This window comes from Apium graveolens, unplaced genomic scaffold (genome assembly GCF_009905375.1).
Source record: "Apium graveolens cultivar Ventura unplaced genomic scaffold, ASM990537v1 ctg6657, whole genome shotgun sequence".
Lineage (NCBI taxonomy): Eukaryota > Viridiplantae > Streptophyta > Magnoliopsida > Apiales > Apiaceae > Apium > Apium graveolens.
In genome coordinates this window covers 6,991-79,079 of record NW_027419672.1, presented here as the reverse complement: position 1 = coordinate 79,079, position 72,089 = coordinate 6,991, and the positions used below count along the sequence as shown (strand labels likewise).

Here is a 72,089-nt window from a genome sequence, read left to right as displayed (position 1 = left end):
AAGAAGGGCACGGACGAGTATGCCACTTTCCATGCCTCGTGCATGAACAGGTTTGCATGTGCATGGAATTCTTTTATTTATGCAAATATCATGCCTTCTTCTCACATGCATGATGTCACTATGGAGCGTGCACGTTTATTGTAGGGGATTCTTCAGGGAGACTATGTGAATCTCGATATGGTGATTCATCAGGATATTCTGAGGTTCTTGCGAAGGAGTACTACGGTATCTATACCTTATGCGTCTATTGTGACGAAGTTGTGCATGAAAGTTGGAATTCATTGGCCCGCGGACGAGCATCTACAGCTTCCCAGTGCCCTGATTGACAGTTCTACATTGTTGAGTATGCAGGAATGGTACGGTGGTAAGCTAGATCCTAAGGGGCTTGGTTATCTTATGATCACTTACCCGTGGCCGTCCAGCTGATCAGACATATTCTTGGGGTTCGACTCAGGAGAGCAGGGCAGCATGGAGAGCTCAGTTGAGTGAGGAGGCTGGTCCTTCACGATCACAGCAGCAGCAATGGCAGCAAAAACTGGAAGCACAAGGCAGTGCTGGTATGAGTTCAGTGCAGTATAGGCGCTTGATGAGGAGGATGGATGCGATGCATGACATCCATAGTCGGTTTGCACAGGACCTTACCTAGGCGTTGGGGACTGCATTCAGAGCCATAGGCGTTGATATTCAGTGGCCAGTTTTCGGTGAGGACGCTGTGTACCCGCCTCCAGACACTCCTGACACACCACCCCATAAGGGTGATGACCTGATTCGGAGTAGGTATGCCTGATTCCTTGCTATTACCTTCACTGAGGATAGTGAATATTTTAAGTTTGAGGGTAGTAGTTTAAGGAATATATATTGTGTGTGTCTCATATAGTTGCATATTCATGATAGTTTAGTTTATATAGTTGCATATTATATCATGTAGTTTTTTATTTTGTTCTTATTTGTTATAGTTTGTTGCATATAGTTCATGCATTACATTATAACATGATCCCTTAGTTAATTTTTCGATTAATTTGTGATATTGATGCTAGTGTAGTGATGTCGTGTTTAGTGATATTAAGTCCTTCGAGTTGATTTGCATGCTAGAAGCAATTATAATTTCACTAAGTCTTATAGGTTGCTTAAGGGCTAGATCATGATCATTTTTTATTTGTTTGTTGAGGTTTTAATCACTTGTTTATATTTAGAATTTAGGATATTCTCTTAATGATAAAATAACATGGATATTTAAAATTAGAGAAAAATATTGGATTTCATCGCTAGTTGTTGTGGCTAAGTGTCAATGGCTAGTAGCCGGCTCATATTTATATGAGTAGTCTAAGGTTGAACGAGATGGAGCGAAACGCACTCGTTCAGAAATTTGTGAAAAAAAAAGAAAATCTAGAAAAAAAAATATGTGTTTATGCATAATTGATCACGAGTGGGCTTTTTAATACTCGAGTTATTAAGTTCTTAGGGGACTTTGTGCCTAGTGACCTAAGGCTTTTACAGTCTAGGATCCACTAACCTAATGCTCGCTACATGGGTATTATTGTATAAGTCTTTTATGGACCTCACTCATTGCATGGTCAAATAAGCATATTGTGTTGTTTATGTGTTAGTAATAAAAGCATGAATCTATGTATATCTCCGATATAGAATTGTTTGAGTTTAGCTTTTATTCTATTTATAACCTTATGATTGTCTTGATGAGTAGTAAGTCATGATTATTGATCTAGTTGCGATAGTATATCTGTAAGCATTTGCACACACGCACGCTTCTGGTTTGTTAGTTGATTTGTGAGTTTGATTGATCTTTGTGCGAATAACTGCATTTGTTGAGATGTTGCTTGTTGGTTGGTTTAGTTAATCTATTGGGATCGTTGCATTCATATAGTTGCATTCATGCATTTTTATTTCTTATTTTTTGAGTCTGTTTATGCTTGAGGACAAGCATCGGTTCAAGTTTGGGGGTGTGTTAAGTGGAATTTATGTCCACTTAGAATGCTCTGTAAAGGCTTGAATTGGTGTTTTGTACTCGAGTTATTTGTGTATTTGATGTGTGTTTTGTAGTGTTTTTGCATTTTAGGCATAAATAAAAGAATAAGGAGATTTAGCATTATTTGGTGCTAAATTGGTATTAGGAAGATGTCTCGGGAGTTTTGCTCAAGGATCGCCAACTCAAACCATGAAAGAAAATAAAATTCAGGATTTTCTCCAAAAGGACAGCGCGCCCGCGCTGAGGAGCGGGGTGGCCGCGCCATGGATGCAGATTTGCAGCGCGCCCGCGCTGGTGAAGTGCACGCCCGCGCTGGTGAAGCGCGCGGCCGCGCCAGTTCGAGATGCCAGAATTCTGTTTCTACTTGGATTCTGAGAGTTTGAAGCCCTGGTCGATTTTATAGCATATATAATAAAAACTTATGATCATTTTTAATAAGAAGACATTCCAGAGCTTTACGAGAAGGCGTAAGAAGACCGTATAGCACAATTTAACCAAGGCGAAGAGGATCTAGTTTATTCTTTTGATTTTTTGTTTTAAGTTGTAAACTTGGATGCTAGTTTTCTTATTTGTTAAACCTATACTCTTATTTTATGTACTTGGTTTATTATTTATTCAGTGTAAAGACTACGTTTATTATACCATGCTTTCATCGGAACCCACGTTGATGATGAGTCCGATTACGGGCTAATCGTTATCGTGGGGTTCTAGCGGATTTACTTATGGATTTCTTTAGCTAATTTATCTTGATACCTTAGTGTGTGTGATTGTATGATATCTTAGTATTCGTTGTGCTTATTCGTCTTATGAGCGTCACGAACTTATAAGACAATGTGTTAATCTCTAATGAAGCGAAAGTGAATTTAGGGGTTTAGAACTTGCCATGCTATCATAGGTTCATGTATTGTTATGCATGATTCATAGGTAATTTAACCATCTCACTTGCCCTATGTATCATGGTAGATAACTTGTGCATTAAACCGTTATGTTGTCAAATTTTATAGACATACAGGGTCTCAATATAATTGGTATCTATTCAACTTCTATCTCTTTTGTGGATGTCTGGTAGTAGGGTATTCGTACAACGAAAGTTGGCGTTTACTAGTTTCGTGTTGTCTGATTAATATCATCAACATTGCATGCTAAGTTAAGAATAAAGAGGCTATTGAATGAAGTAGTAATGAAGTTAGAATCCCATGTTTGTGTTATATAGTAATCAATCTCTTTAATCTTTTAGTTAATATTCTTTAGTATAATCTCTTAGTTAATCATAGTTATAAACAATCTCAAATTGTGATAATCTTAGCATTGAATAATAATCTTAACATTGTTGCATAAGTACATTGATTAAAATTAACCTAAACCAGTCTCTTTGGGAACGAACTAGAAATAATTTATATACTTGCGATCGTGTATACTTGCATGAATATTAGCGTGTGTTTTCGTCCTAACACTACACTCCACAACAAAATGGGTTGGTAGAAAGAAAACACAGGCACTTGGTCAATTATGCTAGAGCTTTAAGGTTTCAGGATGGATTACCTATTACTCTCTGGGATGATTGTTTACTTACTGCTGCTTACTTGATCAACTGGACACCAACTAAGATTCTTCAAGGCTCAAGTCTTTTTCAAGTTCTGTATGGTACTGCTCGTGACTATTCTCAGTTAAGGGTGTTTGGGTCATTGTGCTATGCTACCGTGATCCCACAATCTACTAACAAATTTGCTCCAAGAGCAATTAAAGGTGTATTTCTTGGCTATCCATTTGCCAAAAGGGGTTTAAAGTCATGAATTTGAACACAAAGCAAATGTTTATATCCAGAGATGTTCATTTTATTGAATCTATTTTTCCATTCAAATCTTTGACTAGTCCAGACCCACAAGTATTATTTCCTCCGTCTGCTTGTTACATAGATAATGATCCTTTGCAGGATAATTCTACATATACTGATTCTCAGTTGCCTCTTATATCAGAAAACTTTGATCCTCCTTCAGCTAACCTTGATTCCATCCTCACTCTACCTCTTAAAACTTCTAAAACTCTTGATTCACCATGTACTTCTCAGAATGATATTACTTCTCATTCCTCTAATCCTGCCCGACCTCAAAGAACCAGACAACTCCCTGCTAAATACCAAGATTACTCTGGTCTACCTACACACTTGACTCACAATGTTACCACTTCTGTTAGCCATGATACTATATCTGTCAATCATATACCTGAACCTCTATATTATCATCAAACAGTTCATTCCTCTGAATGGTGTGAAGCGATGGGTATTGAGCTGGCTGCTTTGGAGGCCAATAATACTTGGAAAGTTGTTCCTCTTCCTTAACATAAGAAGACAGTTGGCTGCAAATGGCTTTACAGGGTCAAGTATTTGGAAGATGGGAAGGTGGATAGGTATAAAGCTCAATTGGTTGCAAAAGGTTTCATTCAAACCTTAAATGGATTATTTTAAAACTTTTGCTCCTATAGCAAAAATGACATCCTTTAGATTGCTGTTAGCATTGGCTACTATTCATGATTGGAAGATGACTCAGTTAGATATGACAAATGCCTTTCTACATGGCTATATATTTGAAGAGGTATATATGGCCTGTCCTCCTGGCTACACAATTCTCGATCATATTTTATTGAAGTATCCAAATCAAAAACTAGTGTGCAAATTACTCAAGTCCTTGTATGGATTGAAACAAGCTCCTGGGCAGTGGTTCATAGCATTATCATCAGCTTTATTGTCATTTGGTTTCACTCAGACCACCGGAGACCCTAGTCTGCTTGTTTATGCTAAGAATGGCACCTTGGTTTGTCTCTTGATTTATGTGGATGACATGGTCATGACTGGTTTTGATCCTTCTCTTATGAAACTTGTTACTGAATTTCTAAGCTCCCATTTCAAAATCAAGGATCTAGGTTCCTTGAGCTATTTCTTAGGGATTCAGATTCTCAGAAATCAGTCTGGCATCTTCATGAGTCAGCAAAAATATCTATATGATATTCTTCAGGAGTTTCCAAAGTCTAGTCAACAATATGTTATTGTACCCATGGATCATAATCATGACCTTCTTCAGCAATCAGATAGCCCAGTTTTGCACGATATTATTGGTTACAGAAGGCTTGTTGGCAAACTAATCTATATGACTATATCCAGGCCTGATTTAGCCTACTATGTACATGTGTTGGCTCAATATATGCACTCTCCTCAATTTGTACATTGGCATGCTGCATTAAAATTAGTTAAATACCTCAGGCATACCAGTACTCAAGGCCTATTTATGGATCAAAGGCTAATCCTGTTATGAATGCTTATTGTGATGCTGACCGGGTCTCAAGGATCTCCCTTACTGGGTATTGTGTTACAATTGGAGGCACTGTGATTGCTTGGAAATGCAAGAAACAACAGGTGGTTTCCAGGTCCTCTGTTGAGGCCGAGTATAGAAGTATGGCTGATACAGTGTGTGAAATTTCCTGGTTAGTTTATCTTCTCACTGAGCTACATGTCTCTAATCTCACTCTTGTTCCTCTCTTTTGTGACAACCAATATGCCATTTATATTGCCTCCAACCCTGTATTTCATGAGTGCACTAAGCACATAGAGATTGATTATCATCTGGTTCATCAAAAGCTTGTGTCTGGCTTGATTTCTACTCAACATGTGTCTACGAGTAATCAACCAGCTGATCTTTTCACTAAGGCACTGGCCTCAGCTCAACTTTCCTTCTTGTTGGCCAAGTTAGGAGTTTGCAGTGACTTTATCTCTCCTAACTTGAGGGGGGATGTTAGTGACACTCAAGTCAACAAAGACAACTTAGGACATTCAACTCCTACAGCTCAGCACACTGGACAACTCAGCAAAGGAAATAACTAACTTTGTCAAAGAATAAAAAGGGTGTGGTTAGGATAAGAAGAGACACAGAGATAAAAAAAAATACAAGTGTGTGTAAAATGTATTCTGTAGTGGCTTAATGATTAAGTTTTACTCATTAATTTGAGATCTATCTTTTATATCATTTTCTTCATATCAATTCATTAAAATTGATTCCAGTTGATTACTCTTTAGATTCATATAGTTTTGATTAATTAGATCTTTATATTTCAGAAGTTAGAGTTGTGACATGATGACGCCTCGATTGCTCCCTAGTTCCTCCAATGTCCTTGATAAAAAATTCACATATTGATGTTTTTGTGAGCACAAGAACGATAACAAATGCATGGACAGGATGTAACGGCGAGCATTATTACCTTGGTATTAATGATTTTGCTACTTACAACTACAATGTCCCAAGTTTCATTGCTTATAAAAAAAATTAACCCAATAAAGTATTCGAGCTCTGATATACAGAGATGAACACACTTTTTTATGATTATAACATCATAGTTGAATTTTGATATAAGAATGTTGTAATATCTTACACATAGGAAAATGTGGATACACACACTGTTAGGTATAATCTATCACGCACGCACAACAATTGGACAAATATATAATCATGATTAAGCAAGAACAAGCAATTAACCAAATAATGGAACAAAATATGAAGGCAAACAATAAGATATAATTACTAACTAAATTGACAAAGAGAGGATATAACACTTAACTCTAACAGATGTTTTAACAAATCTGAAAGAACTATCAACAACTGAGGCGCCTAGCCTTCGAGAAGTCTATATTGTTCTTGAAGTGATTATTGTCCCACTTAGGCTGTGATGAGTTGCACAATATCGCTCCTAGGATACAACATTACATAACAATGCGTCCACAGTCACGTAATGTTCAACAACGATATGTACCTCAGTTCGCCCATAAAACCTATGTAGAAAACTGTATGTATGTGGAGAGAATATAGAGAGAAGTAACAGCTAGGGTTTCAGAAGTTTGTATGTTCAGTGTATCTCTTTTCCAAATGTTTAGTTCTGTAAATAATACAAAATAAATTGTAACTCAAGATATTATATTAATTAAAATAAATATTCTGACTTAATATACATTTAATAGAATATATCTCAGAATCAGAAACGTAACAGTCAGTATTAGTGTTTGTCAAATCCTGATACAGACAGACCAACCCATCAGTATTTAGCCACAACAAATCCTGATGTCAGGTGTCAGGATTTATTCAGCCTCAGCAAATCCTGATCAGTATTTATTCCATCCAAATCAGAGTTTGTAAATCCAAATCAGCAAATACTAATATTCCCTATTACACAGATTCAATATTCATATTAAATAATATAATAAGTCAGTAAATATTTTAATTAAAAAGCAGTAAAATTCCTCGCCCAGGTCGCTTCGCGTAAGCGAGACGCCGAGACATTCGCTCAAATCTCCCTTAAACCCGACCCAACCCGACCCGTGCCGTGGCGAGACACACAATAACACCATGCACACCCACATGCCTTATTAGTTGTACACTACACATACACATGGTACTATATAAAGCACTCAACCTCTCATTACCTTATCAATGTGAGATAAACCCACAACACCATTTTCAAGCAACTAACTTCAACTCAATTTCTTTATGGATTATGTTATACCCAAAATTTGGTACGAGCAATATCCGGATCAAATTCGGGTCAACATAACTCAATTTGGGCAGACACCAAGAAAATGGATTTTTACGGACAACCAAGGATGGACGTGCCCAAGGAAGGACGACCAAGGTAATGGGTTTTCCCTTGAAGAGTTTGGGCAAGCTCAAACCTCGGAAAAGTTAGGGCGACCCCAAACCTTGGACAACTTGGAACGATCCAAAACCCTTGGACAAGTTGGCACGCGCAAAAACCCTTGGACAGACCAAACCCTTACCTTTGAACAAGTTAGGGCGAGCCCTAAATATTTGATGACAGATTCCTTGGACGGATTCCTTGTACACGATTATTTTGACAGATTCACACATTGGATTTTCATGGAGGTGGTTAAGGCGAGCCCTAACCATTGAATAAGTTAGGGCGTGCCCTATAATTTAGAATGACAAAAGAAAATATTAAAGGCTAATGACATAGGGTGGCACCAACATACAAAATTGTTTGGGCGCGCCCTTAGATTCTACTTGGCACAGAATGCAACTTTGACATGCTACTTGGACGGACTCTTTGGATACTTCAGCAGGACAATGGAAGATTATTACTAACATATTTTTTGCAGGTACTCTATTGAAGAGCTCATCCCTGTAATACAACTACAAGAAGGCGGTGTCCATGGTCAGAGACCTCCAGGGGTATCCTAGACAGAAGGACTCCTCCTGTAGCCAATGAGTGTCCTCATTGGGGATGTGGGGTAAACTTTGGTGTGTGCTTTGGGAGCTTTGTCTCTATAGTCAACGGGTATTCTCGTTGGGAGACTTTGGAGTATCCTGTACTTTGCACCCAAAAACTTGGGATCACTTGTCCTATAATCTGGTACGGGCTCCTTATCTGGGGGATAAGGATGCGTCCAATATTTGGGGTGAACCACGGCTAGACCCGCGTCCGCAGATTTGAGAAACAGCTGGTAGCGGGGGGTTATCCTTGGCCAGGGAGATGCCTTATCCGTGAAGTCTCGAAGCCGCGGATGAGCCTTGGGTCTTTGTGGTTGGGTCTCATCGACGGACATTCCTAAAGCTAGTAGAAGACGGTTTCCAGTAGGTTTCCTACTGGGCCTCGGGACAAGAGATCTAAGCTCATTAGGTTTCTTTTTCCCCAAGAACTACGTTGGCTTGATTCCTTATAAGTAGGGATATATAGGCAAATTGTAAGGGGTCAGAAGCGAGAGCGCAAATGAGCCACCACTAACCCTAAGCAATCTCAGCCACCAATAATCACCACCACCAAACATTGTTCACGTTTCTCGATGAACACTATTCATATTTTCCGACGAAGAACCACTGTCACGGATCTTGTTTCCGGCTACGAACCTCGAATTTTTTTACTACCAAATTTCCCCGTCAACAAATTGGCACTAGAAGAAGGGGCTAATCAAGATCTGCATCCAAGAGGAAAGATGTCTTAAAATCATAATTGAAGTTCTTACGAGGAAGAGAGTTCTGAAAAAAGGTCTGAACATGACTATGGTTGTCATGAACCCTATGTTCACGTGGAGATTGTCCGACCAACTGCAGATATTGGGGGCCAACCTCCAATTCTCATCAGCAACGCTTATTTGATGGAACAACTTTACCGGATGGGTGATTCTTTGATTGGCTTTGATTCGAGATTGAGTAATACTCGATCTGATCATGTACCCGGGAAAGGTGTGATGATTGAAAGAGGTGCTTCGAATGGTCGTAGACAAGCCAACATCAACGTATGCCAAATACTCCTTGGTGACTAGATTGCTCTGAGGATGCTTCTCCAATTGTTGAATTTGTGGACGAATATATTGATGGGAGATAGATGATGCGAGCGGATAATCAGATAACTCTACACCCGTATAGATCTTGACGGACTTTGGATGAATATCGTCAGGCAGAAGCTTTTCCGGATGATTGACTACAAGGCTTTGTTTCCTTAAAGACTCGATTGGGAATTCGACTAGGAGTTGATGATATGAGGTTATTGCTTTCGAAATGGAAAAAAGAGGCTGATTAAGGAAATATGACGCCCCTTGGCTTGACGCGTGTGCCCCTGAATTCCTTAAGGGATCAGGAGTGGCATCGTGGCCACGAGAGAGATCCTGCTCGTAATGTGGCTGGAAGATATGATCGCGGTTATGGGAGTGATCGGTAGAGAAGATTTGGTTGACGCGATCGATGAACTCCAGACTATCACACCAGCTCGGCTGAAAAGAGGTATGTGAGATACTTGCAAAATGACAGAGGTGCTTATGCTTGACACAACAGAGATGCACAGACTCATAATGATTCTCAAACTTAGAGAGATACCCCAGCACAGACTCAGGCTTTGGCCAACTTGGAGGGTAATAGCTGAGAAAAACTTAAGATCAAGCTTTGGTCCCGCAACCATAAGGTGGAAATCAGGTGGATGTCCGGGCGATGGATCAATAATTTTTTCCTCCGGGGGTAATCAAGTGGTGCCACTGCCACCATAACCTCAGGATTCACAACTTAACGTGAAAATACCTAGAATTGGAACTTTCAATGTGGATGATCTGAAGATATTGCTAAACCATCTCGAAGGAAGAAGGATTACTGCAACAACAGAGGTTCCTTCACCATTCTTGGCGACCGTAAGGAAAGTCAAATTACCAGTGCGATATTAAAATACAATCAACGACTTGCGGTTTCATGGAAGTTCTAATCCATTTGAATTCTTAGGAAGATTTAAAATAGAGATGGATGTTTATCAAGTTCTGGACTTGGCAAGGTGCCAACTCTTGGCAGCTACCTTCAGAGAAAGAACTCAGCGATGGTTTTAGAAGCTTGGACCTCGAGTAATCACATATAGGGATCAAATAAAATTTATATTCTTGACCAATTTTCAAGCTGTTGTAAGATATGCTCCTCCAGCCACTACCTTAGCCAATGTCAATCAGCGGAGAATGAAACTTTGTCCTCTTACTTGAAAAAATTCAATATTAAATCCACCAACGTAAGTGGTGCTTTGGATGAGGCACTTAAAAGCTTTTTGATAGCTGGACTGAGTGCGGGTTTGGACATCAGGAAACATCTGCAAGGGAAAGATCTGGCTACTATGGCGGATGTCTTTGCGCAAGCCGAATCCTTCAAAGTCATAGAGAAATCATTGGCGTAAGTAAGTCCGATCTCAAAAGGAAGTTAGAAGGTGAATCCAAAGAAAAGAGATAGATCTCCATACCAGAGATATCGCAGAGATAGCCATACTCCAAACCAAGTGAATGCTGCCATTATTTAAAGAAAACGGAGTCCACCCTTAAGCTACGAGAATCGGCCAAGTATTTTTACTCCTTTGGCCGCTTGTGTTGAACACATCTTCGAAGTAAACAAGAACAAAGGTCTTTTTAGAAAACCGGATGCTCTATCCTCGTGGCAGAGCAAAGTTAAGAAGAAGAATGGCTAGTACCATGAATTGTCCAAAAATAACACTCATGAATGTTGCCAGCCAAAAGATGAAATCAAGACTCTAATCAGAGAAGGATATCTTGGCGAATAAGTGGTTAAAGAAGTGAAAAGGCATACGAACGGCTCTAAAGAAGTAAAAGAAGAAAGTGATCATACTTCGCGGGGTCCAATAATGAAGTTCCAAAAGAAAGTATGCTTGTCAAAGATGGAAGCATCAGAGCAATATTTGGAGACCCCAGTGTGGAGAGTAGCAATTGATAACTTGGTAGATATGCTAGGGAAGCAAGGTAAGAAGATGCAAAAATAGGTACACCACCCACACAATGATGCCTTAGTCATATCAATTCAGATCGGAACAGAGAATGTCTACAGAGTCTTCGTGGATAATAGAAGCTCGACCAACAACCTTTATTATAGCGCTTATAAGAAGATGAGATTCCTCTGGAAGGTGATATATTTAAAAGGAAATCAGTGAGGAAATGCTTGAAGGAAAAGTTGAGACGCTGCAAAGGTGAAGTCTTGGTGGAAGACCTTCGCGAAGTTGATCTCGACTTGGATCCACACATCCCTTTGCCTATAGAAAAAATGAGTTCAGCTGACGACACAATATCTACCTCGATGGATGACAACAATTAAAGTATATATTGGAAGATTATTGGATGCTGAAACTAGGTATACACCCATTGAAAAGCCAGTCTATGCCTTCATCATGGCCGCTAGGAAGCTAAGGCTATATTTTTAATCTCACGAGATCGAGGTTCATACCGCTTATCCATTAAGGCAAATTTTGCATGAACCAGAGTCATCAGGAATGATGTTAAAATGGGCAATAGAGTTGGGATAATTTGATTTGGACTATTCTCCACAGATAGCAGTCAAAGATTAGGCTTTGGCCGATTTTTTGATTGAGTTTGACTCCGAGATTGACAAAATAGCTATAGTGCTGGCCAAACCTTCTTTACAATAGAATAATCCTGATAGTGTAAAGGAAGAGTTCCCACACCTTTAGTGGATTTTGCATGTGGATGGAGCAGTTAATAATGATGGGGCTAGCGCCAGAGTTGCATCGGTTACTCTAGAAGGGCACCATCTGATGAGTAACATATACTTCAAGTTCCGAGCCATGGATAATGATGCGGAGTATGAAGCTCTAATCAATGGTCTAAAGATGGAATGAGAATTGAAATTATGAATTTGGTAGCACATAATGATTAAGAGTTGGTTGCCAACCAAGTGACTGGGGGTTCCAAGCTCGAGGACCTTGAACTGAACTTTATATGAGGTGTGTGAAATGCCTACTATGAAGGTTTGGCGAAGTTAGATTAGAGTGTGTGCCAAAGGAAAACAAAAATACAAATACCTTGGCAAAAATGGGCACTCAGATGGAAAATGTGTTGATTGGAGGGTTTTTATTGGGTATTCAAGAAGTTTTGAGTACCCCTGAAGTAGATATATTACAAGTTGAATAGGTCCGAGAAGAAACTTTGATGACTCCGATACAAGATTATATCCGTGTATGGACATTAACTGAAGATATGGGCAAAGCTCAGTGTCTCTGCAATCAAGCAGTGAAATATGTGGAGTATAATGGAGTTCTTTGCCAAAGATAATTTAATCAATCCCTACTAAAATGCATCGATGATGAAGAATATGACGATATCCATAGGGAAGTACATGAGGGAATTTGTGACAACCACTCGGGGGTGGTTCGCTGGCCATGAAGATTCTCATAAAAGAGAATTTTTGGTCGTCAATGGAAGAAGATGCTTTCAAGTTTATTTGGGATTGTGATTGTTGCTAACTACTCGACTGCCCCGACTGCCTCTCGGACCTCAATGATAAGTACTTGGCCCTTTTTCATATGGAGGATTGATCTCATTGGAGAACTCCAATAAGCGAAGGGGGTGTGACGCATGTTGTTGTGACTGTGGATTATTTCACTAAGTGGGCAGAAGCCGCGCTCTTAGAAAATATCACAACAAAGAAAATCAGGGAATTCGTCTTCAACTCTATTGTCTGCAGATTTGGAATCCCATATAAACTCATATCGGACAACTGAAAGAAATTTGATAACAAGGAGCTAAAAAAATGTGTGAAGATCTACACATAAAGAAAGAATTCTCCACGATCTACCACTCGTAGAGCAATGGTAATATCGAAGGCATTAATTAGATCATCAAGCACATGTTGAAGGATAAGTTAGAAGAGAAGAAAGGTGATTGACCGGAGGATCTCCTTATGGTTTTGAAATCTTAAAACACCGCTCTAACATCAACTGCTAGAAAATTTCCTTTCACGTTTCACGGATTCGAAACCATGGTTATCGTGGAAATTAGAGTCGTGTCATTCCAAAGAGATCACTATGTTGAGGAATAAGCCAAGGTTAATCATATATTTTACTTGAAACTTTTAGAAGAAGCAAGGGTAAACATGAAGTGTCTGAGAAAACCCTCAGGATTGCTCTAAGAATTTGGCGGAGTGTTCGAGAAAACCCTCAGGGATCGCCCTAAACATTTGGCGTGGTGTATGAGAAAACCCTCAGGGCTCACTCTATTTGGGTTAGTGAGAACGCGCCTGCCACGTTTGAAGACTTGGTCAAGGTAGATGCTCGTCTTACAGAGGACGCGCCCTCCAAGTATGAATACCTTGTTGAGGTAGATGCTCCTCTTAGAGATGACGTGCTCTTAAAGGATGAATATGTTGTCGAAGTAGATGCTCCTCTTATAGAGGATGCATCCTCAGAAGATGAATACCTTGTCGAGGTAGACACGCCTCTTATAGAGGAAGCTCCCTCCAAGAATGATACCCTTCCTAAGGTAGATGCTCCTCTTACAGAGGACGCTCCCTCCAAGGATGATTCCCCTTGTCGAGGTAGATTCTCCTCTTATAAAGGACGCGCCTTCCAAGGACGAAGACCTTATCGAGATAAGCTGCTCCTCTTACAGAGGACGCGCCCTCTAAGTACAAATACCATTTTTGATGTAGACGCGCCTTATACAAAGGACGCGCCCTCCAAGGATGTTTACCTTATCGAGATAGACGTGTGTTATACAAAGGACGCGCCCTCCAAGGATGTTACCTTGTCGAGGTATATGTGCCTTATAAAAAGGACGTGCCCTTCAAGGATGTTACCTTGTTGAGGTAGATGCTCCTCTTATAGAGTATGCGCCCTCCAAGGATGATTCCCCTTGTCAAGGTAGATGTTCCTCTTATAGAGGACGCGCCCTCCAAGGACGAAGACCTTGTCGAGATAAGCCGCTCCTCTTACAGAGGACGGGCCCTCCAAGGACAAATACCCTTTTCGAGGTAGGTGCTCCTCTTATAGCGGACGCGCCCTCCAAGGATGTTACCTTGTCGAGGTAGACGCGCCTTATACAAATGACGCGCCCTCCAAGTGTGATGACTGAGAATTTTGCGACGTAATTAAGTGAATAAAGTGTGATTTATGTGCCATGATTGTGAATTATGTGATTAAGTGATGATTAATTGTCTTTATTATATATTAGTATCTGGGAGCGTAGATAGAATCGTTCCAATTTAAAGAGTCAGCTTAGGAGTTAAGATGTGTTGTCGGGCCGTCAGGTAGAACGGAACCCGTCCTAAAAAGGGATTAAAGTGTTTAAAATGTGGAATATGTGTTAATATGTGAAATGAAATGTTTAATTAAGTATTGCGTTCTAATGACGTGTCGATTGGTCAAGGTAATTGAGAAGCGTAATTGAAACGCTGAGGGTCGGGCCGTCAGGCAGAACGTGACCCGATACGCGTAAAGAGGAATAATGATAAAAAGGGAAAATTTTATGATCAGACATGAGTTGTCATGTGTGAGTATATGTGCTTTCTTATCTGTATGCATGATTACGTGATTTGTTAATATTTTTATGGATTTAAGGGAATTATTTGATTTAAATAAGGTTTATTTAACCTTTGCACATTTTTATAAAATTATCTGAGTAAGGTAAAGGCATGAAAATTGTTTTGTTATCTTCGAAATAGTCCTAGGGACTTTCTAAAAATGATAAACGGATTTATTTCATGATCGCTGCATTTTAAAATGATTTTTTGTATTAAAATGCTATTTTTAGCATAAACTTGTAAAAATCATATAAAATCAACTGTACGCTCAAAAGTTTATTATGAGTAATGGTTGGAAAGCTAATTTCGAGATCTACGACTTAAAATTTTCATTCGCAATATTTTTCAACTTTCTGAGAGAGATATATTTAATAGTCAATTTTTATTTTATTAGAGTAAAAAGAGAAAGGAAATCAAACTAAAAGGGGATTAGTAATTTACTAAACTACCCCTGCCCTCTATCATATATACTAGCTCATTTCTCCCCCCCCCTTCTTTCTTTTTTTCTTTCCGTGACCCTCTCATCTCACTCTCTTTCTCTCTATCACTCTCATCTCTCTCTCTCTCTCTCTCTCTCTCTCTCTCTCTCTCTCTCTCTCTCTCTCTCTCTCTCTCTCTCTCTCGGTATATCTCTCTTTCCCTTGCCATATCTCAACAATCCTTTATAAATCCTCTTGATAATCATATATATGTAGGTAGAAGTGTGTGCATGTGTGTGCATACCCTTTCATGTGAGTATATGCATGTATATGGGTTCGAGATCAAGTTGATTATCGCGTGTACACTTCTTAAAAACTGAAATGATGTGGCTTCCTTGATGTTTGTGCTTTGCATGTGTGTTATTGTGATTGTTCAGAGGTAATCGGGGGCCTCAAGGTGGAGACCCGAATTGGGCACCACCGAGAAGTCACCACCACCGGCTGTGAGCTTCGGTGAGCCGATGGTGAACGGTGATGTAGTTTCTGAGTTCTATAATCCGTAAAACCCATGTTTAGCTCTTGCATGTAATGATTTCTTAAAAAGTTTAAAAATGGTTTTGTATTTCTTTTGGAAATTTAAGGGTGTTAGTTGATAAAATGGGCTTGGATAATTGTGTTAGAAAGATTTTAACTTGTTTAATTGTTTGGTTATATGATAAATCGAAATTTGAGGGTTGCATGTTGAATTTTGGTTCGGTTTTAGTGTAAATAAAAGGGAATTGGATTTTTGTGACTTAATCTTGTATAAACTAAGTTTAATTAGTAAGAAATGAGATTGCATGTTGTTTTAAAAGAGGAATTAGTGATGCATGTCATTGTTTGGTTCTTGAATTGTGATTTGTGGTTTAAGCCGAATGAAAAATGGGTCAAAAAGGGATTGGTTTGATGCAAAGTGAACGCATGTATGTTTAATTGGAAAATTCGATTAGGGTTTGAGTCATTAAGTGATATTTTGATATGTAATTCAAAATTATGGTTAAAATGAGTGTTTGATTTAATTAAGAGATGAATTTGAATTGCATGTAAGCATATATGTATGATTTGGTTCGAATTTTGTTGATAAAGAAAAGGGTGTTAGTTTAAATGTTTGATTATGCTAGAACGAAAGTTGCATGATATAATTTTTGAGAAATTTGATTGTATAAATAGAGCCATGGTTCGAATTTTGATGATTAGAAGAAAGGAAAATGATTCTTTTAAGGTTTTTGAATGAGCTATGTGTTTATGTGAACTAAAGTGAGTATTTGATTGATTTTGTTCAATAAGGCCGAATAGGCCATAGGGATTAAAAGTCAAAACTTGGTTTTGATAATCGAAAGGATGATTGGGTATGTATATGTGAATATCTATGGATTTGTTTATTTAGTTGTGGTTTGTGATTCGAATTAGGGGATAAAAGAAAAGGGAACTAAGTTGTTTGATTTTAAAAGAGCTATAAGTGATAGTTATGGTCATAAAGATTTAGTTGTTAATGAATCGTGTACTCGTATGAGTTATAATAGTTTGATTTGAAGAATAGTCGAGATTAAGAGAGTATAAGTTGATTATTGAGTATATAAATATATAAAGGCTATGAGAAAAGAATGTGTTATGTGCTATGTGCATGTATGTATAAGCTATACTCGTATAGTTCGAGTCAAGTGTAGAATCAAGTTATCATATTAAGTGAATGTTCTGGGAACGAGAGTTGAGAAACTAGTTAAGGTTTTGGTTTTGAATTGTAAATTCGGAGCGTGAGGGCATCCAGGCTAGGAAAGGGAAAAGTATACTAGGTGACAGTAGTTCAACCTTCAGGAAAGCGAATTCAGGAAAGTAACTCTAATTACTTGTGTAAATGGTTATAAAGAGGATATTGTTCATGCCATGTAGAGTATTGAACTGTTAAAGTAATGAACCCCTGTTATTGACTTTGAGATACCCTGTCATTGATCTTGTGAACTTGTTATTGATAAGCGTATTAATCCAACCTTCTGGTAAACCATTTTTCCTATTCTGATTACTTGTTATACAATGAACTGTTGTAAACCCTATAAGTACCTTTACAAACCCCTTGTAATGATGCTTAATTCCTTGTTTACCTTATCCTCTATCGATCCTTGAAACAGTTTTGATTTCCCTAACTTGAGTACCATGTTATCATTGATCAAGATCCCTAGAATTGAACTTTGCTTATCCCTGATTCATTTCATTAACTTTGAATTCTTGAAATTGAACTTAAGAATGAGTTTCGACTTAAAAGAGTCTGAATGATTTCATATTCTTGGTAATGATAAAATAAATTTAGTAAACCTACCTTTTTCCAACTCAAGGTTTTCCTAACGAATTCCTGATGGATTGGATTGAGATGTAAGAGGCTAGTGGGACTAGTCCAGTCATAGTAAGAAGCTAGCGGGGCTAGTCCAGTTTAAGGCTGAAATAATGCCATTGATACCTTAAAGACCGGATAGAGGTCAGTACGTGCTGATCACCCGTATTATTATTATGAAATGAAAGATAAAGTGGTCCAATCAAGGGTTCCTTAATTATTTAAAAAGGAATTGAAATTTCCTACTCAGTAATTGATTCTTTGAAAATAAAAAAGGTTTATATTGCTTTGAAAAGAGTAGATTGTGATATTATGAAGCTTATTGCTTGTGAACCCTGATTTTGATTCTGTTGATCATATAATTGATTTCTTATAATGAAAAAAAACTGTCGCTTTCCATTCGAAAGATCATTTGTGATCCTGTTAATGATTTGTGATGAATGTCGGCTTTCACCCTGCTTTGAGCCTTGTCCCTTGAAATTCCAAAATTTTCTTCATAACCCCTTTCAAAGCCTAAATGATAGAAATCTGCCACCTAGAATTGATAAAGTACAATGTCTTGAGATCAATAAAGTATACTGTGGATTTCATATCGTAGAAGTGCTTTTTAGTTACTTGCTGAGTTTTATAGTCATATATTTTGTTTTAATTTAACCATGGCAGTTAAGCAAGAAGATGGTCAGGCTTAGGCGCACTGCTCGTAAGAGCGTACCTGGTGGTCCCTATCGTGTTGAGGGCTTCCAATTACCAGAACAGGTAGTACAGTTCTTGAGTGAGCAAGCGCTTAGCCAAAGAGTTGTAAAGATACAATGGGTTATCTGTCGGTTCCAAGCCGGGATCGACTATGTATATTTGGTTTTATTTTGGGTTGTAAGTTATATTCTATGGTTGGTAGTTGTAATCTTGTCTCATATTTTATCCTGTTTGATCCTATTAATAGCTAATCGGGGTTTATGCTTATTAAATTAGTAGTTTAAAGGTGTGTGGGTCCTCATTTCCTAACCCCGAGATTGAGGGCGTCACACCAAGGATATTACCTTGTCGAGGTGGACACGTCTCTTACAGAGAAAGCTCCCTCCAAGGATGAATACCTTTATTGAGGAAGACGCGCCTCATATAAATGACGCACCCTCCAAAAAAGTTACTTTTATTGAGGAAGATACTCCTCATAAAGAGGACGCGCCCTCTAATGATGTTAATTATTTGAGGAAGACGCCACCACTATAAAGGGAGCGCCCTCTAAAAATAGATGAGTGTAGAAGATTGTAAAAGTTTTGGCTTTAATTTGAATAAATGAATCACACTATTTGTGGAAAAGACGAGATCAGCGGTTTGGAGTTATGATTTGGCAAGAAGCATGAAATCAAATATGGAATGGTATTGTGTCGTCGGTGGAAAAATCACTCTCACCAACAAGGCACGTCCTCCTTGCATCAAAGATTATTTATTAGTTGAAGATTAGAGAGCTAGTCTTTTATTCTGGTCGCGCCTTCCCTTAGAGCGCACCCTCTTATGATGACCCTTTCAAGGCGCGCCCATAGGAAACCAATATTGGGATGAAAAAGTTAGGGAAAACTCTCAAACATTTGTTAATGGATTATTCTTTTCCGAAGTATGCGAGGTGCACACTTTTGTACGATTTCTCTTATTTCTTATGCCGATTAGCTCATGTAAGCTTAGAGATGTGGTGCATAAGTGGTAAACCTCTCTAGATGAACCAAAGTTAAAGCCTTTAAGAAGAGAAGCGGTAGAGAGTGACAAATATTACGCTGGGGGTGTGAAGTTGTTATACAGATTCATGAGATGTGCATTCATCTAGGGCGTGCCCTATGGTGTTTAAAGAAGAAATGGAGGAGGATGAAGAAAGGGTAATGAATAAGTTCGTAATGGCACACCCTAAAATTAGTAGACGCCCATACAAAATTTCTCAAGTTTGACAGGGGGTTTAAAATTCCAATCCCATTTCCAAAGGCATATGAAATTTGGGGGGTAGTTGTTATGCCCAAAATTTGGTACGAGCAATATCCAGATCAAATTTGGGTCAACATAACTCAATTTGGGCGGACGCCAAGAAAATGGATTTTTACGGACGACCAAGGATGGACGTCCAAGGAAGGACGATTTAGGAAATGGCTTTTCCCTTGAAGAGTTAAGGGCGAGCCGAAACCTTGGAAAAGTTAGGGCAAGCCCAAACCTGGGACAGCTTGGCATGAGTCAAACCCCTTGGACAGCTTGGCATGAGCCAAACCCCTTGGACAGCTTGGCACGCACCAAAACCCTTGGACAAGTTGGCACGCGCCAAAACCCTTGGACAGGCCAAGCCCTTACCTTTGGACAAGTTAGGGAGAGCCTTAAATTTTTAATGACAGATTCCTTGGGCGGATTCCTCGGACATGATTACTTTGACATATTCACATATTAGATTTTCATGGAGGTGGTTACGGCGAGCCCTACCCATTGAATAAGTTAGGGCGCGCCCTATAATTTAGAATAACAAAAGAAAATATCAAAGGCTGATGACACAGGGTGCCACCAACATACAGAAATGTTTGGGCGCGCCCATAAATTCTACTTGGAACAGAATGCAACTTTGACATGCTACTTGGACGGACTCTTTGGATACTTCAGGAGGATAATGGAAGATTATTACTAACATATTTTTTGTAGGTACTCTATTGCAGAACCCCTTCCTGTAATGCAACCACAGGAAGACGGTGTTCGTGGTCAGAGACCTCCAGGGTATGCCTGGAGGGAAGGCCTCCTTCTACAGTCAATGAATGTCCTCATTGGGGATGTGGGGTAAACTTTGGCGTGTACTTTGGAAGATCTGTCTCTGTAGTCAACGGGTGTCCTCATTGGGAGACTTTGGAGTATCCTGCACTTTGCACACAAAAGCTTGGGATCACTTGTCCTGCAATCTGGTAGGGGCTCCTTATCCGGGGGACAAAGATGCGTCCAACATTTGGGGTGAACCACGACTATACTTGCGTCCGCAGATTAGAGAAACAGCTGGTAGCGGAGGCTTATCCTTGGCCAGGGAGATGCCTTATCCGTGAACTCTCGAAGTCGGGGACGAGCCTTGGGCCTTTGTGGTCGGGCCTCATCGGCGGACACTTCTAAAGCTAGTAGAAGACGGTTTCAGGTAGGTTTTCTACTAGGTCTCGGGACAAGAACTACGTTGGTTTGATTCCCTTTAAATAGGGATACGTATGCAAATTGTAAGGGGTCAGAAGCGAGAGCGCAAATGAGCCACCACTAACCCTAAGCAATCTCAGCCACCAATAATCACCACCAACAAACACTGTTCACGTTTTCCGACGAACACTATTCATATTTTTCGACGAAAAACCACCGTCACAGATCTTGTTTTCGGCTACGAACTTTGAATTTTATTGCTACCAAATTCCTCCGTCAACAGATTACACTAAAAAAATGACTTAGATCCAAACATGAAAATTTAAGTCTTCATATCAAGGATCAACCTCCAACAATTAGTTTTAGGAAATTGCATCAAGAACATGTCTAAACCAAGACCGCATCTTTAGTTGCTTTTATCAAATTTCAAAATTGTATGAAAATTTGAATCTCCCGCTCCAAAATAAATTCCACCAAAACCAGTCAATTTTAATGCAACACGCTTAAAAAATAATGAGAACCCCACAAAGGTCTGGATTGCCCTTGCAGTTGACTGAGTTAACTCAGTTTGAGTTCAATACATATTTCTCAAATTACAGCATAAACAGGTTTTATAACACAATATATATATATATATGGCTACAAGATACACATCAATTAAGATTTGTAAAATTTAGTTCATAATATCAAGTAAACAATTACAATCTTGCATATCAAAACAATCTCCCAAGAATCATAAATTTAATAATAAAAAAGGAAACATTATGCAACATAATCACTTTGAGATATCTTATATGCTTATACGTTTTTTACTAGTTTCATTAGTTTGTCCTTGCAGGGAAGCTATTTTCTTCAAGAGTTTTCATCGTTTCCTGGCCGCCGACTTCTTTCAGAAGCTTCTGATTTTTCAAGCTGACTTCCTTCATGAACAATTTTGCTTTGATATAAGATCGAAATATTGGAGTGTCAAGCGTGAATAATGTGAGTTTATAATAAGTGAAAAGAAATGAAGGGAGGATAGGTAGATGCGGAGTAAATTGGGGAGGGGGAATGAATAGTGGAGGTAAAGATAAGATTGAGTTTTACATGTGTGTGGTGGTTTATTATTGGCTGATTTAACTTCACATGGATTGATGAGTTAACTACATTAATTGGCGTTGGATTCTATGTTACCAACGGACAATATTATCAGGCTACTATCACACATGTTATATAATATGTTGTGGAGTTGGTTTAGTATAAGTTTATTTCAGAATATATTTACTATATTGATAAACTTAATAAATCGAGTAATTTGACTAATACGTTATCTAAACTCTTTATTAATAAAATAAATCATGTATAATTTGATATTAAAATTATCAAATTATCAAAATATCAAATTTTGGTACTTACCTGACATAAGTTAATATAAATTTTGTTTTTAACCCAAATCGACTTTTATTCTCTATAAAATTTATTTTTTTATTAGTTAATGTTCATCCAATCATCTATTTACTTTTATAAATTAAAAAATATTGTTTAAGCAAATTTATGAATTATATTAAAAAATTTAAGTTACGTCAAATTAAATAAAATAACATATACTTACTTTTAATTTGAAAAACTACTGACTACTAAGTAAACTAGAAACCCAAATTTACTTCTATTCTCTGTAAAATTTATATTCTATTATTGGAAAATATTATTTTAAATATAATTAAGTAATAGTAAATGATTTTAGTGGCATTTATTAACTTTTAAATTGAAAATTATTTATTTAACGATTGTATGTGTTACTGTTCATCAAAAAGTTTATATACTTTTAAATTTAAAAACTTTTTTTAAAAATATCAAATTTATGAGTTGTATTTAGATTATATTAAGTAATATTAAATTTAGTATAATAACATTTATTTACTTTTAATTTGTAAAATAATTTTTGGTCAATAATTTAGTAAAACTAAATAAACTATATTGAAAAAGCTAATTATTATATACTTATCAAATACTATTAATTAATATTAAATTATCTAAAATAATAAATATTTGGTTCACAAGATAAAATATACAATTCGTTTCATAAAAATAAAACTAATATGTTAGATTTCTATATTATGTAAAAGACTACATACTAAAATTATACTGGGAAATTTCATAAGTGATTCGATTCCCTTTAACGACTTAACTATTTTTTTCGTAGGTAACCCGCAGCCGCTACCCTTCGGGTGCGCAATAGCCTGCAAGCCACGTGAATCAAGGTAAACCGCAATTAAGCGACAGACTCTGACTCAAGAGGCATAATCATAAATTCTCCTCCCGTGAGATTCGAACATGTGCCCAAAAGGATAGTTTTCCCCTCTTTAACCAACTGAGTCAACCCTTGCACTTAACTATTCTTTACAACTATCAAATTAATATTTAATATCAGTATATTAATTTTAATCCATATTTCGCACCGATTATGAATTCAATTCTCGACAAATGCCAATTCAGAGTTTTTAATTAGGCCCATATTTCACACGAGTTATCAATTATCTATACTAATAAGAGAAATCATGTTATCTTAAAATACAGAATTACCAAATTTTAGTACTCAATAGAAAATTATACAAACTATTTTAAAAAATTTATGTAATTAAGTCTCAACGAACACAAATTAACTTATACTCTATTGTAAACTTTGTTTTCACTTTAATTTTTATTTGTTAGTGTCACTTTACTTTTAAATAATCGTATTAATATAAGTTTACATGTTAGATTTATATAAGTAAATAATTAGGTGCATAACTAGAACTATATCGCGAAATTCCAGAATTACACTTAACTTCAATTTATTAACTACATAATTTAACAATATTTAGTTATTATATTTCAATATGTATTTCATACGGATTATGAAGTTCAATTTTATGCAAATAATTATTAAATTCTTTTGCACCGGTTACCAAGTGGTATCAACAAAATTATTAAATAATAATCTCTTTATTTGATTTTAACTGTCGCTTGACTTTTCTTGACATATCTCAAGATTCATTGACCGCAAAGTACAAATTATCATTTTCAGTTTTCTTTTGTAAATAAAAGTTTAACTTGTATCTTTTTATTCATAATAAGAATATTTTAAAAATATTATTTTAACCATACGGTCAAAGTACTTGAAAATGTATGGAAAAAAATCAAGCGTCAATTAAAAAGAAATGGAGGGAGTATATATATATTTCATGTTCAAGGTCGATCCTTAAATTAAAGGCAGTAACTGGCTGACTTGATAATTAACCCAAATAATAAATCAGGCCCCTTTTCAAAAAAAATTTAATATTTTTTATTTAGAATTATTTAATATGTGGGAAATGAAATTATGAAAGAAAATCCAAAATTTTCGACGATCGGATAATCTAATAATTTGTAAAAGAAGTGTTGTAAGTTCAAAATTAATAGCGATTGATAAATCAAACATAGTTACCTTTATTTTAAAATTCTAGTGGCGATTAAAAATTTCTGAAATAAACAATGATCAGATTAAAAAACTATATGTTTATTAAAAAAAATTAATATTGAATGTTCACTCAGAATATTTACAAATTCAACATTTTCTTATCATTTTAATGGGTTTGAATACTGTGTTAACATGAAACAAATTGTAACATTTATTTTATGATACTATCATTATTTGGTATTCTTTTGACAATTTTAAATAAAGTTTAAACATTTTTTATTTTAATATTTAAACAAAAGCGATTGAATTTGGTTCTTTTTATAGTTTCAAAATATGGAGATGTTATGCGGGAAATTTCCCGCCTAGTTTTAAAGAACCTATGATCGACCATTCTCGAAATTCGGTCGCTTTTATTATTAAATTCGACCGATTAAAATCGACTGACATTAAAAGTCACCAAACAGAAGCGATCGACTTTAAATTGCACCGATTTTGGTCGCTTTAAGTCTTCACTTCAAGCAAAATTTTAATTGATCATAAAATCGACCCAAATCGGTGGAATTTGATGTTGGTTACTTTGTTTGATGGCTTTTACGTGTTTTTCTTATTGTGATATAATTTGAATTTTAAGATATTAGTTAACACATTTCCAGTACCTGCAGTATTTATCTTTATAACAATCAATTATAAGTAGATTTTTTAACTGAGCGATCCCACGATCCTTGTGGACTTTATTTCTCCAAAACTACAACAATTATTTAAGTTCATAATTAGAGAACTTTTCCCCTACCCCACTAGTGAGGTTGTCCAACTCAGCTAAGATTTTAATAAAACGGTAACATTTCGCTCCGAAAAGTATTCAAGAAAATATCATAAATAGAAACAACAGAAGGTCTCCAAACATATAATAGCTTACCCACAACTTCAAGAAATTAGATTAAACACCAAAATAGATTATAAAAAGAAAACAGTTAAACTCAGATATTAATACATACTACTACTCCGTCCGTCCCGGATAATTTATGTACACTGTTTGCACGTATTTCGAGATTTCAATAAAATATAGTTTTATAACATTTTTTTAATTTTTTTTTTAATAAACGTTTAAACATAAAATTTTTTTTCAGAATATTTTGAAAAAAATATGCGAAAGTATACTTTAAACGAGTATTGAAAAACGTGCCGAAAAGTAACGTAAACAATTCAACACCGAAGGAGTATATATCTACTATGTGAAACATACCAAATGCCCAACAATTGAAAGGAGAAGAGACAGTAGACTTGCTTTATATAGAGATGCACAAAAAACCCGGACCCGAAAATCTGGCCCGGTCCGATCTGGTCAAAACCCGGTCAAGTCCGGCCCGGTCAAAATCCGGCCCGGGTTTCGGGCCTCGACGGGCCCTATATTTTTAGGCAAAGTCCGGCCCGGCCCGACCCGGTTAAAAGCCCGGGGTTCGGCCCGATTAAAAACCGAAAAAGCCCGGTTATAATCTGATTATTCTAATATATTTTCTTATATCTTTATAAATTCACATTTACTATATATATAAATAATATTTTAAACACATATATATTTACATATTTGTGATTAATAATATTATTTATATACTTCGTTGCATAAATAATGAAAGAAGATATAATAAGTACACTATATATATTTGGATATCATTGTTATCATAACAATGATAAAATATATTATTCTATAAACATGTTTATTTTTTACCGAATTTAAATGTTTTTTCAACGAAGTAATGTTTTCATAAAATATTCTATGTAAACAAATAAATTTTTACGATGATCTAGTTGCTAACATATGTATTCTTCGGAATCTCTAATAATACTCGATCCGATTTAAATTTGAAAAAAGCCCGGCCCGATCCGATCCGATCCGAAAAAAATGTCCGGTTAGGCCCGCCTCGAGGGACCAAACGGGCTCTGACATTCTCGGAAAGTACGGTCCGGCCCGGTCAAAGTCAAAGCCCGAAAAGTCCGGCCCAATCAAAACCCGACCGGGCGGGCCTTTTGTGTATATCTAGCTTTATAGCTGACTTTAACCCTAGTTACAACAATTGTTGGACTTCAAAAGTGCCCCTTTTCTTGAAAAACAGATTATATCTTCTATATCTTTTCTTCCTTTTTGCCTAATAAACTTGTTCTTATATGAAACGCATCTTTCCTCCTCTGAGTAAACTTATCCCTCTTCTGCTTTGCTTAAATATAATCGTTGTACTTATATATATAATCATTTGGCCACCTATTAATTTACTGTTCATTTGAAATTAATCATCTCTAATTGTTCCTCTTAATGACACCTCTTTAAGTGTATACCTATTAAAATTCCTAATCATACCTCTACTATAACTAGCAGCTGCCAGCTTGACACGTACTCTTTTCTAAAAATCTAGGCTTTACTCAAAATCAGTGGCGGACTCAAAATCACTAACTTCTATAAAAATAGGGTTTCTTATTGGTGGTTAAATAATAAATGTTAATGGCCCACTACATTCACATCAATTACACCAATAAAAAAAGACTATTTTTATTAGAGTTAGTGGGCTCACATTAGTAAGACCGAAGAACGGATTAGATCTTCTTGCTTTGTTAGTTTGTCAGCTGGTCTTTGTTAGTTTGTTAGGCGTATTTTTTATTTAATTAAAAAGTTATTATAATTTTGCATCTAATATTTTTCCCCTTTTTTATTTTTCTTCATTATTTTTTCCGTCTTGTTAAATTTCTGAGAAAACATTATATTTTTAAGAAAAATGCGAATTTTTTTTATCAACCACTCTCTTATTGGACCAAAATATACCAATTCCTCACGATGAGAACATAATATAAATAATTAAGATATGTATTTATTACCAAATACACATTCCATGGACCATGAATGCATATGTCCTACAAATTTTATATTTTTATGTGAGTTACATGTTCATTACTTTCATTGACCTAGGCAGGAAAAAAAATTCTCGGCCAGGCAAATTTTAATTTCTGGGTCCGACCCTGTTAAAAATATTTTAATCTAGAATATCTTATTTTTTTAAAATATCTCCATTTGATCACACTAATTTAAATATTTGTGATAAATTAATTTAAATAGGAATGTCCATTTCTTACAAAATATTGAGTTCTAAGAAAATCTCATTTCATAAGTATTAGGATTATCTCTTATATTTAGTGGGGCATGTGAAAGTATTATATATATATATATATGAATGGTCACATATCAGACCAAAACATGCCATCAACAAAAAGGTAAAGTAATCGAAAAAAATAGTTTAAAAAATAATGTGTTTTAGCCGAAAAAGGTAATTTGTTGGTTATTATTATTCTATTTTATAAAATATACTTGCACCCGACATTTGAAAGAGTTGTTTTAGTTGATATTTTAAATAAAAATGGTAACGTGTTGTATTTGAATTTTTTATCGATTTATTTTCTTATTATAATTCAAATTCTAAATCTAATAAAACTTTTAAGTAAACTAAGGTTAATCCGGTAAAATCAGTGTGTACCAAAATATATACCGACAACCAATTTTTCAATCTATCATCTATATTAATATAGTATAGATAGATAGATTAGTTGACATCATTTAATACCTTGATATCATAATGATCTATTTTAATACCAACCATTTTTTTTGAAGTTACGGTTATATATTGACAAAAATAATTAAAAATATTTATACATCCAAATTAATAGTATTAATGAGTCGAGTCGAGTATGGAAAAAAATCCATTAGAAATTATATACTACTAGCAATCTTGCCCGTACTTCGCACACGAGAATTGTTTGTCATCTCCAATATTAGTTGGAATTTATTTGTGATAGCTATATTGGTCTATATTCAAGTTACTGTGAATATTTATGAGCAATTTATACAATATTAGTCTAAATTCAATATTCAAGTTACTGTGAATATTTATGAGCAATTTATACAATATTAGTCAAAATTCAAGTTGCTATAAATTGTTTTCTAATTTAACACTTACATAGTGGCACAACGTGGCCCCATTGACTGCAAATATCTTCCAAATTTCGTGGGCACATTGGCTGCAAATATTTTCCAAAATTGCAAGTTAATGTCTTAGCTTGCTAGTCAAATTTGCTACTCCTGTGCTCTAAAATGGTGTGAGTTAAATTCCTCCGCAGCGGAATCTCATCGTACATTCGCAGCACGAGGCCGCATATATGGTAACTAACTAATTTTGGTGTGAAGAGAGACCTGTATTATGGAAGTATAAAAAGGGGCTCAAACCAGCAACATATATAAGTGTTTCTTTGGCATTTACTTATTAATCAAATACTATACAAGGGCAGGTACAAAATCAATTTCTAATATGTTACTAAACATATTAGAAAGGAGTCTTAGTTAATAACAATACTACTAATTTCTGCAACTGTTTGACTACAACATGTTAGTGATATATCTGTTTAGAATTGATTGAATGAGCTGATAAGGGTGGTGACCAATTAAGAAACTAAAATGCTGTTGATCGAGATAATTATTACACTAACTTGCAATTAAAGTGCTTAGAAGACTTACTTATAGCAAGTCCAACAGCTCCCTTATGAGCTCTTAAATTCAATTATAAGAATTTTGACAAAAAATAATGCTCCAAAAGTGTCTTAGTGCTTCCTTAAATCACTAACACATGACCTTCCTTCTTTATCTTTAAGTAATTTCTAGTACTCCCTTATAACACTTTTAGCAATAAAAAATTAATCTCTCTTTCTTATTTTTACTTTTCTCTCTCTCTTTCTTCCACTTTTTGTCCATATATATTCAAATTTATTAATATAATATTATTAAGGAATGAAGATAAAAATCATTGTTGGAGTTCAATTTCAAAATCATGTCTTAAATCACTAAAAGCTAATATTTTATAATATTTATAAGGAATCCAGTGGAACACTATTGGATTTGCTCTTAGATCCGTCTTATAATCAATATTTTATTAATATATGATATATGATGTGCATGTATTAAAACTCAAATTTCTGATGAAGACTTTATGGAGGTTGAAATAGTCGGAAAAAAACATGTTAAGTTTACAAAGGTCGTGCATTACAAAATGTGAGTGAACAGAAGGGAATGCGAAAATTTGGAGTAGTGCTCAGCAGGGTGAAATACATTTGTAGAGGACAACAAATTGACTCTAACTCAGATTCTGATTTTCACAGTGCTCGAGAATGAAGAACACGATATATATAACATTAAGACATGATTGTTTAAAGGTGGTTCACTGGAGGACAAATTTGTTATTCAGGATGTTATATACTTGAATTATTTCCTGATACAAAACCTTTATAGTGATAGTAATGCAAGTATATGTACTATGTAAAAGTTAATGAAATAGTTATTAGTTGCAACAAAAATTTCATAGATTATAAATTGAATTGCAGCAAGAAGTTTAACACTCATATAATAGACAAAGTATGAACTTCTACTGTACCAATTATCAAGCCTGTAACAAAGTACAGAAATGTACATCGATTGGTTCAACGTATTCTCGATAAACTGAAAGACAAACGAACTATATTACCAGTACTTAACTGAAAAATGCAAAAAATTTGATTACCTGGTTTGGAGAAGACTATCTACTTAGCATATGTTTCCATATTATATAACACATCACATATAAACTGAAAAGAACAATATAATTTCACATTGATACGATACTAAAAAATGAAACTAGAAAATCACAATTATCTGGATAGATCAATTTAAATGCTATCTCGTGAAAGTGTTTAAAATCAACAAATCTAGTTTAGATAAAAATGTCAGAATAATCCTATACCTGGAAAATATACCCAAGTTCTAAATGCATCATAATATTATATTTAATGACGTAAAAATATATTTTATAACCTTTTCTGTAGCACAGGATATTTCTTGTTGCACCTGGAACATTTATATTTGCCCTCTCGTTTTGTAACTTCACCATAACAATTGTTCTTGTTGCAATTATTGTACCACCAAGGATCGCTATCCTCTACATTTCTAACTTTTACTTTGCATAGAAAATTTTTCTTGAAAAAAAGAAATTTATTATGATGCATTGATATTAACAATCAAAAAAATAACATAAGAGTAAATATATATCCTTGAATTATTGTATAGAACCATGAATGCAAAAGAGTCTGTAAAACAGTAATACTTTCAAAAAATCTGTTGCAGTCTTCTCACTCAATTCCTTTGGAGTTATGGTGTCAATAGTAGGTACATTTGAGACCTCAGTGTGAGTTGGAGATGAGACCAATTTGTCACGAGCAACGTATCCTTCGTCACACAACCTTGAAATGAAATCTCCCAATTTTTCTTAGTAGTTAGTAATTATAAAATATCAATTAAAGACATTATAAACCAAATAAAAGATTGTTAAATAGAGTACCTTTTCCTCATTTCAACAACAACATCGTAGTCTAGATTGAGGTAAACCTTTGAAGCCGACAGTGTGTTAATTTGAACTGTGTCTGAAACAAATAAATTGCAATTATAATATAGTAAATAACAACTTTTTTGTACAAAAAAATTGATATAATTTTAAATACAATTAAAAGAAGGGGATAATACTCGCTTCGAAAAGTTGTAAGTTTTGTACTTGTAAGTATAACAATGACTGCTTCATTCTTCGTAATTTGATTATAGCTCTCTTCCATTGTGATAGCAAGCTTACCCCATACGGTAACCTTACACGAGTGTTTGCATAAATATGTAGAATTATAACACTACATATTTGAAATGCAAAAAAGGAAAAATCAAAGGGGAAAGAAAATATATCATCTCCCATCTGTAAGCCTAAATTTGACAATATCCCTCAGTCCAAACTTAACTTTAAGTTTTGATAGGGTCTCATAAACGGAGAGAGGGAAGATACAATATAGGGTAAAGCGAGATATATCCTAGCGAGATAGATATAGATGGTTAATGTTGCAGACCTGAGGAAGATAGTGCAAATGTTATGTAAGTTTATTTAGCATGATAGGGGCAGGAGTTTGGTCCCTGGTTGTCAAATGCAAACTATCACGATTAATTTTTTTTCATAAGAGGTGGTATATGTTATTTGCATAACAAACAGCTAATATGTATAGAATAATACGATTAAATTTGTATTAATGTACAAAGAAGTGCAGTACTTAGTATGTGCTAGATATATGTTTTATTTCAAGTGTTTATGCACAAGACTATGGTCTTTAAGTCTTTTTGTTTCATAATAATGTCTTTTGCAAATGTTTCTTGGGAGGAATTGTGAGCACGGGGATGAACTATAAATCCTTGTATAAAAAATTTGAACATCATAACACTGTTATATATGCATCATTAATTTATGCAGTACTGTACTGTATACAAACCTGAGGAGCTTTGCAAATGGACTGTACCACTTCCCGGATATACCACATCAGTTTTTAAGGTGTTAAGGTATAATGGAGAATTTTCATTTTTTGATAACCAACCTGAATCCAATGCCATAAAAATCATTATATCATGAAATTCTAAATATATTTGGTCCTCTAAATCAATAATCATTAAAAAGGACTATATTTATTTAATATGAATTACAACTGAAATAAAACAAACCATTAATTACTGATGAATAAATATTGGGATCTTTGTTTTCAGAGATTGTAGAATTTGGGATGTGACTATGTTCACCTATGATCGTGGTACATAATATACTTTTTCTTCTTCTTGATACTACAAAAAAACATTACAAAATTAGGGACCAAAAATCCTAAGTGAACAAAATTTAAATGCAAAGACTTTTCTTATATATAAGTTTACATACCATTCGAATTGGATGAAGGAGATAATGGATTCTTCTGTACTCGTTTACGACCTTGTAATACAAAACATTAAAACATCAAATCTTATGTAAAGTTTTAGAGATTGATATAAAAATCAATGAAAAGAAGCGGTTTTACTTGAGCGTTCCATGAATGTGGCTTAAAAAGACCTAAACAATAATGAAAGTAAAGTAATGAAAAATGTAGAGTTTCCATGAAACTCAGTAACACAAAAGTTTGGGGAGAGGGGGGTTTGTTTTTTTGAATTTCAAATACACATAACTGGCCCGTAAAGTTTGGGAAGTTATGAAATTATCATGTTTTAACGTAATGTTTGGTGCCAGACCCATGTATATTATATAGCTATTAAAGTTATATCATTGCATCATATTTTAGTATTTGGGGATTAGTAAAACAATCCTTTTAATTTATGATTGATTGAACCTCTAATCATATTCTATTTAGAATCGTATTCGGAAATTATATCGTATTCTCGTGTTTGAATAGTATTAGAACAATGTGATTATTTTCTATTCGGCTAGGATGTTATCTTTTATGATCCAACAATTGAGATTATTTTGGCGGTACAGGACCATAACTACCAAATATTTGGATAAGATCCCTCTTAAGGATATAATAAGGATATAAATAAAATATATGTAAATATTTTAAAATTATATTTGTTATTTCTGGATATTTTTAATATTAAAATAATTATTAAAAAAATTAATAAAAAGATATGACGAATCATGAAAAGATATATTTTGCTAATTGATGTCATGACATGCCTATTTGGTATGACGCTGTGACATGCCACCTACATTTAAAGCATAAAAAGTTAGTGGATGAACCATTGCTTTCAAGTTGAATAATCAGTTGGAAGTACATTGATAGTTTCGGAAGGACTTGAGCTTCTCATTTGATGCGACATTATCACATCCAAAAGAAAGGGGTGACCCATGTAACCTATTAACAAAACATTTAGAAATTGTTATCACCTAAGAATGACAGTGCATACATAAAAATACAAGTGTGTTGGACAAAACTGATAATAGACTTCTAATTTTATCAATGGAGCTTTATGTTCACTTAATTTTTTAAACAAATTTTTAAAATAAAATATTAAAAACACAAAAACTAAAATAATAATGATTAAACCTAATCAGAACATCACACAATTCATAAGCTAGTACTCCTTCCGTCCCACCAGGATCTTTACATTTCTGGTGGGCACGGAGACCAATATATATATATATATAAAAGTAGGTAAATTACTGAAAAATGATAAAAAGTGGTTAAAGTAATGGTATTTAATAATAGATTTGAGAGAGTGGAGGGAGTTAGTGGGTGTAATAGTGTTTTATATTATTAAAAGTTTACTATTTTTGGAATGTAAAGAAATGGATGGGACGACCCAAAATAGTAACTATAAAGAAATGGATGGGATATAGGGAGCAGTATAGTATTGATACTTTAGTTGCAGACGGATAGATATGTTGAATTTTTGTTAATATAGTTTCTGTAGTTAGTCGTAGAAATCGGTAATCGGTACTAATCGGTTTACTAAACGATTAAGGATTAATCGGCAAATCGGAGATTAATTGAATTTTTTTTGGATATATTTAAATATTTTAATAAAACTTAATATATTTACCTTATTTATTATGAATTATATAATTTTATATAATTTATAAACATTACTCGAATTTCAAAAAATAGATCAGCCAAATAATTTATAAGAATCAATCGGGAGTTTTTTTGAAAATCGGAGATTTTTAGAATAATAATTCTAGCTTTTAATTTATTAAACATTTTTAATAGGGATACGACAAATAGTGCAGAAATACAATACATGATGTGACGTGACATTTATAATTTTATTGACTTTTGAGGTGGAGTGATAAAAATACAAACCTTTTGGTTCTTGTATTACAACTCGTTAAAAACATATACATACTCTCTGTAAGTTTTTTTTGTCAGGACTGTCCGTATAGTCTTACTGCAAAGTTTAAAAGTCAGGAGTACCATGTGGCCTGCTGCTGGTCCGTATAGGCCTCGGCTCATCAACCCATGCTAATAACACCATTATATACATCTACTTGCGATCGTTGAGTTCATTACATACAAGTTTATTTAAGATGATAAGAGGAAAATCCATTAAACCTATCTTCACCAAGAACATTAGTATTGAAGTTGATGGTGATGAAGAGCTGTTAAGCCCGGTTGCAAGGTTGTTTCAGGCAAAGGGATTGAACATTCCAATCATATATGTCTTAGGTTTCAAAACGCTGATCGATGTTGATGCTGTTAAATCCGGGTTAAATGATTCTTTTGTGAAGCACCCTCGTTTCTCCAGTTTGCTGGTAAGAAAAACTAATTTTTGATATTAGCAGTTCATGTTTTTATAAATAAGGTGTAATTAAACCAGGTGTCCGGTCCAGCTTACGTGCATTCGTTTGTTTTGTAGGTAACGGATGAAAAGAATGGTGGGCAAATGAGTTGGAGAAGAACGAAAGTAGACATACATAAGCATGTCTTTACTCCGGAAGTGGATCCCAATATGGAATCAGCTGAAATGTATGTTGAAGATTACATATCAAATCTCACTAATACAGGATTGGATCTTGCAAAGCCATTATGGGAGCTTCATGTTTTAAACGTAAAGACATCGGATGCTAATGCAACTGCAGTACTTAAAGTTCATCATTCAGTCGGGGATGGAACGTCTTTTATATCTCTCCTTTTAGCTAGTAGCAGAAAAGCTTCTGATCTCGAATCAATGCCAAGTGTCCTAAAGACCAGACAATTATCAACAAACTTTTGGAACAATCGTAATAGGTTCTGGGGGCTTTTTTCTGCAACTTGTTCCATGATTCTTATGGTTTTTAACACTTTTGTTGATATTTTGCAATTTGTTATTACTGCTTTGTTCTTGAAAGACACGGACACTCCGATCAAAGGTGTTTCAGAACATATAGAATTGAGTCGTAAAAGAATTGTGCATAGAATCGTCAGCTTACATGATATAAAGCTAGTGAAATATGCAATGAACGCGGTAATTGATATAGTGTCTGTTTTAAATCAGCTATTGCTACCAATTATATAAGCAAAACACTAATGTTATTTTAATTTGTTGATGTTTCAGACTATTAACGACGTGTTACTAGGAATAACTATGGCTGCCCTATCCCGCTATCTCAATGGAAAATATGGTTAGTTTGCTCGATTACCCGTTATCTGTTAGAATATTAATATAAAATCCTGGTAAGCGTCAGGGATGACCCCTGACCCCTCCCTGCCTATAGGCGAGCAAGACTTGCGTTTACGGCCCTGACATATAAGGGCTTCTAACTTTTTTAAGTAAATATATATAAATTTTCATGATATATGTATATTAGGGCCCCATAAACTGATTTTGACTAGGTCCACTCGAATCTCAGTTCCGGCCGGTAAGCATCTTCTATTCTACCACTGTATAATCTCTATGTTTCCTGTGACAAGTTGATAATTAAGTGACTTGGGACGTTCCTAATATTGTAATGCATTGTATTGTTAGCACCAATAGGTGATGGGCTTGAGAAGGAACAAGATACAGCTAGCAAAAAGTACAACCACCTGCCTGCAAATATTCGTCTCAGATCATCTTTAGCAGTTAACATCAGATCATCCCCAGGAACCTCGGTAAATTCACTTAATGCTTAAGATGTTTACTTGGTCTTTCTTGTAAATTCATAAAAGAATGCACTTGTTTTGTTTGCAAACAGTCGGCAGAAGAGATGATGGAAAAGGATCAGTCGAAAGTAAAGTGGGGTAACTTATTTACTTTTGTTCTTGTTCCGATCACCATTGCCTTGCTAGATGATCCTTTAGATTATGTTCGCAAGGCCAAGGCTGTTGTTGACAGAAAGAAGCTCTCATTTGAAGCTATATTTTACTACTCCCTAAATCGGTTTTTACTCAAGTTTTTCGGACTTAAGGTATTGATAGTTTCATATTGAAGCCTATATAGTGTGATACATTTCATAAACTCAATCAAAATATTATACAGGATTTTTCTTGATTATCTTTGTTGATTACGAACAGATAACTGCTGCCCACGTGTATAAAATTTTATCAAACACGACAATGGCATTCTCAAATATTATTGGTCCGCAAGAAGAAATCAGTTTCTACGGCCATCACTTGTCGTATATAGCTCCCAGTACCTACGGACATCCACACGTAAGAATGTATAGAACTTATCGTATATTGCTCCTAGTCCCTGTGGACATCCCCACGTAAGATTAATGCATAGAGCTGGATTAAGCGCAATGCTAGCTAGAAATCCCTATATTTATCATCAAATGGTGTTTCTAAATATACTAATTGTAATTAGTTTTTGTTGGAGCATGCAGGCATTCGCGGTACATTGGCAGAGCTACGGAGAGAAAATGATATTTGTATTAACAGTTGATCCAGATGTGATACCGGATTATAACAATCTTTGTGCAGATTTCGAATCATCACTTAAACTCATCAAGGATGCTGTCACACAAAGCGGATTGGCGGTCCCCTTCCATGCCAAAACCTAGGGAAAAGAGAGCTATGACTGAGCATTAAGTAACTTGGAAGGCTAGGCTAGCTCCTTCACAGCCACAATCAAGATTTAATAAATAAAACTTGGCCCAGGATCCAGGTCATACGTTTTGTGTAATATATTATAATGCAGAATTATATTGATGTACGTAAAAATATCCTAGTTTATTCCTGTCTGTTATGCCATTACATACCCTTGTTGTAATTTTACATCTTGTTGGACATGTTCACTTGTACTCTTGACCTTTCTTTCAAAAATACCCGCACCCTTATTTTGTTAGCTGTTACATTTGACTTTGATTGTTTAAATTAACTAAAATTTGATCAAAATTTATTAATATTTTATAATTTAAAAAAATAATAAAATTATATCACCGGAAAATAGTTTTGATCTACTTTAATATATAATTTTTAATTTTTTTTTACATAATACAAGAGTAATGTTTAATATTTGATTAAAAATTGGTCAATTTGATTTCTATAAAAGAAAATGTGATAACTAAAATGGGATGGAGAGAGTAGATATTTGCTTATGTAATGATAATACTATCTATGTTTTTTTTTAATAGTGGCTTTGACTTTTTTTTGCACACATTTTTAAATATTTTGACCTTATAGTTAAAATAATAAATTTCAAAATTTTGTTTTTTGAATATAAATATATAACTTAAATTTTTATTTACAAAAAAAATTAAAAATAATAATTTTTATTATACGATCAATGCATCTTGAGATGTGTGCAGAAAAGTCAAAGAGACAGTTAAAATGATGAAACAGAGGGAGTATATTTTTAGCTAATTGTTGTAATAATAATGATTGATTTATTTTATTTTTTTAGTACACACATACATTATGATCTTACATGTTTGCAACATTTAATTTGTCCATCCTACAAATATAACTTTTTAGACTTACGAATATAAATAATATAAAGTTGATGAAAATTCCTAACTATATATATGGATGATAAAAATGGTTAGATATGGACATGAAATGATCCAATTATTAGGTATGGCAGTTTTTACTGTACAAACTAGCTCGCCGATGTTGAATAAATCTTAAAAACACAGCAATAGAAAAGTACAATTTTAAATTTTGATGGGCGAATTTTTCATTTTTGCACAAAAAATCGGCAACCGACTAATTATGTTTTGAGAGCGTTAACCAAAGGAAAGAAAGGTCAAATTAGAGATGGTAGTTAAAAAGCAGCGCACATGATGTAGCAGACTACGAGTTGGGGCACATCTATGTAGAAATTTGTAGAATGCTTAAAAGAATTACTTAAAATATGATGCATGCGTTTTCATGCTAAAATATGTATATAGCTTAAAAAAGGAAAATTGGACCACACGCGACCGTCCCCCATTACCTCTGCAAGGCGGCACCATGTGTCCTGGACCATTTTATATGTAGTACTAGGTTGGGCACCTTGAAGAAATTAATTAAGTTGTCATTACAGCTGGTCAAATAAGCGAATCTCGGAATGAATGAACCGGGCCAGGCTTCCCCGAACCCGTCTGTCTCGGCTCATCAAAAAATTGTGTGACTCGGTTTAAAACAGGTCGGTTATAATTTTGGGAACCGTACCGAGGGTCGGCTCAACAATAAAGCCAATTAAGCGGCAGCGCTTAGGGCCCCCTAACTATCTTAATTTGGCTCTAAAAGGGACCTAGGAAGCGGTAGATGGGCTGCCACACTCGGGAGACAGATTCGGCAGGTGTTGAGTCTGATGCGTGAAAGGGAAGATTGTTTGGAGTTATCCCATATTGTTTATGGGAGGGGAAGATTGCTAGTATATAAGTAGTCAAATAACTCTATAAGTATAAAGTCTTTTTGGAGTAACTTAAAAACAAATCTGTGCGAACTCGACCTAGAACGGAAATATCATATTATATGGAGTTAAGTCCTGCCTAGCAAACCCAACAAGTTCAACAACTTCTAACAATAAAATTATGACATGTTTGGAAAAAATATGCATCCTACTTTTTGGTAATAAAGTAAGAATATTAATAAAATAAGTAACCACAAGAAAATTACTAATATCTAGGAGTTGTTCTAACATATTGAATTTATCCTTGTAAGAGCGATTATCGACGATATCCAAGTATTGTATTTGATATATTTTCGTGGTTGTTACATTCTTGTATTGCATTGCTTTGCAATGTATAGTTAGTGCTTATATGCGTGTATATGTTTAAGTATGTGAGTGTGTGTGTGTTTATATATATGTATATAGAGTGCTATTACACTAGAAATATTCTTATAATGAAAACTAAAAATTAAAATAAAAAAGTTATTAAATCACGTCGAAATATAACACATATGGTATGCAAATCGATCGTTGGGAGATGGAGAAAAATATAGTAAAGTTGGATTTTAAAAAAAATTATCGTTTGACGGGAAAAATTAAATTAAGAACGGAGGGGAAAAGCTGAAATTCTGTGTGGGTGAGTGTAGTTTAATCTGCCTGTAGGGGGGCCATTAGTTTAGATTGATCAAAGGGTGTAGATTAGTTTCTTGTTTTCATTTTAAGTCTTATTTCTATTTGAAAAAATGCCTATGTATATATATGTACATGTGCGTGTATATATTTAAGTATGTGTTGTGTGTGTGTATATATATATATATGTATATGCACTGAGTCAGGAATATTCACGAAAATAACCTACCTTCCTATACTATGCTATAACAATATATTTGATTTTATATTTAATAATGAGTACTTGAAGTTTTAATTTCAAATCTTTAGTTGCAATTTATTAAATTATAGTTGCTTAACAGCTATAATAAGTAATTTTTGAAAAAGAGTTAATTATTCAAATTTTGAATCGTTGTACCAAACCACTTTGTTTATTTGAATTTATTTTGATTTGGTTTGAAAAGTTGAATGATTGGGAGAAAATATATCAAACCATGAACATCACCGATCAGATTCAGAAAATAATTCAAAACTATCAAATGGACTCAATGAGCATGTCATGGATATAGCTAACTAGATTGAATGACAAAAGAGTGTTCTTATGTCTTAATAGTGTCACAAAGTTAATCAAACACTAATGAACATCAACTTCATTAAACTGCAAAGATATTGTAACTTTTACATACTGATTGAGATTATAAAGAGATTTAAAGAGAGAGAGAGGAGAGAATGTAAACTCCTAACTAACTAAAGTGATTACATGCACGCAAACATATCTATACTGAAATGATCTAGTAATAAACTTGACAGCCTGTCATTATCTGGCATTCTATAATATTGACTTGACTTAAACTAATTTGCTGATGCTGACTTTTACTGACTGGTCTCAGTTGAGTCTGTACTTAGTATCGTACCATCCCCCCTCAAGTAAGAAGGGGAAAATTTTATTGCAACACCTAACTTGGACTGAAGCAAGGTGAGTTGATATAAGACTTTGGTAAAAATGTCGGCCGGTTGCAGAGCAGTACGCACATGGACAGGAGAAATAAGACCAACCTTCAGTTTGTCACGTACAAGGTAACAATCGATTTTAATATATTTCGTCCGTTCATAAAATACGGGATTGTGTGCAATATGTATGGCAGAATTATTATCACAAAAGAAAGGAACATGAAGAGGACTGGGATCTTGAAGAGACTGTAACAATTGAACAAGACATATCACCTCACAACAAGTATATGTAATGGAATGATACGTAACCTCTACAGAGCAGCGAGAAACTAAGGTTTGTTTCTTACATTTACAGGAAACCAAGGATTTGCCGAGAAGAACATAATACCTAGTTAAAGACCTCCTAGAATCAGGATAACCTCCACAGTCAGAGTCAGAAACTTCCTGAAGCTATAGAGAGTTATCAGCAGCAAAGAACATGCCTTGACCTGGGGAACCCTTAGTGTATTTAACCATTTTGAAGGAAGCTATCAGATGATCAACTTTCGGATATGAAATAAACTGAGATAAAATGTGAGCACCATACGATAAATCTGGACGAGTAATTGTCAAATATAAGAGGTGACCAACAAGACGTCTGTAAGTAACAATTTCAGAATTTTGTAGAGGTGGAAATTTTTTATCAATTAATTTATGGTTTTGTTCCATAAGAACAACAGATGGCTTCACAACAGACAGACCAATATCATTTAGTATATCAAGCAAATATTTTCTTTGACTCACAAAGATACCGTCTATGGAACGAGCAATTTCAAGAATGAGAAAATACTTCATAGGCCCAAAATCTTTGATTCAAACTGAGAGTGCAAAAAGGCTTTACTTTGGCAATAAGATCAGCTGAATTACTAGTAATTAAAATATCGTCCAGATAGACTATAACAACCACAAATTCTGACAGTAATTTGATGGTGAATAAGCTATGATCACAAGCAACTTGAGTGTATCCAAATTGAAGTAAGGCTATAGCTAATTTGTCATGTCAGACCCGAGAAGCCTTTTTTAAACCATATATTGATTTCCTAAGTTTGCATACAAACTCAACATCAAAAGGAAAGTAATTTGAACCTGATGACAAATATTGAAATCCTGGAGGTAGCTTCATATAGTTTTCTTCTGAAAGACAGACGTGCATAAACGCATTATTAACATCCATTTGATGGATGTGCCAGTTAAAATTTCGCAGAAAGGGCTAAGACAAGACGAACTGTTGTCATTTTAGCAACAGGGGATAGGTCTCAAAATAGTCCATTCCAATTGTCAGAGTAAACCCTTTGACAACGAGTCGAGCTTTATATGTTAGTATGTGTGCCCTAGAGACAACACTATTATGTTTGTGTTATGAGATATTTGGATTATTAATTATGATTCTATGGATTATTCTTTAGTAATTTATTATATCTTTATTTTCTGCGATAAAATGTTATATTAATAAATATCCTTGGAATATGATATGTAAATCTACATCTCTAAGTACGTGACTAAGAAATGAGATTATGAGAATAATATTAATATTCCTAAAGGTCCCTATTCTTGTATTATTGTTAAGCGACGATAATATATACATTGAGACTAGTGTGTTTGTTGACTGATGATCACATCTCATTGATCATAGGTATGGTGATACTAAAGTCAAAACACAGACACATGTATTAGATACATAGTGCTGGATTGACCCGTTGTGAGATACTACATATTTATAGTGTCATAAGTTAACCTCATAGTGATAATGATGTATAGGTCCATAGCCATGTCGATTCAAAAATCAAGGGAATAAGTAATTACCTTTAAATTCGAGCCACAAACATGTCGATTTGAGCCAGAGAGAGAACTTGGGAGACTCGCCTTCGACTTATCTTCAATTTGTGCTTTAATCTTGTTTGGGAGAGAGAGAGTTAGCTGAGTGAGAGAGACATCGAGAGAATTTAGGAGTTTATGAGGAAGAAGGTTTATCAGGTGGGTTTTTATTTTAGGGGGAAATTACTGCCTGAAATTTCCCAATTTCAGTATACATTTTAATTTGTTATTTTGTTTTTAGGACTAACTATTAATATTATTATTTATTTAATTTAAAGAAATACGATCATAAATATTTATATATAAATAATTTAAAATTTGTACTTTATTATATACTATATGTTAAAGTAAAAAAGTAAATCAAAAAATAATTTTGATTCCAGTTTTATAATAATATATTCATTTTTAAATATTATAAAAATATATTATTTCTATTTCTATTTTAATTTTAAATATTAAAATATTATTTATTAAATTAAAAAAATAAAGTAACTTCTGTATTTATGTATAATGTGTTTTTGTAAATTTAATTTAATTATATATTACATTTTCTATTCATAAAAAAACCAAAATATTATTTTTATACTAATTTCTAATATTAAATTTATACTAATTTATGATAATATTTTTACTTTATTTTTTTTAATTAAAAAAAGTAACTAATTTAACACCATGTGTTGGTTTTACATATTGTGCAACACCGACATTACTCTACAACACTAGCTTAATAGCTATTGTAACACTAAGTGAGAGTTGTTACAATATGACAAAAAATTCTTAGCTAAAGTAACACTCCTTGTAACACTTGCATTACAGTAGCCCACTTATGACGTATTGAAACAAATCGATACAAAGAAAGTAAAGTAAGAATAAGAGAATCAAATAACAGTTTATTTATTCTCTTATAAATTGTTACAAAACTCTCTCAGGAAAATCAATGTTCTTGAGAGGTGTTAGTTATACCCGAGCTCACCGATAAAGATAATATATTCAGTGTTTATATATCACACAGCCACACAATCAATCTCTATATAAATCAGGAACCGACTGTACACCATTCCACAAATGTTGGGACTGTATAAATTAACAAATCATGATTTACATTGTGACCCTGACAACAAGTCACATCTTGATCCATGACAAATACTGATACAGATCTTGATTGTATGCAGATCCTGACTAGTTGACATAACATATCCTAATTCTCTAGCAATTCCTAATTGTGACTTAGACATTTTTCCTAATACAATACCATCCAACCGTGATTGTCTTCATTCGTACTGTAGCTAATTTTTGACTCCCAATTAATTAATTTAAACTAACTTTGATATCATGTTAGATTTTTTTAAATAAATGATAATTGATAAAAACTAAACAAAAAGTAAAAAAAAAAGTAAATTAGAACAAAAAAAATAATTTTATTGTCTGATTCCATACTGTATATATATAAGATACTCTATAAATCTCGTTACATAGGTCGTAAATTCAACAAATATAACTAAAAAATAGGTAACCCTATAATCACTGCAATTCGAAAACTATTAGCTAATAAATATTCAAAAACTACTTCGAACAACCTAATCACGATAAATCTAATTTTTTTTTTCAAATAATTTCAAATAATTATTTTCAACACAAATGAGAGGATTATATATTCTTATTATTCTTATGCTATATAGACTAACATAGAGCTATTGAAATTATCATCTAATAGAGTACATGTAACTTGTGTTTACATTTCACCCTATTGCATGGTCGCCTGCTTAACTTTGGACCGTGTCTTTGTTGTTTTGTCTAAAGCTTAGCCTGAGCCAGCCACCTATCAACCATGGCCAATGATTCTTCTGGCTTAAAAGCAGGAGCTGTGTGACCAGCACCCTATAAATAGCCCAAGAAACCAAAATGATATAAATGACAAGTCATAACCAATTCAAATTTGATGCAGTGTCAAGTAAAAGTTATACTAGAGATACCTTAACCGTTGCAAATGTCATCGAGTAGTTGCCTTGCGAAAAAGTTTCAGTGTAACTACATACACACAAAAATCAGGGTATACAGAATGATAAATGGACGATAATCGAGTTTGAACCAGAGGTCTAAGTTAACTAAACATACCCTGCTACTTGATTTTTAACAAACCATGGTGTCCAGGTTCTATCAACTGTTAAACCAAGAGAGCGGATCCATTTTCTGGTTCCAATGTATGGAAAAACCAAGTCGTGGTCACCACTGCGATTTGCGGAAACAAACCCTTAACATAATCAACAAATGCTATCAAATATTTAAAAATAACTTAATTTTGCACCTAGAACAACGGATAAATTTACCTGTATATCAGAGCTCGACAGTTATTTTTGGTGAGGTTTCGATGATAAACAATACTACTAGCAATATCATATGAGTAAGTATCAGTGTCATTTCGATCGATATCATAGTGATCTGTGTTGCACATCACCCACTCTTCTATTGTGCCCTGTTATTTGTAAACAAAACAGATAACATGCTGATAATTATGTAATTATCAGTATACTGATAATTTGTAATTTTTAACGTACAAATACCTCCCGTATATGAAGAGCTTTCTGAACATTTCTGTCGGTTGTCCAAGCAATAGCATACCGATAATTATCCTCCTGGAGAAAACCAAGAAAAAACAAACAGTTATTGGAGTGATAGGGACCTATTGTGTATCTGTGCTAATGAGTCATGTATATTACTCGACACCATGATTTCGGCGGTTGCTGAGACAAAGGGAGTGGAATTGTAGGATTCCTTGTAGAAGATTTTCCATCCCATAGCTGGAGGATAGTCTTGGTTATCATGTTGGGGATGCAGATTGGCTCCAATATTTGCTGGTCATATAGGTCCTTCAGGCACTGCATAAAAATATAAATTCTCATTGTGCTTGACAATCCTCTTTTAAGATAATTCGGTTAATTTTAGTACTTTTCCTCCCATATTTCCATTTTGTCCCTAATCATTCATTCATGTAAATGATTTTAGAACTGTGAAGTGATATAAAATGCTTACCTTATCAATTTCTGCTAGAGCCTTCAGGCATAATCCATTTGCTCGATTCACTTCTATGTATTCGCCATTGCAGTGTGCTTTTGCTGACTACAATATTCATGATACAATTTTATCAGATTAATGATCATAACTTATAGTTTTAGAATCTGGTTATTCTGCAAAACATGCCTCAAATAGTTCATCAGATAAGAGTGCAAACTGATGAGCATATGGAATCCTTGCATTGAAGTCAATGTTTCTATCTGTTAGAGGGTTACCGATCATGTATCCCTGGAAGCAAAAAAAGAACAAAAAAAATAAAGTTGCAATATTTTTAAAATAAACGCTACAAAAAACATGGCTTTATTGACCGCAAGTTCAGTTGGAACTCATTGTAAATCGGTCGTTATGGATGAATGATGGCTGATTGACATAAGTTACTATTAATGTGGTTGTTGTTAATTTACTTCTTTTTTTGTCGCAGTTTATGTTGACTGACGGAAGAGTTAGTTCACGTGTTAATGCAACGTGAAAGAGACCTCTTTTTTTTGTCGTAGTTTATGTTGACTGACGGAAGACTTAGTTCACGTTGCACTAACCGCCTGATGTGGTAGTACCTGCATTATGACATATTGACATGAGGTGTGGGGTGGGATGACATGGCAAGGCCACATCATCAACATGGCCCATATTTTGTTCACTTATTAGAATCATTTTACCAATTGGCCGTCAGTCGTTAAAAAACAAAATGAACCACTCCATCAATAAGTATTATCCCCAGTTCCAACTTCCAAGTAGGTCATTTTTTGGACAATTGAAAAATACCATGTTTCCTAGAGTGAAAGTTACACAATATATATCTGGCACACAACTCTACTTACTTTTATATTTAACCTGGGAACATTTCCAGCTTCATTGCCTACAGAAATTGCAATGAGTTAAAATTCAGAGAATAAAATTCTTATATAATAGGATAATAAACTCCACATGTATATACCATTAACAATATTCTGAACCATAACCGGAACCGATATGCCAGAGTACGAAACACCAGAAATATATAGCTGATTGTTGAGAAATTTAGGATGATTCTCAAGCCACTGCATCAACAAGCAGCAGTAAAACAAGAATTTAGTATTTCAAATTTACTATCAAGAAAACAGATAAGTAAATTCAAGTTATAATGGCATCAGAAACCTTCATTATAAGAAACTCATAGATAGTTGCTGCCATCAAGGTGTCACTGTTTCTGTAAGTAGCTTTACTTTTCGTATAGGTAAACCCAGAATTAGGTGGATCTACAAATATAACGTTGGCCACCTTCAAACAAGATGCATGTGCTTTTAACAAATTAATCTAAACAATTAAAATTTAGTATCCTAAATAAATGTAGCTTCTTCAAGATTGAAAAATTACCGCGTACCTTCGTCCATGAGTACGGATTTACCTCTAGTTGTGGTAATTTTCCGTATGAGTTTGCATAATCAAATTTCAACGGCCCTACATCATACAAAGTCCGCACAAAATAATCAAAACAAAATAATTAGGAGAGCGTTTGAAAACTTGCATTTTATTTCAAATGAGAGATTTCAAATGACAGAATTTGAGTTGTCATTTCAAATTCTCATATTTATACTAATATTTGAATGTTTAGTATTTCAAATAAAATACAAATCCAAATTACCAAACAGTTTATTTGATCAAATACACAATTTCAAATGAAACTCAGTTTCTCAAACGGGCCATAAAACAATTTGATTATATATAATATATGATGGATGGCGACATGCATCTATGTCAATTATTTTATATGATAATTTGGTATATGTTGTAATCAAGTTTATGTTTCGTGCGCGTACATAATTGAAAATTATGTGCCGAGAACACTTGGTGGATGCTTGTAAGTTTGTAATTTTACAAAGGGTGGTTCAGAGTTCATAATTAAAAGAAATTAGAACAATGATATGAGGTTTAACCTGTATAATAAAAGAAAGTTCGAGGAGAAGAACAACCAGGACCTCCAGTGATCCATATCATGAGAGGATCATCGCTCGGATTACGCTCCGACTCAACGAAGTAGTAAAACATCTGCAAATCTTCTTCATCTCCTAGTCCCACATACCTGCATGATGAACAATACAAGATATAACATCAGTAATCATCTAGACTAGATATTTCCAGTTCATGTAATCTTCTGCAGTTTTGAAAGCATGTTATGCTTGTTCGGACCAACCCTGTTTCGAGTCTGAATGGCAATACGCCGGAATATCCGGGAAGTGTCTTGATGACTGTCTGTGAGAAACAGAGTTCCAGAAGGTTTATCTGCAGAGTGCTAAGAATCAGAATCACTCTTGTGATTGTAAGTTTTGTCATTGCTATAATTGAAGGAAATGATTGTCAGGGCATATTAATATAGCAATTGTTACGCATACCTAAAAGTCTATACCTAATGTTTGGTATACGTAAAACGGATTCTTTAATATATGTTCATGTCCAATTAATACAGGTGACGAAGATTTTGCGTGCGTAACTGTTATACTTTATCCAAATACATGTTACTAAAAATCAGCACTAAATGTAGGCAGTGCTGTTAAAAATTGTTATCCGGTAAAAAGTGCTGTCATGAAAATTAGATTACTGTATGGTAATTTTTTTTTAATTTATACATATTTTGAGATATAATATATAAAAATAATATTTTTGAGAAGGTTTGATGGTGAAACTGATAGTTATTTTTTGCAAAAGCTGAAAACAGTTTTTTCCAAAAGCATTGGGGGACATACTTTTGCTAATAGTAGCTTTCAGACCAAAAACGCTTTTCCAGACATCAGTTTTTAGAATTTACTGAACACTTTTCTGACAGTTTTTACCAAACGGAGCCTTAGAGAGAGTCTCCAAATTCTTTAACCAACCCTATTAATGACCGCCGTGAGCAAATATTCCTTCCGTCTCTCCCAATTATATCGTTTTTGAGATAGTATCACGTACACAAATAGAAAGTTTAGTTTTATAATTTTTTTTTAAAAATTCCCTTTTTTTTTGAAAAAAAATAGAATGTTGAAATTTTTATTTAAAAAATAAATTTTTTTGAAAAAGCTAAAAAACTATATTTTTTCTTAATTTTTAAAATACCTATCGAATACTATTATAAAAACAATTATAATTGAAATATACGGATGTAGTTTTTATTTTATATCCAAGCCTAAACCAAAATTCAAGAAATACGGGACGGGTCTTAAAAGAGCTGGGCTTTCTTGCCACTATAACTATACCGTGAGACTAAAATCCGGATATCGGACTTAGGAAACTTTTAAATTTTCTTACTAAATAGAACAAATGTGACCCTGAAATGTACATATATTTTCGGTGTCCCCGTTCATTTGCACAGGCAGCTAGATCTGAATGATCATGCATGCTATGATGCCCATTATTGTTTTACATATTATCAATCTCAAATAACGATGATGATATTAATATGTAACCGTATTTATTGAATGAAATAACACTGTACAAGAGGGATTCCTTGGACGCAAAGTAATCAACTGTCCGGAGTAAGTTCACGTTTTCGTCGTTAAATGATTAATGAAAGCCACCGTATCTCTGGGGTCTGCTGATCACTAATTCATTATTTATTTGGCTAGTTGCTTAAAATATGAACTGGTATTCATTGACTTGTATATAAAATGTAGGAGCCTACTTCAACATTTTTATGTTATTTAAAAATTTGTTTAGAGCATGTGTGCATGTCATGTCTTAAATAAATATTATTGAAAATTTGTAAAATTTGGGTCACTCAAAAATGGTATTCCTCTTAATTTAAAATTAAGTCAAATTTCTTGATTTTGACCATATTTATTGAATCTCTACAATCATGTAGGAAAACTTCTCGTCACAGTCATGTTTTATCCTATCAAATAAAAAATAATATTTCTAACATCATGAAATAATGAAAATATATTATTTTTAAAATATAATCAATCATTATTAGCCTATTTCATTCAAGAACAATCCATTATATATTCATTAAATTTTAGAAAATTAATATTTTATTTGTTAAATAAGACTTTTTTTAAATCTAGTTTAGCTTCAAGTATATGGAAATTACTAAAATTTCACTTTTTTTCCTCCTTGTGCTCAGATATTAATTAAATAAGTGAAAGACATGAGGCGTTTACAAATTTCTCTCTTTTTAATTTTCCCCACAAAGTACCAAATTTTGGTATTCAATTGATAAATATAACTATTTTTAAAATTTTATATTATTAAATTATAAATATTAACACGAATTAACCTATGATATATCAGTATTCCTTATCATCTAATAATTATTGTACATCCATATTTCTCGATTTACTTTTAATTTGAAAAATAAATTTTATCGATAATTAAGTAACATTAAAAATATAATTATAAGATAATTATTACTCCATCCGTTCCCACCATTTGTTTACATTTGGTTTGGGAATGAAAGTTAAGAAAAATGATAAGATAGTTGTGAAAAGTTAAAAAAGTGAAAAATAATATTGTTAACTGAAAAATTTTGAGTCCAAAGTTAAAGGAAAATGAAGATATAAACAAAAGAAAAAAGAAGTTGGGTATAGAAGTGTAAAAGTACAATTAAAAAATATGGCGAGGTTTGAAAGTTAGTTTTTTTTGACACAAAATTAATTTTTTGAATCAAGTTAGAGCTTTGACCAAAATAAAATTTCTAATATAAATATTTAATAATTAGATTTGTGAAATAATTTTTTATCCCAAAAAGCTAATTTTGAAAAAGCACCTCAAATAAACTTTTTCAAGTATATAATTTTTAAAAACTAATTAAAACTGCTATTTACCTCACCATTTTATTGAAACAGCTAAATTCAATTAGTTAATCAAAATAACTAATTAAAACAACCAAATTTCTAACTATTGAAAATCCCATTAAAGTATATGTCGAAACTCATAGCTATAATTTTACATACAGGTTTTCTAATGTGTGCCCAAGTGCACACAATAAGCACTAACTCCGATGAGTTTGATGCATTTTTATTGATGAACCCCCTGCATTTACAACAACTTCATCAATTAAACTCAAGAGAATTAGTACTTATTCCGTTTTATATATTAGTAATATCTGATAATCCCAAATCACCCCAAGGCCTTCTCCTTGCTGGGCCCGGATTCAAGCTCCATTTGGACGGAAACGGCGGCGGCGTGCGGTGCAGCTGTAGGGTGGGAACCTACAAAACAGAACCGGAGAGGGGTGACGTCCCCGCGGTACCTCCGGCGTGAGAATGAGAGAGGGTTTTTAAGGAGAAGAGGGGCAAAACGGGAATTATGCGAGTGTATTCATGGTGTGAGCGTGTGTGTATGTAAGTATAGGTGAGAGAGAGTATGTGAGATTGTAACCTGTAACCTTCCTTCTGTCCTACCTTTTATAGGCCTCCTACTAGGTTTTAGGAGTCTGCCCCTTTTAATCTGGACCGTAGGTGTGCCTTTTGGACTGTAGGGCATCTGGACGCTTGTGATGCGTCAGAGTACTACTGAATCCGGACCGTAGGAACGTTCTGGATCCCGGGCACCTGGACGGTGGTGATGTTGCCACATGTCCTGGGCCCCTCAAGGTTAAAGCTGAGTACTCCCTGAGCTCTTGTAATTGGGCCCTGGGCCTTTGTTATTGGGCCTATATTATTATAGGCTATCATTTGCCCCCACTCCCTTATGCGGGTTTACCCGGATGGGGGAGTACAGTAATTATCATTGTGCCGCGACGCCTCAGGAAACGTTTATGCGTATCTTTTGAGTGTGATATTCTTTAACTTCCCCCTTTTTTATCCTAAAAAGACGCGCCCACGTAATGATTACGTGACAGGACGTGTAATAACTGCTATGCGGTTATTTTTTGGGACCAATCGCGGGCTGCCACGTGGGTGTGGTTAATTTTACTTCAAAAAACCTTTCACCTGTCTTTCTTTTCTTTATAAATACCGCCTTCTCCCCTTCTTTTTTCTTTTACGCAGAAACTTCCACAGAGAGAGAGACCTGAGAAATCTTGCAGAGATTTTTTTGAAGTCGCATTTCTTTCTCCTGCTACTTTGTAAGTATCTTGATCTTTCGCTTTCTTGTTTCATTTCTTTTTCTTTCGTTCTCGCAATGCATGTAGCCATTTTGTGCGAGTTTTGCTTCGCCCCTTCATATTCCTTGTTCGATTTTCACCACTGTGTTGTTGTTTTGATCTTGAATCTGTGTAGTTGTGTAGATTTTGCATGGCTTTTTCAATGGTTTTGTGTTTGATTGTGTAAATATCATGAATTTTGGTAGTTTTGTATGCGAAAAAGTGGGTTTTTAATAGTGTAAAAAGTTGAAGGGCCCGGGGTGTGTTCTTGATATGTGTTTTTGTTTGTATGTATATGTATATGCTATAGATCTTGTTTCTGGGCTAAGATACATACACGATTTGTTTCTAAACTCTTCTGTTTTTTGTTTTGTTTTTATTGTTGTTGGGTTCGGGATTGGCACTGACTCCGGGGTGCGTTTATATAGATACACATAGTTTATGCCAGGTACCCATTTTAAACGTACTGCTACCCTTAGGAGTCGGTATCCCGAGCGGCCTAGAGGTTTAGGCGAACTAAACATATTTTACCATTCATCTTCTTCTTCCAGTAGTAGCTCCGTAGAGATGCCTCCCCGGGTTGACCAACCCCAACAAGTTTTAGCCCAGACCTTAGTTTTAGGCCCCGGAGGTACCTTATCGAACCCGGATGGATCTTGGGAGGACGTAGATGAATATTTCGTCCAGTGCCGAGTGAACCCTAATCCCTTAGGTTTTTATTACCAAGATTTGTCAAAGGCATATGGGGGCCCGGATGGGTCGGGTGGTAGGGAGCCTTATGACGAGGACGATATGAATAGGAAGTTTTTTACCGCCCCGGGGACCAGGTATGAGTGTGGGGCGGTTCATAAAGAGGTTCAGGAGAAATATACGGACGCCGAGGTAGATGGTGCCCTTAGACTCGCCTTTAACCTTGATGATACCTTCCAATGGAGATGGCCCGAGGAGCATGAGAGGGTTTATCACAGACCGAATGGGGGTTGGGTTGGGATTCCCTTGGAGCACCTCCGGGGCATGCGCCTCGGATTACATCAATTCACCAAATCTCTCTGCCGGGACGTGTATGGAATTCCTTTCACCCAACTGGCCCCGAATTCAGTAAAATGGATAAGTTGGTTTCTAGCTTGCTGCCATGCCAAAAGTTACCTTCCCACCTTCAAACTTTTCCATCACATTTTCAAAATTAAGAGATTCACCGCTCGGCCGATTTATGAGTTCATGTTTAGGATTGAGGACTGTGGATATCCTTCCGATAAGATGGTTCTCCCGGTCAGCATGTTGACGTCGCTTAAGGGATGGCACCGGGAGTTCATTTTTGTCCGGGGTGGGGATTTGGAGTTCATGCCACTCCATAAACTTGAAATTAAAACAGATAGGTTTCCGGTCCAGCGGCTCGGGCAAGCAGCTCTCGCGATGGTTTATGCCTTCTGTGGGGCACTTGGGATGCAATGGACCCGAGACTATTTTACTAGCAATGAAAATATGCATGCTGCCGGATGTAAGTCTTTTGCCTTAGCTTTATTTTATTGCTCTAACTTTTATTGATTGTTTGTATACGGGACTGATATTTTGTTGTCTCCTCTTCAGGTATTCCGAAGTTAATTCCCTATCCCCCAAACATGTCTGCTCAGCTTAAAGATTTGTCGGCCAAGCTGCGAAGAATTGGAGGGATGACGAGCTTAGATTCCGGAAAGAAGAAGGTTGACGAAGGTGAAGATGCAGCCCGAAGGGCTGCTCCGTCTCGTCCGAGGAGGACAACGATCGTGATCAAAGAGCCCCGGGCTGAAGATGTGCAGCAAGGGGACGCGACGAGGGTTCCGGCGCCCCGAAAGAGGAAGAGTGCTCCTGCAGGTTCTGGGGAGAAGGGAGGGGAGGGATCCGAGGGTCATGTTGCCAAGAAGGCTGCTGTTGAACTGACCCCGGATACCCCGGAAACTTTAAAGGCCCTGCTGTGTAGTTTCACCCCGGAGACTCACTGGAGGGAACTCTTTGAGAACTATGCTAGCACGGCGGAGAGGAAGAAATACAGGAAGGAGCCTCTTGACGACTTCCTGGTTGGGCTTCAGGAGGACATTACTGCTGTAAGCCTTTTCCTTGTACCATTTTGATATTCGATTTTGCACTTGCCTCGTTTTGTCTTCTTGTATTCGTATCATCTAAATATGTGGTGTATAATTATTTCAGGCTAACTCCCGGGTTGCTGGGCTGGTTTGCATAACCCGGAGCCTACAGGCGAAGGCTGATGCTGCCGAGGTCTACAAGACTGAATCTGAGAGGTTGTTGTTAGGTCACACACACACTGTAGAGGGGGTGAATCCAGTGTATAGTACACTCAAATCGAACTTTAAGAACTTAAGTAACAGAAAATAAACTTTATTGAAACAATAAACTCTGTTACAGTATGGAACTGTTACCTCTCAGTGATGAACAAATATCACGAGAGCTGCTAGGGTTATATAGAATAATAACTTCGATAATGATAACACTTATAGTGTAAACCCTATGCCTGTGTTTATATACTACACAGTTACAAGATAATCGCTAATTGATATGGAATATAATTCTGCTTCCTAAAATATATCAATCAGATATCTTTTCTTCCAAGTATTCCATTCTTCACAGAATTCCTTATTCATGCATATCTCTTCTTATGTTTATCTCGATCTTCTTTCCTTTAATCAGCTACTGTCCTTATCTGATTGTCCTTCAACACTTAAGTTCTGATATCTATCTTCTGATGATTATCTCCTGATAATATAAGTACTGATATCCTTAAGTCCTGACTTCCAGTATAAGTACTGATCAACAGTTAAGTACTGATTTATCCTGTTCACGTAAGATCTGAAAGCTAAACATAAGACATATTAGCCATGACATTATCAAATATATCTAACAATCTCCCCCAACTTGTAAATTAACAAAATATACAAGTTTAACAGATATTTGATGATGTCAAAAACATTAAGTACAAATGCATGAGAAATAGACTAGATAACTACAACTTACAGTCCTTAAAGTTTTTACCAATTTCAACTTCTGATAACAACTTCAATCTGTATAAATATCATAATTTAAGCAGTTGTAGATCTTCGACTTGACTTCTTCATTTTCTGATCTCTCTGATGTCAGGAGTTGTTCTGAGATAGTTCTTCAACAAACATTTCTCAGCATATCTTAGTTTATCAATCATTCTCCTTTTAACACCTTTAAGCTCTGCAGTATCTTCACCAGTTTGAAAGATTGCAGCTCTGAGATCATTAATCTTTGCTTTTCTTAACTCCTGATCTAGTCTTATGACATAAGCTTTGTCAGATTCAAGATTGAATTCAAGTCCCTTAATACCAAGATACGTTCTGATCTGTGCAGTATTATGCTTCATATCAACAATATCACCATTGTGATCTCTGTACTTTGGAACATATATGCTGTCAGACTTAACAGAATAAAGCCTTTTCTGTCTCTGAATCTGTTCTTTTAAGTAGTTTGCAGAAGTCTCTGTTATTCTGTCATCCACTTGAAGTAAGAAAAGTACATGCTCCAATTCTTCAAAATACTTCAAAGGAATGGCATTTTGTCTTATATGATAAACCCTACCATCTGTCATGAAATACAACATGATGTATTCTTTCAAGTAAGTATGGTAAACCATCTGTACAGATTCCAGTTGATTCAATCTCTCAGGAGTTGCTCCAATACCTGGTTCACTCAAGGAAGTTGGATCATTGGTAGTGTTGTGTACTCTTCTTTCATCAGCACTTCCCAATCCAGTTTTATCTCTAGCTTCCTTTCCAGTAACTACTCTTGCTTCAAAACCACTTGCATTAGTCTTCAAAGATTGAGTCTGTTTTGCTTTAGTGAATCCTGGTAGGAGTGTTTTAGATCTATTTTCTGATATCAAGTTAACTTGAGCACTGTCAGAGGTTACTTGCTTCTTTTGAATATCAGAACTTACAATTTCTTGACTCTGAACAACTTGAGCCATGTCAGAGGTCGTTTTAAGAACTTTTCTTGTAGTCAGAGCAAGATCATCTTTTCCATCAGTAATTTCTTCTTTCTCAGGAGGTACATAAGGCTTGATAGGTTCACCAACCTTTTCTTTACCCTTGGATCTTGGATCTATCTGTGGTTGTGATCTAGCCAAAGTTGCTTTAGTATGTATCCTTTCTTTGATCACAATGCCTTTAGGTTTTGGAAGTAACTTTTTACCAGAAGCTTCAGATTTAGATGTGACTTTCTCTGATTTAAGTCTGGCTTCTTCTTCCTTTAAACTTTCCAAGTCCATCCCTGGATTTTCTTGAAGAAATAACTGTCTTGACATTTCCTCATCAAGATCTAGAAGTTCATCAGAACTTATCCTTTTACCAGCAGCAAAACTTATTCTTTTCCCAGTATCAGAACTTGTTCTGTGACTAGCTTGTCTTGATGTAAACCTTCTACCTTGACTATGACCACTACCCATTCCAGAGGTTCCTTGGTCATCTTTTCCATCATCCTTTCCTTGCAGTGTCTTGTTGGTTTTGCATTTGGACTTAATTACCTTCTCCCCCTTTTTGGCATCAGCAGGTAATAAAAGAGAGATAAGTAGTTCCACTGAGGTCTGGATTTCAGTAAGTTGTGATTGCTGAGAAGCTTGATTTGTCAGAATTTGATCAATCTGAGCTTGTTGTTTCTCTTGAGTTTTCTCAATATAAGCAACCCTGTCAATGGTAGGTTGGAAGAACTTTTTCTTATCAATTTTCCAAACTTGTTCCTGTTTGATAAAGTTCTCCTGAATCTTGTGTAGCTCTGCATGAGTATTGGAATGAAGACCTTGTAGATGTTTAGTACTCAATGCAGTGACTCTAAGCTGGGTTTTAAAATCATCAGAATTTAACATTTCATCAGCTTTAGTCAAGTGCTCAGCAAGATGTAAAGCATTTGGAACACATGAAACTGAGTTCCATTCCTTAGTCCACTCCTGACCTGCAGGAGTTTCACTCCAAGGTACTGGTGCATCCATGATAACAAACTCCTTTACCAGTTCAGACTTAGGAAGAGTCGGTGGAGGAGTATGTCCTGAAGGACCTGCTTCATCAGCATCTACAGTTGTAGCAGCTTCACCAGTATCTCCAACATTTGCAGCATCAGAACTTAAAGAATCAGTATCTTCTGATAAGACAACAGTGTGAGTAGCAATTGAGGCGTCAGCATCCTCTAATTGCTGATCTGATACTAAGTTCTGATCAACAGCCATATCCTGATGCTCACCTAAAATCTGATCATCAGCATCTTGATGCAGAGAAGGTGTTGTTGATAACTCTGGAGTTTGAACAGCATCAATAACAGGTGTTGTAGAAGTATTATTTGCTGTTGGAGCTTCTAAGAAAAGTATTTCAGGCACAACCAGGTTCTGAATATCAATTTCAGCACTTGTGCCTGGATCAACAAGAGACACAGATGGTGAGTTAGCCTTGTCAGATATAGCTTCCTGAGATGGAGTTGATGGAGAAGAAGTGACTGGAGCAAATTCCTTGCCTTGTGAGATCAGAGATTCCTGATCCCCTTCCTTAGCTGCTTCCTCCTCATCATCTGAAACTGGCCTTTGTGCCCTCTGTTTCTTGTACTTCCTTGTTGATTTGGATTCCTTGGGAGTTTCAGGAACTATCATACGTCTAAGCCTCTTGAGAAGCCTAGAACCCCCAATTACAGAATCCTTCTGAGAAGTTGCTTTCTCAGCTTCAACCGCCACAGGTTCTGAAGAAGGAATCTGTTCCTCAGAATCTGATTCATCTCTCAAAGTAAATTGCCTCCTCTTTTGAGGTGTTTGAGGAACAGTCTTTGTTCTCTTTGGCTTAGAGGATGTAGGCTTCACAGTAGGTGTTGAAGAAGAAGGTTGAGCAGTCTGTGAAGTGGAGAGATAGGATTTGAGATAAGTTCTGAGGGTAGGTTGAGTAGAATGAGAGGTAGGTACTGAGGTTGATGGATTTTGGTTATGGTGAGTTGGTTGAACATTTGAGTAAACAGATTTGTAAGTAGCATGATCAGCATTTACCAGAATCTGTTTCACAGACTGAGGAATCTGTAATTGTCTCACCATTGATTTCTTTGTGTCAGCATTTATCAGGTCGTTAAAGTACCTTTTTGCAACCTTAAAAGGTGGGGTTTGAGTGCTGACTAACTGGGGTTCAACAGTACAATACGTATAAATAAGTTGACAGAATCTAGCAAAATAAACAACATCTCAATCCTCTGTCATCCTATCCCCAATAAAACCAATTATTCCAGTTGCAAACTCAAAATGAGTTTGATGGATAATAGCATACCCTATGTGCTGACTCAGAATTGGGATATCATCAAAATTTGAACATTTGTTCCCAAAAGCTTTGGTGATGCAATCAAAGAAGAAACTCCATTCTCTTCTGATATTAGCCCGTTTCAACTGTCCAAGTTTCGTCAGACTCTTTTCATATCCCAATTCAGCCATTAACTCCCGAAGGGCTGAGTCCTCTGGAACTGAGAAAGTACAATCCTCAGGAAGATGTAAAGCCCTGCGTACTGTACCAGGAGTGACTACAAAAGATGAATCACCCACTTGGAAGATAATACTGGGAGTTCCACGGTTACCACCATCATCAAAAACGCCAGTCCTCCAGAACCTCAGAACTTGTTGACTTGAAAATAATTCAGGCTGAGTTAAGGCGTACCCAACCTCACTATGTGCAAGAAGATCTTGCACAAAGTGCAATTCAGATGAAGCTTCAGCATGATCAAGAATTGCAGCATAGTTGTTTGATATAATGTCTATAGGAAAACAACGGAAAAAGTAAAGTGAAGGAGAGTAAAAGTAAGAAGAGAGATAAAAGATGAAGAAATTAAAAAGATTACAGAAATCTTCTCTCTGCTGTACTTATACAAAAAAATATTACCGTTGGACACCTGTCAGACATGCAGTAATAACGGATAGTTACTGGGCTCGAGAAAACAGGAATGATTACTTACCCAGTTGCCTTGTTTCAAGGAAAAACCGTTCCTTTAATCAAGAGAAACAGTTTTAATTCAAAATTTAAACCCTTAGCACTGATTGAATTATTTTTCACTGCAACATTAATATTCTGAAAATAAATCATGTTAAAAATGACCGAGATAATTTCGATGAATAAGTGCTGACAGAGAATCAGAACTTAAATAAAAACAAAATTTAAATGGTCATCAGAATATCAATCAGAATTTATCAACACAAGATAAAATAACTCAAAGACAAAATCTTGAAGTAAAAACAGTTTTCATTAATATATCAAGTCAATACATTTATGAAATGGAAATTACATCAATACAAGATTTTCCCTAAGCTTCTAATCCTAACGTCAACAGCTTTAGTCCTAGCTAAGAAGCCTGACAAAGCTGATGATGAAGAAGAACAAGAAGAAGACGAGATTAAGTCATCTTCCTCTTCCTATCTTCGACGAACAAGATGGCGAGTCGTATGATTCGCTCTTGCTGACGGATAGCTTCCCTCCTTTCCTCCTCCAATCGCTCCAGATGGCGATGGTAATCCATATAGAAGAATAGAAGGTGAGTCAGCACCTCCTGTGGGACAGAATCCCAGATCTCCTCAGGAATGGCTGTTACATGCCACTCCTGCTGCCAATCGGCACAACTTAGCTCCATTGTGAAGGTTTGGTTGTTCAAAAACATGTTGTATCGAACCATTGTGTTTTTGATAGAAGAAGGAGGATAAGTGTGTGAGAAGAATGTGATGGAAAGACTGATGTGAAGTGGTTGCTTATATAGGCAAGAGAATGCCAAGAGACGCAAAGATATTTAATACTGACAGGTAGAATTAATTCTACCTCGTCTCCCTAGACTTTGAAAAAGAATAACAGTCATTGGAAAGAGGAAGCATGGTCTAGACCGCATAACACAAGAAACAGTGGTCTGTTCAAGTACAAATACCATTAATCCTAATCACAGTGACTATTAATCTTCCACTTCAACATATTCGAGTACAAACTGAGACTGTTATCAAATTTTATTCAAAGATAAGCCAAGTAAAGGATTAGACTGAGAAATCAGAACTTAGACCTATACCAGAACTTAACAATCATCAGAACATAATTTCTTAACTCGAAAAAGGAATGCCTATCTTAGTAAATACTCATACAAGTTCTGAGTTATGGACGTCAGTACTTAATCATCAGAACGTGTAACTTAGAACTTGTCCTCAGAATTTGTGCAATAATGACACATTGACTGTTTTATCTAAAATTACATAGACCACCACAGAAATTTTCATCATTCAGATGGAGTGATTAGTGTGTGTATTAAGCTAAAAACAGACAAAGAGTAAAGTCTGATTCACTGCAGTACATCTTAGAAATAAGGCATAACTAAAATTTTGCTAAAGATCTGTCATTGTCCTGAAACCGACTGAAGAATGAGTTTATGCTTGAGTCCACCTCAACTATTTTGTGCTAATTTTATGCATCTTTTGAAATTCTATTTTACAGTGGCTTCTCAGTGTAAGTGAGTCACGACTGTTTATCAGAATTTATGCTATTTTCAGAGTATTTCTCCAGTAATCATAGAGTGTGAAAAGTCACCAAGAAAATATTTTGCTTTTCTGATGCATATTTACTTAATACCAGCAATGCACTTGGGTCGTCCCTTCCACATTTTTACTCTAGATCTCAAAGGAGTACCTGATTTTAATCTTTGATCTTTTTGCTTTTGCTTTTGATAAGAGAGGTCTATCAACACTTAGTACATTCAGCAGTTTTACTAGTATCAGAACTTAACAGATGAGTAGCATTATTCTAATTTGTGACTTAGTAATAAGATATACAAAGTGAACTTAACTAAGCTCAGTTATCAGAATTTGCTAGTGTCATAAGATTTCCACTGAAATAATTACTTCTTCCATGGAATCATTTGTTTATTGAAGACTACTAGGTCAGTATCTAGCACAGTTATCCTCATATGATTGAATAGGTACTAGAACAGACATATCACTTATCAGAGTTTAGAAACATATATCAGACAACAGTCAGTACTTAAAGACATTTATCAATTAAGCACAGAATACACAATGAGATGAATTCTGTAAATACTGAGCATAAAGTCTGATAACACAGAACAAGTCTAAGCAGATTTAGAGAAAGAACCTGAAACCATTCCAAGTTCATTTACCAATCTTGTAAAAGTAGCTTCACATAATGGTTTTGTGAAGATATCTGCCAACTGTTGATCTGTGGGAACAAAATGTAATTCCACTGTACCTTCATCCACATGTTCCCTGATGAAGTGGTACCTGATGCTGATGTGCTTTGTCATTGAGTGTTGAACTGGATTACCTGTCATAGCAATAGCACTTTGATTATCACAGTAAATAGGGATTTTGAAATATGTTAACCCATAATCCAGTAACTGATTCTTCATCCAAAGAATCTGTGCACAACAGCTTCCTGCAGCAATATACTCTGCTTCTGCAGTTGATGTGGAAATTGACTTTTGTTTCTTGCTGTACCAAGAAACCAATCTGCCTCCAAGAAATTGGCAGCTTCCACTTGTGCTTTTCCTGTCAATTTTGTAACCTGCAAAATCTGCATCTGAGTAACCTATTAGTTTAAAATCTGATTCTCTAGGATACCATAATCCCAGAGCAGCTGTTCCTTTAAGATACTTAAAGATTCTTTTTACAGCTGTTAAGTGAGTTCTCTTGGATCTGCTTGAAATCTTGCACTAAGACAGGTAGCATACATGATATCAGGTCTACTAGCAGTTAGATAGAGTAGAGAGCCAATCATACCTCTGTAGTCAGTAATATCTACTGATTTACCGGTATCCTTATCCAGTTTTGTTGCAGTGGCCATTGGAGTGGATGCACTTGAACAATCTTGCATTCCAAATTTCTTTAGCAAGTTTCTGGTGTACTTGGTTTGACAAATAAAAGTGCCTTCCTCATTCTGCTTGACTTGAAGGCCCAGAAAATAGCTAAATTCCCCCATCATACTCATCTGATATCTTGACTGCATAAGTTTGGCAAACTTCTTGTAAAGTTTGTCATTTATAGATCCAAAAATGATATCATCAACATAAATCTGGACCAGAAGTAAGTCCTTTCCATGGTTGAGGTAGAACAATGTTTTGTCTATTGTCTCTCTGTTGAATCCACTTTCCAGAAGAAACTGAGCTAAAGTCTCATACCATGCTCTAGGAGCTTGCTTAAGTCCATAAAGTGCTTTGTCAAGTCTGTAGACATAATCTGGATGTTTGGTATCTACAAAACCTGGAGGTTGTTCAACATATACCTCTTCCTCCAATTCTCCATTGAGAAAAGCACTTTTCACATCCATTTGAAAGACAGTAAACTTTTTGTGAGCAGCATAAGCCAAAAATATCCTTATGGCTTCTAAACTAGCAACTGGTGCAAATGTTTCATCATAATCAATTCCCTCCTGTTGAGAATATCCTTTTGCAACCAGCCTTGCCTTATTCCTTGTAATTATGCCATCACTGTCAGTTTTGTTTCTGAATACCCACTTTGTACCAACAACAGATCTATTATTTGGTCTTGGTACTAGGGTCCAGACTTTGTTTCTTTCAAATTCATTCAACTCTTCCTGCATTGCTTGCACCCAATCAGCATCTTGAAGAGCTTCTTCCACTTTCTTTGGCTCAGTCTGAGAGAGAAAAGAATTGTAAAGACACTCATTTGAAGTACCTGTTCTAGTTCTGACACCTGCATCAGGATTTCCAATTATCAAATCAGGTGTATGTGATTTTGTCCACTTCCTTGCAGATGGAAGGTTTTCTCTAGAACTGGATGCTCCCCCATGATCCATGCTATCTTCATTTTCATTTTCTGATGCTCCCCCTGAAACTATGCTTTCTGAGTTGGATTCTTCAGTATTTAGATTTTCAGTACTATCAGAACTTGGCTTATCAGAACTTGACGAATCAGAACTTGAAGAGCCAGATGCATGTTCGAATGTTTCTTGAGATGTGGTAGGATTTTGAGTATGCTCCCCCTGCATAGGGGCATCTTCATTTAACGTAGTCACCACAGTTTCAATAACATCAGAGTTTAATCCATCAGAGTTTGCAGTATCAGGACTTAGACTGTCAGGATTTTCAGTATCAGAATATGAGTCTTCATTTTCAAATCTCAGCTGATCATGGTCAACGAAATCTTTAAGACCAGTGATCTTCTTGTCATCAAAAGAGACATTGATAGATTCCATGACCACTTTTGTTCTCAAATTATAGACTCTGAAGGCTTTTGTGGAAAGTGGATATCCAACAAAGATTCCTTCATCAGCTTTTAGATCAAACTTTGATAGCTGTTCAGGATGAGTCTTGAGAACAAAACACTTGCATCCAAATACATGAAAATATGCTTCTTTTTCTTCACCATCTCATATGGTGTTTTTCCATGCTTGTTAATGAGTGTTGCATTTTGAGTAAAACAAGCAGTCTGCACAGCTACAGCCCAGAAATAGGTTGGAAGCTTTGCTTCTTCAAGCATTGTACGTGCAGCTTCAACGAGAGTTCTATTCTTCCTTTCAACAACTCCATTTTGCTGTGGAGTTCCAGGAGCAGAAAATTCCTGCTTTATTCCATGGCTTTTGCAGAACTCTTCCATTATCAAATTCTTGAACTCAGTGCCATTATCACTCCTTAAAATTTTCACAGAATCTTTGACCATTTTATCCAGCTGTTTGACATGATCAATCAAGATAGATGCAGTTTCACTTTTTGTGTGCAAGAAATACACCCATGTGTATCTGGTGAACTCATCCACTATGACCAAAGCATACTTCTTCTTTGCAATAGACATTACATTTACTGGACCAAATAGATCAACATGTATAAGATGATAAGGCTCAAGAATTGATGATTCAGTCTTGCTCTTGAATGAAGATTTTCTTTGTTTGGCTTTCTGACATGAATCACAAAGACCATCAGGAGCAAATACTGTGTTTGGCAATCCTCTCACAAGATCTTTCTTGACCAGTTCATTCATATTGTTGAAATTTAAATGAGAGAGTTTCTTATGCCAATTCCAGCTTTATTCAATTGATGCTCTACTTAACAGACAGATTGCAGAGCCATCAGTACTTGTTGAAAGCTTAGCTTCATAAATGTTACCACGTCTGTATCCTTTCAGAACAACTTTGCCTTTAGATTTACTCACAACTTCACAGTGTTCTTCAAAGAAATCAACATGATAACCTCTGTCACAGATTTGACTTATACTCAGTAGGTTGTGTTTAAGTCCTGAGACCAGAGCTACTTCTTTAATGATGACATTCCCAAGATTGATATTGCCATATCCCAATGTTTTTCCAATGTTGCCATCTCCATAAGAAACACTTGGGCCAGCTTTCTCCACAAAGTCTGATAGCAGGGCCTTATTTCCAGTCATATGTCCTGAACATCCACTGTCCAGAACTAGAATATTTTTCCTGTTGCCCTGCAATCACAAAGACCACTAATTATTAGTTTTAAGGACCCAGACTTGCTTGGATCCTTTGGCCTTATTAAGTTTGTTAACATTTGCAGCGGATTTAGCATCAGAGTTTATGTTAACATTTTTCTTATCAGAATTTACATTATCAGACTTTGAATCAGAATTTACACTAGAAGGAACAATGGAAACTTTCTTCAAAGAAGGTTTTATTTGATAATAATCATAGTACAAACTATGATATTCCTTACAAGTATAAATGGAATGCCATAAACTACCACAATGAAAACAAGGATTTTGTGGTTTGTATCTAACTGATTGACTCTTAACTCCTGATTTTGAAGGTAAGGAGTTAATATTCTTATTTTTCCTGCAAAAAGAAGCCAGATGGTTAGAACTTCCACAGTTATGACATGTTTTCCTAGGAGCATCAGGAACAGGTTTATAATCATTGCTTTTATTCATACCTTCCTTTCCATTCCTATTTTTCCTAGGTGATTTTACCTTGTTTGCATTCTTGACATCTTTCAGCTTATGCTTAAGCTGCTTCTTTGTCATTAAGCCTATGTTTACTTCAGCTGTCTTTTCCTGTTTTAGTTTGTCAGAAGTTAATTCCTCTTTAACTTCTGATTTCTCATTATCAGACTTTATAGTTACAAACTTAACAGGTTTTAACTTTGGCTTTTGCTTAACAACAGGCTTAATTTCTTCAGTTCCTTTATCATTCTTATTCTCTCCATAACCTAAGCCCTCTTTCCAATTTTCACTACTTAGCAAATTTTGAGTTGTTCTGCCAGAGTTAGTCCAAGTCCTGATTATCTCTCTTTCCTTTTCTAACTCAGTTTTTAGAGATTCATTCATTTTTAGCACTTCATCCCTAACATAAAAAGCATCATCTCTATCCTTATGAGTTTGATGGAATATAACTAACTCTTTTTCTAAGAAATCATTTCTTTTCTTAAAAGCAAGATTTTCAGAAGTTAATCTTTCACATGTTAAGGTTTGATCTCTATAACTAACAAACATGGTTTTAAGATATCTTCTCAACTCATTAATATCATCAGTATGAAAAGCATAAGTAGTCTGAGGTACCTTTGTTTCAGCAGCTTCAGAACTGCTCTCAGCACTTTCTTTATCAGCATTTGCCATCAATGCATAGTTCTCCTCACTTTCAGAGTCTGAAGTGTCTGTCCAGCTTTTCTGCTTTGTGACAAGAGCCTTGCCTCTGTCACCCTTTACCTTCTTGCAGTCAGGAGATATGTGGCCTTTCTCACCACAGTTATAGCATTTAACATTGGTGTAATCTCCTCTGTCAGACTTTCCTCCTCTGCCTTCAGATCTTCTGAAATTCTTCTTATCAGAACTTATGCTTTTTCTGGAAAACTTCTTTCCCTTCCTGAACTTTCTGTATGCAATCTTGGTGATTCCTTTCACCATAAGAGCACACAGCTTCATCATCTCCTCATCAACATCGGTCTCAGGCAAGCTTTCAGAATCTGAGTCATCATCACTCTCAGAACTTGATGACTCAGTATCAGACTTTATGAAAAGAGCTTTACCCTTGTCTTTCTTTGAGGAAGCTGCCTTGGGGAATTCTTCTTCAGCCTTAAGAGCGACTGTCCTTGACTTTCCTCCTTTCCTCTTGCTTCTTTGTTCCATCTCCAGCTCATGAGTCTTGAGCATTCCATAGATTTCGTCAAGAGTTGTTTCATCAAGATTGTAGTTGTCTCTTATTGTCGTTGCCTTCAAATCCCAGCATTCACGAAGAGATAACATGAACTTAAGGTTTGAATCTTCAAGATCATACTCTTTATCAACCAATGACAAATCATTCAAAAGTTTGACAAATCTATCATATAAATCATTCAATGACTCATTAGTCTTTGAGTCAAAGTGTTCATACTCTTGAGTGAGTATTGTCTTCCTGTTCTTCTTAATTGTGTCAGTTCCCTGACACCTTGTTTCCAGAGCATCCCATATCTCCTTAGCAGTCTTGCAGTTGATTACCCTGTTTGACATTACATTATCAATGGCACTATGCAGTAAGTGTCGTACCTTAGCATCCTTAGCAATTGATGCTATATCTTCAGCAGTATAATCACTCTTCTCCTTTGGTACGGTCATTGCTGCTTCACCTGCAACTACAACAACGAGTTTGGTTGGTTTGTGAGGACCTTCCTTGATTCTATCCAGGTATTCTGGATCTGTTGCTTCCAGGAACATGGTCATCCTTACCTTTCATATGGGATATTCAGATGGTCTCAGTATGGGGACTCTGATGGTCTCATACCGACTCTGAATTAGTGTCTTTGGTGGTTCCTCAGTTGTGGTAGGCTTAGTTGGAGTTTCTGTGTCCGACATGATTGTGTTTGGATCTTTAACTGTATGTAAGTTAACATATAGGCTCTGATACCAATTGTTAGGTCACACACACACTGTAGAGGGGGTGAATACAGTGTATAGTACACTCAAATCGAACTTTAAGAACTTAAGTAACAGAAAACAAACTTTATTGAAACAATAAACTCTGTTACAGTATGGAACTGTTACCTCTCAGTGATGAACAAATATCACGAGAGCTGCTAGGGTTATATAGAATAATAACTTCGATAATGATAACATTTATAGTGTAAACCCTATGCCTGTGTTTATATACTACACAGTTACAAGATAATCGCTAATTGTTATGGAATATAATTCTGCTTCCTAAAATATATCAATCAGATATCTTTTCTTCCAAGTATTCCATTCTTCACGAAATTCCTTCTTCATGTATATCTCTTCTTATGTTTATCTCGATCTTCTTTCCTTTAATCAGCTACTGTCCTTATCTGATTGTCCTTCAGCACTTAAGTTCTGATATCTATCTTCTGATGATTATCTCCTGATAATATAAGTACTGATATCTTTAAGTCCTGACTTCCAGTATAAGTACTGATCAACAGTTAAGTACTGATTTATCCTGTTCACGTAAGATCTGAAAGCTAAACATAAAACATATTAGCCATGACATTATCAAATATATCTAACAGTTGTCCCGGGAGATACAGGAGTTGAAGGAGGCAAGTGCAAAGGAGGCTGCTGCTCATAGGAAGCTTCTTGATGAGATCCGGGAGAAGCAGGACCGGGCCGAGGCTTCTGTCCGGGAGATGAGGGCTGAAAACAAGAAGCTGAAGGATGATCTTGCCGCCCGGCCCACTCCCGAAGAGGTTCTGGCTGGGTTCCGGGGCACTCCCGCGTACTTCGAAGAGCTGAACGACAAGGCACTGGAGAAGATCCAGATCTGCTAGAATGTTGCTTCGAAGTACCTCGACGAAGAGCCTCAAGGTGCAATAGACGTCTTCCTGGAGAGGTATATTGAAGAGGAGACCCGGTTGGAGCAGGAAAAGGAAGCTATCCGGGCAATGGAGTCCGGTGTCGGAACGTCTAGTAACATCCCTCCATCTCCCGGATCGCCGCTTGCCCAGCAGCCTCCAGTTCCAGAAGGTGATCCCGAGCAGCCTCCCTCTCCTCCCGCCGAGCCTGCAGGAGAAGCTTAAAGACTGCCATTTCTTGGCATGTAACTTTCGTTTCTTTGTTTTTAGTACTGTCTGAACTCAGCCTGTTGGCTAATTTGTCTATAATTTAAATGACTTGGATTTGCCCCCCCGGGGTGTGTTTTCCCGGGGTTATTTAATATGATTGTGTTTTTCTTTCTTTCCTCTGTTATTGACTTGTATATGTTAGGAAATTTTCAAAGTACACATGGGCTGTGTTTTTGCAGACCCCGGGTTGGGGTAAAAATATTTAACTTGTAGAAACTTTATACGTACTCATGGGTTGAGTTTTTTATAGGACCCCGAGCAGGGGTATATTTCCATTTGATAGAAATTTTCAAAGTACACATGGGCTGTGTTTTTGCAGACCCCGGGTTGGGGTAAAAATATTTATCTTGTAGAAACTTTATACGTACTCATGGGTTGAGTTTTTATAGGACCCCGGGCAGGGGTAGATTTCCATTTGATAGAAATTTTCAAAGTACACATGGGCTGTGTTTTTGCAGACCCCGGGTTGGGGTAAAATAGAAATTTTCTAAGTACACATGGGCTGTGTTTTGAAATCTGATGGTAGATAAATAAGCAACATAATGAAATTGGTTCAAACTATGAAACGCTTAAAGTAGAGTTTTTCATTCATATCAAAAGCAAAAATTACATTATGGGGTGAATGGGAATAGCGTTTACATCAAAATATCATAGTATAAATGTAGAGGTGTTCCCTGAATGTGCACCTTTCTCTTACTGGTAGAATTTCCTTAGCCGGGTTTCGTGCCAGGTGTTGGGGACCTCGGTCCCGCTGAGGTAGTTCAGCTTGTAAGTTCCCGGACGGAGCACTTCCTTGACTATGTAGGGGCCTTCCCAGTTCAGCTGCAGTTTCCCTTGGTTAGTTGGGTCCGAGGCTTCAGTGTCCTGGAGCACTAGATCTCCCACCACATATTCTCTTATCTTGACCTTCTTTGCAAAGTAAAGCTTTGTTTTTTCCTTGTAGCTATCCATTTTTCCTACGGCCCGGTCTCTCACTTCATCCAAGAGTTCGAGGTTGGTTCTGAGGCCTTCTATGTTGGAGACCTCGTCAAAGTTGACGACTCTATGAGAGGGGGATCCGGTTTCCACCGTTAACCGGGCCTCGGTTCTATAGGCAAGCTTGAATGGAGTCTCACCGGTTGCCGTCAGAGAGGTAGTTCTGTATGACCATAAAACCTTCAGGAGTTCATCCGGCCAGTTCTTTTTAGAGTCTTCCAGTCTCTTTTCCAGACCTCGGAGTATGGTTCTGTTTGTGACCTCGACCTGTCCATTTCCTTGTGGATGGGCCATAGATGCTTTTCTGTGCCTTATCCCGAGCTCTTTGAGATAGGCTTCAAAATCCGAACCCACGAACTGTGGCCCATTATTCGAGATTAAAACCATTGGGATCCCGAACCTCATCACAATCGCATCCACAAATTTGATGCAGTCTTGCTGATTGATGATTCTCATAGCCTTGGCTTCTGTCCACTTATTCATATAATCTATTGCTACTAGCACATAACGAAGATCCCCTTTTGTTCGAGGGAAAGGGCCCATGATGTCAATTCCCCAGACAGCAAATGGGATCGGGGAGAGAACGGACCCGGGGAGGCTTGAACCTTGCTTCGGCACATTGCTGAACTTTTGGCACTTGCTGCATTTCTTCACATAGGCAACTGAATCAGCGTGGATTGTGGGCCAATAGTAGCCTTGTCTGATGACCTTGTAGGCTAGGGCTTTAGCGGCTAAATGATCCCCGCAGATTCCCTCGTGCACCTCCCGGAGACAATAATCTGCCTCATCCGGATCAACGCACTTTAAAGTCGGGGCAGAGAAAGTTCGCCGGTATAGCTGATTATCTTCCAAAAAGAAGCGGGCAGCCTTATACTTGAGGTACTGTGCTTTGTTCTGGTCTTCCGGAAGGGTGCCGTCCTTAAGATAGGCTATGTAAGGAGTCATCCAGTTATTCGGGCTACTAATACATAATAACTCGGGCCGATCGGTGCTGGGGGCTCCGAGCTCCTCGAAATAAACCGAGATGCTTAAATCTGAAGTATTCTGGACGAGCTTGGACAAATCGTCTGCCTTCACATTTTTCTCTATGTTTATCTGCAAGATGGTTGAGTCCAGGATGGTTTCCAGGATTGCCCTGACCATCTCCTGATACCGGGTCAATTTGGGATCTTTTGCGATATATTCACCATTGGTTTGCCTTACCACAATTTGAGAATCACTATAAATGGTTAAACTCCTTACTCCAAGGGATTTGGCTAACCTGAGTCCGGAGAGGAGAGCTTCATATTCAGCCTGGTTGTTTGTTGCTTTGAAGGCGAAGGTTATGGCCTGCTGAATTGTGAATCCGCCCGGGCTGGAAAGGATCAGGCCGGCTCCGGACCTTTCGGCTGTAGCCGAACCGTCGACATGTAATGTCCAAGATTCCCGGTTGCTAGCCTCTTTTTCTTCTCTGGATTGGGGTTTAGGTGTCTCTAGGACTTCCGGAAAGGTGCATTCCATGATGAATTCGGCCAACGCCTGGGCTTTTATAGTTGTCCTTGGAATAAATTTGATATTGAATTGGCTCAATTCAATTGCCCAATTGACTAATCTCCCAGAGACATCTGGCTTATGGATGATTTTCCGAAGCGGTTGATTAGTGATTACCCTGATTTTCCGGCCTTGGAAGTATTGCCTTAGCTTCCTGCTCGAGTGTACAAGAGCCAGTGCGAATTTTTCCAAGTTTGGGTACCAGGTTTCAGCGTCTTTCAGGACTTGACTTACATAGTATACCGGGCTCTGTGAACCATTTTCCTCTCGGATGAGTGCAGAAGATACCGCTCTTTCCCCGGCTGCAATGTAGAGATAAAGAGGCTCTCCGGGCTTTGCTTTTGTCATAATAGGCGGGTTCATCAGATGTCGCTTGACTTCCTCAAACGCTGTTTGGCAATCCAGGGTCCAGCCAACTAGTTTTTTGTTCTGGGCTCCTTTTAACAGCTCAAAGAAAGGCAGGCACTTTTCTGCCAATTTTGGGATAAATCATCGAAGGGCTGCTAAGCATCCTGCAAGCTTTTGAATGTCCTTTTGAGTCTGGGGGACTGTCATTTCCATTATAGCTTTGATCTTCTCCGGGTTATCTTCTATTCCTCGTTCACTGACCAAAAAATCAAGAAACTTCCCGGAGGGGACCCCGAATGCGCATTTCTCTGGGTTCAGCTTCATGTTATACTTCCTCAAATTGTCGAAACACTCCCTGAGGTCCTGGATGTGCTCGGGGATTGTGACCGACTTAGATATCATATCATCAACATAAGATTCCATGTTCATGCCTAGCTGATTTTGGAAGATGGTATTCATCATTTTTTGGTATGTTGTCCCAGCGTTGATTAACCCAAATGGCATCATAACAAAAGCGTAGACGGCCCGGTGTATAATGAATGTCGTCTTCGCGATGTCTGCCAGATTCATCTTGACCTGGTTGTATCCCGAGAAAGCATCCATGAAGCTTAGCATTACATGGCCCGAGGTTGCGTCTATCAGCTGGTCAATGTTGGGCAAGGGGTAGGAGTCTTTAGGACACGCCGAGTTGAGGCTTGTATAATCCACGCACATTCGCCATTTTCCATTGGGTTTCTTGACCAGCACAACGTTTGCTAGCCAATCCGGATACTTAATTTCACAGATTATGTCTGCCTTTAACAACTTTTCAACTTCTTGGTCGATTGCCTGCTGTCTCTCAGGGGCAAAATTCCTTCGTTTTTGCTTGATTGGTTTTTGCTTTGGATCTAAGTCCAGGCTGTGCATCGCCACAGATTCATTAATCCCCGGCATGTCTTCCGGGGACCAGGTGAACACGTCAGCGTATTCCTTTAGTAGATCGATGAGTTCCTTCTGGAATGTGGTTTCCAGGCCTTTGCCGATTTTGATTTTCCGGGTGGGGTTCCCGGGTTCCAAATCTACCTCGACTGTCTGTTGGGCAGGTTCTACCTTTGTCTTCTCCTTGCTCTCTACAAATTTCTGAATCCGGGCATCAGCGTTGGTTACGCTGTATCCGGAGTCTTCAATCATATTCACATCCAAGCGGGCCCTTTTACTAAGGTGTTCTCGATACTTCTTTCTGCTTTGTCCCTTGGGTAGGGACATTATCTTCTTCCGGTTTTCCGGTTCCGTTTCTGCCATGACAAGGGCTTGACCATAGCATCTCCCTGTCTCCTTTCAATTTTCCAATGCCTCCCGGGGTGGGGAATTTGAGTTTTAAGTGAATCGTTGAGGGGATTGCCCAGAGCTTGGTGATAGTGGGCCTTCCAAGGATCATGTTGTATGATGAGGTTGCGCTTATCACATAGAACTTCATCATATGAGAGACCTGCCGGGGTGCGGTTCCAAAGATGATGGGGAGATAAATGATGCCCCAGATTGGAATCATCATGTTCCCAAATCCGTAAAAGGGATCTTCAAGAAAGGGGTCCATTCGGAGGTGGCCGATCTCCATCCTGTTAAGTGTGTGCTCGAATACAATATTAGCAGATGAACCATTGTCAACTAAAATTTTTTTTACCTCGTTGTTTGCGACATCAAGGGTCACCATCAATGCCAAGTTGTGATCCGGATCGAGCCCCTCATAATCAGAATAAGAGAAGCAGATCGGCTCATCATCCAGAGTCTGGATCATCATCACATCAATCTCCTGGTCCGGGCTCCGAGGCGGAGAAGCTGTGCCTCCAAAAACAACATTCACCACATTTTTGCCTCTTCTCGGGGCCCTATCTTTGTCAATTGACCCCCTTTGAAGATACTGGTTCATGTTTCCCTTCTTGATCTGGTCTTCTATGAACATCTTGAGGGAGAAACAGTTTTCAGTGGTGTGGCCATGATCCTCGTGATATCCACAATGCTTGTCCCGGGCCCTATTCTCGGGAGGCGCCAACAAGGGTTTTGGCGGATAATATAATGGCTTGCCCTTAACTTCGCGCAAAATGTTGGCCTGGGGTCTGTTGAGGGGTGTCCATTCCGGTTCTGACTTGCGTTCTTTCTTGGTCTTGGATTTCCTTTCATTCTTTCTTGATTCGGCGTATGTCTCCCGGGGTGGGGTTCCCCGAGACTGCTGAATGTAGTTGGCTTGCCTATCAAGCTTGTATCTTTTGTTTCTCCGGGACGACGAGCGTCGCTCCGGAGACTCATCATCATCATGTATTCTTCTATTCATTTTCATTGACTTGAGGAAATCATTTTCTTTTATGAAC

General features: G+C 36.3%; 2 protein-coding genes across 3 annotated transcripts; one reads left to right on the top strand and one right to left on the bottom strand.

The window, feature by feature from the left end:
* The first annotated feature begins 33,912 nt into the window (after positions 1 to 33,912).
* LOC141703452 (wax ester synthase/diacylglycerol acyltransferase 11-like) lies at positions 33,913 to 36,803 on the top strand. 2 transcript variants are annotated; one of them, XM_074506981.1, is made up of 7 exons: positions 33,913 to 34,317; positions 34,422 to 35,009; positions 35,100 to 35,166; positions 35,520 to 35,635; positions 35,719 to 35,931; positions 36,038 to 36,175; positions 36,349 to 36,803. In XM_074506981.1, the coding sequence occupies exons 1-7, from the start codon at positions 34,093 to 34,095 to the stop codon at positions 36,523 to 36,525; spliced, it is 1,524 nt and encodes a 507-aa protein (XP_074363082.1). In that variant the 5' UTR covers positions 33,913 to 34,092; the 3' UTR covers positions 36,526 to 36,803. The 2 variants fall into 2 exon arrangements, with proteins under 2 accessions (XP_074363082.1, XP_074363081.1); XM_074506980.1 differs by having other exon boundaries at positions 33,914 to 34,317; positions 35,511 to 35,635.
* Positions 36,804 to 43,334: 6,531 nt separating this feature from the next.
* LOC141703450 (serine carboxypeptidase-like 17) lies at positions 43,335 to 47,208 on the bottom strand. Its single transcript, XM_074506979.1, has 14 exons — positions 46,996 to 47,208; positions 46,739 to 46,884; positions 46,186 to 46,262; positions 45,960 to 46,082; positions 45,760 to 45,862; positions 45,644 to 45,681; positions 44,948 to 45,053; positions 44,784 to 44,866; positions 44,471 to 44,629; positions 44,315 to 44,386; positions 44,081 to 44,226; positions 43,869 to 43,982; positions 43,727 to 43,781; positions 43,335 to 43,631 (listed from the first exon to the last, which is right to left on the bottom strand). The coding sequence occupies exons 1-14, from the start codon at positions 47,133 to 47,135 to the stop codon at positions 43,548 to 43,550; spliced, it is 1,446 nt and encodes a 481-aa protein (XP_074363080.1). The 5' UTR covers positions 47,136 to 47,208; the 3' UTR covers positions 43,335 to 43,547.
* Positions 47,209 to 72,089: the final 24,881 nt, after the last annotated feature.

Bases quoted from the DNA above. Each gene is read 5' to 3' on its own strand.
- LOC141703450 (XM_074506979.1), bottom strand. From the start codon at position 47,135: ATGACAAAACTTACAATCACAAGAGTGATTCTGATTCTTAGCACTCTG. The intron at 45,682-45,759 runs GTATATACATGT...CAATTTCTGTAG, and splicing joins GGTTCAGAATATTGTTAATG to GCAATGAAGCTGGAAATGTT. The intron at 44,227-44,314 runs GTATTTGTACGT...TACAAATAACAG, and splicing joins AAGCTCTTCATATACGGGAG to GGCACAATAGAAGAGTGGGT.
- LOC141703452 (XM_074506980.1), top strand. From the start codon at position 34,093: ATGATAAGAGGAAAATCCATTAAACCTATCTTCACCAAGAACATTAGT. The intron at 35,010-35,099 runs GTAATTGATATA...TTGATGTTTCAG, and splicing joins TGAAATATGCAATGAACGCG to ACTATTAACGACGTGTTACT. The intron at 35,167-35,510 runs GTTAGTTTGCTC...TTGTATTGTTAG, and splicing joins CTATCTCAATGGAAAATATG to CACCAATAGGTGATGGGCTT.